The 71,923-nt window shown below is 33.0% G+C and overlaps 5 protein-coding genes across 9 annotated transcripts; 4 read left to right on the forward strand and 1 right to left on the reverse strand.

The window, feature by feature from the left end:
• The first annotated feature begins 4,394 nt into the window (after positions 1-4,394).
• On the forward strand, positions 4,395-6,306 carry LOC107889184 (capsanthin/capsorubin synthase, chromoplastic). 2 transcript variants are annotated; one of them, XM_016813544.2, is made up of 2 exons: positions 4,414-4,944; positions 5,200-6,306. In XM_016813544.2, the coding sequence occupies exons 1-2, from the start codon at positions 4,630-4,632 to the stop codon at positions 6,121-6,123; spliced, it is 1,239 nt and encodes a 412-aa protein (XP_016669033.1). In that variant the 5' UTR covers positions 4,414-4,629; the 3' UTR covers positions 6,124-6,306. The 2 variants fall into 2 exon arrangements, with proteins under 2 accessions (XP_016669032.1, XP_016669033.1); XM_016813543.2 differs by having other exon boundaries at positions 4,395-6,306.
• A 5,356-nt stretch (positions 6,307-11,662) lies between these two features.
• LOC107889186 (OVARIAN TUMOR DOMAIN-containing deubiquitinating enzyme 6) lies at positions 11,663-17,256 on the forward strand. 3 transcript variants are annotated; one of them, XM_016813545.2, is made up of 9 exons: positions 11,663-12,001; positions 12,380-13,357; positions 13,772-13,933; positions 15,386-15,463; positions 15,839-15,917; positions 16,014-16,159; positions 16,370-16,435; positions 16,531-16,705; positions 16,801-17,256. In XM_016813545.2, exons 2-9 carry the CDS (start codon positions 12,671-12,673, stop codon positions 17,040-17,042), a joined length of 1,635 nt encoding a protein of 544 aa, XP_016669034.2. In that variant the 5' UTR covers positions 11,663-12,001; positions 12,380-12,670; the 3' UTR covers positions 17,043-17,256. The 3 variants fall into 3 exon arrangements, with proteins under 3 accessions (XP_016669034.2, XP_016669035.2, XP_016669036.2); XM_016813546.2 differs by having other exon boundaries at positions 12,492-13,357; XM_016813547.2 differs by having other exon boundaries at positions 12,502-13,357.
• A 4,449-nt stretch (positions 17,257-21,705) lies between these two features.
• Positions 21,706-28,633, reverse strand: LOC107889187 (nicalin-1). The gene is made up of 14 exons (XM_016813548.2): positions 28,182-28,633; positions 27,944-28,101; positions 26,851-26,954; positions 26,138-26,204; positions 25,066-25,158; positions 24,822-24,986; positions 24,554-24,694; positions 24,382-24,459; positions 23,738-23,850; positions 23,576-23,636; positions 22,963-23,130; positions 22,401-22,502; positions 22,122-22,211; positions 21,706-21,972 (listed from the first exon to the last, which is right to left on the reverse strand). The coding sequence occupies exons 1-14, from the start codon at positions 28,465-28,467 to the stop codon at positions 21,910-21,912; spliced, it is 1,689 nt and encodes a 562-aa protein (XP_016669037.1). The 5' UTR covers positions 28,468-28,633; the 3' UTR covers positions 21,706-21,909.
• Positions 28,634-44,091: 15,458 nt separating this feature from the next.
• On the forward strand, positions 44,092-49,210 carry LOC107889188 (ruvB-like protein 1). Of its 2 annotated transcripts, none has more exons than XM_016813549.2 (12): positions 44,092-44,506; positions 45,093-45,281; positions 45,402-45,533; positions 45,636-45,785; positions 45,993-46,148; positions 46,617-46,751; positions 47,414-47,479; positions 47,653-47,759; positions 48,445-48,544; positions 48,649-48,740; positions 48,824-48,893; positions 48,991-49,210. In XM_016813549.2, exons 1-12 carry the CDS (start codon positions 44,417-44,419, stop codon positions 49,078-49,080), a joined length of 1,377 nt encoding a protein of 458 aa, XP_016669038.2. In that variant the 5' UTR covers positions 44,092-44,416; the 3' UTR covers positions 49,081-49,210. The 2 variants fall into 2 exon arrangements, with proteins under 2 accessions (XP_016669038.2, XP_040932372.1); XM_041076438.1 differs by having other exon boundaries at positions 44,164-44,506; positions 48,619-48,740.
• A 1,152-nt stretch (positions 49,211-50,362) lies between these two features.
• LOC107890060 (NAC domain-containing protein 89) lies at positions 50,363-57,629 on the forward strand. The gene is made up of 6 exons (XM_041076191.1): positions 50,363-50,789; positions 50,944-51,197; positions 51,292-51,591; positions 51,686-52,045; positions 56,403-56,567; positions 57,119-57,629. Exons 1-6 carry the CDS (start codon positions 50,591-50,593, stop codon positions 57,284-57,286), a joined length of 1,446 nt encoding a protein of 481 aa, XP_040932125.1. The 5' UTR covers positions 50,363-50,590; the 3' UTR covers positions 57,287-57,629.
• The last annotated feature ends 14,294 nt before the right edge of the window (positions 57,630-71,923 follow it).

Raw genomic sequence — 71,923 nt, forward strand, 5'->3', positions numbered from 1 at the left:
AATGAATCCCATTCCGTGGAATGGGCTATCCTTCCCTTCTTATATGCAAGGACGTAATAGTCATTCTTTGAAGGGACTTGAGAATGATTAGTACGGGTGTTAGTCATTGACAATTTTATCCCCACTTAAAATAGTGGACAAACCCAACAGAAAACCGTGTAGGGAGAGGGAACCGGAGATAGTAATGCCAGAGAACAACTTGCTGGGAAAATTAAAAATAGAAACTTAAAAAGACCATAAAAATCAGCCTCTTCCTCAAACATAAACATGCAATCATCTAAAAAATAAGAAGAGACATAACAGCGAAAACTTAAAAAGACCATAAAAATCAGCATGCAATTATCTAAAAAAATAAGAAGAGATAGAAGTGAAGCTTAAAAAGACCATAAAATTAACATCTTTCTCAAACACAAACATGTAATCAGAAAATAAGAAGAGACATAGAAGTGAAACTTAAAAAAGACCATAAAACCAGCATCTTCCTCGAACACGAACATGCAATTATCTAAAAACAATTGATGATCTCCGGTAGAAATAGAAGTGAAATTTTGATATTTTTATTTTTATTTTCTCTTTAAAATTAGATTTACCATTTTAGAGGTTGATTTAGGAGAAAATAATTAAAGTATCAAAGAGAGAAGATGAAGATCTATTTGTGGTAGTTTTTGGAGAGTGAAAGAAATTGGTCAACGACTGCAAATACTGGTGAACTCGTCGGAAAACTGGGTTTGTGGAAGTAGAGAAGAAAAAGATATGGATAGGGATAAGAACAAAGTAAAAAGCAACGAAGAGGGAAATGATAAAAGATAATGAGGAGAGAGGAATTGAAATTATTATATTTAATAATGAAAAATATTTATAAATAAGGCAATTATTTATAAATAAATGTGTAACTAATATTAAATACATTTGATATTTAATATTTATGATAGCTTTATTTATTAATATTAAAAACAAGTTTTTAATAAGTAATATTATACATGAATTAGTAATTATTATTTTTTGAATCATATTTTGTATTTCAAACATAATTTTAAAATTAAATATTTAGTGAAATATTTTCAAACAAATTTAGGTAGAAGTTTGTAATATATATAAATTTACGATTTATTCCTTTTCATTATTATATTCAATCAATAAAACATTATAATTTTATTACTTAGAACCAAAGTGTTGAAGAAAGTGAACATGCGTTTCTCCTGTTTCTGCTTTACTTGTGCTTCAGTTGATTTTCTCCACGATATGACCAAATCACGAAGCACCCCTATCAACACTCTTTCAACATACATTCAATATCTCTAGTATCCGCCTTCCGATTCCATTGAATATAAAACCAACAATGAAAGAAAGCTAATAAGGTTTTCAAAAGAAGACTGATTTTTAGCCAATTCAATTAATTTTTTTTAGCGATTCAGTTCAACACTTCTCTAACTCTATGATACCTATTACCGATTTCTATCCAACAAAACCATGCAAAAGGGAAGAGGGGCTGCATGCTATGAAACAGAAATCAAGATTTGGTACCCATGCTTGTTAGCTAACTAGTAAGAAAGCGAAATGTCGAAATTCAATAAAAGGAACCTTCAAAGCTTTTGTCAACAACCTATTTATGGTTAACCTAGCTAGCTAGGGTTTTCTAAAAAGAATCTTTACTGTTAAAATAAATACATTATCAGGTAATATCTTAAGAACTTGACGTATTTCTGTAAAAGCAATTTAGATTCTATAAATTAATTAATGTTTTTGATAAAATATTAACTAATTAATTCTACAATATTAAACCAAGTTCTAAAATGGAAAAAATTTAGAAACCAAGTTCTACAACATTAACTAATTAATGTTTTTGATAAAATATACTCTTTGAAATAATTTTATCCATATTTTCACTATTTTAATTAGAAATTTTTTGGACTGAGACTTTAATTCTTTTAAAATCTTTTACATATGCACCAGAATGATAATATTTGAATATTTTTATTATAAAAAAAGTTATTTCAGGTCGTAATCATAATATTATATATAATATTTGAAGTAGTTGACGAGTTAGAGATTAAGCTTGGATAGGAGAAAAAAATATTGTTTTCTCAATGTCTAAATTAATTTGTTTAGTAAGTCACCCTAAAATAGCATTGTTTCAATTTTGGTTATTCTAGCTTTTTTTTTATCAATTTAATCACTATAATTAAAATAATTGTTTGAATTGGTTACTGTCATTAAAAAATCCGTTAACCCACTAACGAATTGTTAGACGTGGTATTTTTTGACTTTTTATTAAAGTTAGGGACCTCTTTATAATTGATCCAAAACACTTTTTTTTTTGTTTATTTGTAACATGAATATTTCAATGGTGGCATCATCAACATTTAAATCCTCTTTAAGAAGAAGGAATCCGACGACAGCGATGAATTATGACTATTACCCCACTCTTTCTAACGAGCCCACCTGCCAGCATAATATCACCAGCCACCCGACCGCCACCGATAACCACGACAGTATTGTCTCTACTGTTACTTCAAGTAAAGCATCTCTCTTTTACTCTTATTTTTTGTTTGTTTGATAACTATATTTTTCTACAATTTAGATGGAAACTCAATATTCCCGTTTTATTATATAACATCATAAATTGTTGGTTTTTTATATGGTTTATTATGGCCCTTTTGCAGAAGGGTTTGAGAAGCATTAATAGAATTGGATCTTTATGGAGAGGTGAGAACTGCTAGATATATCTTAGAAATATTCATTGTTTTTATAATAAAATTATATATTGATATCTAAGAATAAATATGCTACTATTTAATGATAATTTAGGTTCAAATAGAAAAAAAGAAGGAAGTTTTTTTTTTGGAGACAGGTGGAGGTGGAGGCAACGATGGTAGTGGCCGTGGGGGAAGTAGAAGAGGAAGGTAAATTTTGAGAATCAAATTGAGATTTTTTGTAAATTTTGAGAGTTATTTTTTTAAAAATATAACTAAATCAATAGAATATGTAAAAATTGAGGGTTAAATTTATTATATTAATTTTTTAATTGTCACGTTACCCTCCCATCAGAGATTTAACGATACTGAACAAAAATGGACAAAAAAACCAACACTCTTAATTAGTTGGGTGACCAAATTAAAAAAATTGATAATTGAGTGACAAAAAAAAAGGACACAATAATTGGGTGATCCGTGGTGTTTAAAAAATTTGGACTAGTTGATTTAGTTTAGATGGTTCGGCTTTTTTATGTCCATGAAAAAATTTGCCCAAAAACATAAAAACATGATCATTGTTAAACCAGTCCACAGTCGGGGTTATGAAGGTCCGCTTAAAAAGTAGAAGGATTTGGAAAAAAAATATAGGTACGAAAAATAGGTTTGAGTAAAAATAAAACATGTTTTCAAGCCTCGAGTAAGGTTTTTTTGGCCCGGACCAAGCCCGAATTTGGAAAAAAGACCATGCTATTTTGTTGTTATTTTTCCACTGTTTTACTGCAACTATTTTGTTGTTATTGTTTGGATATTGTATAACTCTTGTCTTATTATTAATTTTGTTACTATTTTAGATGCATTTGTTTGTTAAGTTGCATGTATCTTAGTGTTATTTAAGTATAAAGATTTTTTAAAAATATATTTTCAATTTGTTGGGAAACATTTATTTTAATAATTTTAGTATTTTTGATGTATTATATTTTTAATTTTTTTATATAAAAATTTTTAATATGGGCCAAACCAAGTCAAACCCGGATTTAGCATTTATAATTCGGGTCAAGTTTGGACAAAAAATTAGACCCATTTGTTAGCCAGGACCTGAGCCTATCAAACGAGCCTAGAATTTTGTTAGGGCCTGACCCATGAACAGGTCTAGTGACAGTTCACAAATCGACTGTGGTTTAAACAATTTAATTATTTTTTCTAAATGTATATCTCGATTGATTTTCGATTCAATCAGTCGATCTGGTCTTTTATTTTTATTTTAATATTTAAGTTCATCTACTTGGTTATTGTTTAAATTTTGTAATAAATTTTATGTCAGTTCTTTTGTATTTATATTAAAAATGATTTCGAATTTGGTTTTGTTTAATATAAGTAAAATGTTAAAAAAATAAGAATAATAATTTTTATAATTTGAAATTTATATTTATCAAACTGTTTAGGTATTTTTTGTACTTAATTTTCTTTCTGTAATATATCAAATATATTTTATACTTTAAATTCAATATTTAATTTCTCTTTCTTTTAAATTTTCTTCCAAATTTATCAAAGATGACCTTCTCAAGTGGGAAGTAGAAAAGGGTCCAAGCTGTCTGACATAGCAAAATGAAAAAACGACAAGGCACTAGCTTTGCATCCAATCATTCACCGCCGCGTAATTCTCCTTTGCCTAATTTTGGCCGCCCCATTATTTGCCTAATTCAACCATTACAAAACTGCATATTTCCAACTCTATCTAACCAACCCATATGCTCCAAAACCAAAAACCTCTCACAGATGAAGCATCTGTAAGTGGCATTTATAATGGAGGCCAAAACATGACAACATAAACTATTGTATATCACATGCTTCATTAAATGCCAAATTTATCGCTTGTTCCAGCACGTTACAAAACATTTCATTTCTCTCTGTATCCGCTTCCCTTTTCCTCCGATTCATGGGAACCTTGGTTGGGCCAGTTTTATCAGCTTTTACAACCAGCAAGGATCGACCACTCTTCCCTTCTCCCACTGCTTCTCTTCCTTCTTCAAAACCCCATTTAACAACATCAAGGAAGACTCATCATCATGAGATCAACACCAGCAGGTTTGGTAACTTCCTCCACTTAAAACCAGAGTCGAAACCTGGGTGCTTAGATTCCGATCTTCCATGGTTCAACCCTTCGGATCGGCCGTGCTTTGATGTCATCATTATCGGCACTGGACCCGGTGGCCTCCGGCTCGCCGAGCAAGTATCCCAATACGGAATCAAGGTATGTTGTGTGGATCCTTCACCGCTTTCGTTTTGGCCTAATAATTATGGAGTGTGGGTGGATGAGTTTGAGAGCTTAGGACTGGTGGAATGTCTAGACAAGATATGGCCTATGACTTGTGTCTATATTGATGATCATAAGACCAAGTATTTAGACCGGCCTTATGGTAGGGTCTCTAGGAAGATACTCAAGACAAAGTTGTTGGAGAATTGTGTCTCAAATTCTGTTAAATTTCATAAAGCTAAGGTTTGGCAGGTGAAACATGAGGAATTCGAGTCTACCATTCAGTGCGATGATGGCAGTGAGCTTAAGGCGAGCTTAATCGTAGATGCTAGCGGTTTCAGTAGCAGTTTCGTAGAGTATGATAAACCTAGGAACTACGGGTATCAAATTGCTCATGGTATTTTTGCTGAGGTTGATAGTCATCCTTTTGACTTGGATAAGATGGTTCTCATGGATTGGAGAGATTCCCATTTAGGAAACGAACCTTATTTACGGGTTAACAACTCCAAGTTAGCAACGTTTCTATATGCAATGCCATTCGATTCAAACTTAATATTTTTGGAAGAGACTTCTCTGGTTAGTCGACCTGTGCTATCTTATTCAGAGATCAAGAGAAGGATGGAAGCAAGGCTTAGGCATCTAGGAATTAGAGTTAGGAAAGTGATAGAAGATGAGAAGTGTTTGATTCCAATGGGTGGTCCTCTCCCTAGAATCCCTCAAAATGTAATGGCTATAGGTGGGATTTCTGGGGTAGTCCATCCATCGACTGGGTACATGGTGGCTCGGACGATGGCGTTAGCGCCACTCGTGGCGGAGGCTATTGCAGAATGTCTTGGTTCGACAAGGATGATACGAGGGAGACCGCTGTACCATAAAGTATGGAACGGATTGTGGCCGATTGAGAGGAGACTTAGCAGAGAATTTTGCTGTTTTGGCATGGAAACTTTGCTGAAGCTTGACTTAGTGGGAACAAGGAATTTCTTTGAAGCATTCTTTGATTTGGATCCATATTATTGGCATGGGTTCCTCTCTTCAAGGCTGTCTCTTCATGAATTTGCTTCTTTTAGCTTGTCTTTGTTCGGACATGCCTCCAATTCTTCCAGGCTTGATATTATGTCAAAATGCCCTGTTCCTTTGGTTCGAATGTTGGGAAATCTAGCTCTCCAAGTCATTTAGTGATGGAAGATTTGATCAATGAGTGCACCATTTTTGATGCTTTCTTTTTCTTTCTTTCTTATGTGGGAATGTATGAAATTATTTGAATGCTCTGGATCACCTTTTAAGCACATTCAGTGCTTAATTTTGATGTAAAATATACTAAAATTTTATGAATGAATTGATTATAACTTTTAATTTGAATATGTTATTAAATTTTAATTTATACAAAATTATCATCACCATCAAAACTATCAAGGCTATTCCCATTGTAACCCACATATTTTTCTTCAACGTGTGTTGAATATCTATTTTCACTCAATTGAAAACGAAAGTTTACGTCAAAAAATTACGCGAAAAATGAATAAAAATGAAAGCCAGAGAAAGCATTTTTTATACACGTAATACAATTAAGGTTCTCAAAAGAGAGGAAGGACTGATTGAAGGGAAACTTAAGGACAAATGCTGATTTTGAAGAAAAATTAGTGATTTAGTCCCTATTTTGGAAATGTAAGGAAATAGATTGTTTTTGGAGGAGGTGTTTTGTCCCAGCTAAATCCATCCCTACGATGCGTTTCTTAAAACCTTCACCACCACTAAACCTAAATACTAACCCTAAAATCGAGAAACCCGAGATAAAATTTCAGAAATTTGGAAATTCCAAGATAAAATTCACACTTCCCATCTAGTCTTTTTTTCTTTAAAAACATTTCAGAAAAACACTTCTTGTTAGAAGGTTTTTTTTTTTTACTTATCCTATCTAATATTTTTCAACATTTTGAAATTATATTTCATATTCGGTGTAGAATTTCCTATAAAATGAAGACATTTTGTGGAGAAGTATCTATAGTTAAATTCAGAGCAGATTGTTTTCATAAAGAGATTTGCATAAGGAGAAAATTGTTGATGTTAAAAATCTATAGTTCAAAAATCAACCCAATAAAGTAAATTAGTTAAGTATGTGTCGTTGTTTGAATTTGGATAATGAGTACTTATTCTTCTGTATAATGTTTTCGTTTTAAACATATGAAATGAGTTTTTTGGGCAAAGATGAGTAGACGAATTATAGCCCTTATTAATTACGAAGGTCAAATTTGTAATACTGATATTGGGGTTGTTTTTGTATCAGCCCAATCTACAAAATTGGCTTTCAGCCGAAGCATAAAATTGAACGAGCTTCGATTAAGAATTAGAAGGAAAGTGTCAACTTCAAGATGGAGGATAATTTCAAGCTTGAAATATAGATATCTAACGTCACTAAACCTTGTTAAATATGATATATTTGAGCTCAAAAGTGATATGGATGTTGATGCAATGCTTAATACGCACTACTCTAGTGAAAATGCTATACTAGAGTTATATGTCCACTTTGTCGATGTTGAAGAAGGTGGTCTGAATTCGAGAACAGTTTCAATAAACTTGTTTCGAGAACAGGAAGCAGAAAGTCCAACCACACAGTTGTGCAGTACTTCCATAGTGTTGTTACATTTCAACTTTGGCGTATAGTCGAGGTTAGTTGGTAACCTGCACTTGAAGACCCCAACACGACATCTGGTTAGTGCTTTTGATTTCAATTTTCAAAAGTCGATGTTCTATGTTGGAAATCCTTATGCAGGTATGTCATCAAGTTACACTGGTGGGCAATCCGTAAGTAACATTAGTTTTAACATAGGGTTTACGAGAACGGATGATATATTCCTTACAACCTACCCAACGAAAGGACATCCAACCCTAGACTTGCAATTGGGGTCGATAACAAAGAGGAAGCTGAGAACGAAGAGGGAGTTGAGAACAAAGAGGATCTGAAAACAATGATGATCCAATTTGGGAGTCCGAGCTGGATGGTTTAAAATTTGTATTATTTTCTGAACCAGAGGTCATTCCTATTGAACCAGAAATGAGTGGTCCTGACGGTGAAGGTCCAAACAATACTGAGGAACCCATCCAGATTTTACAACATATACACTTTCACCCCACATGCTTAATGTCGACCTTGATGCTGAAGATGAGTTAGAATTTCCAAAACTTTCTCATAAAAGATAAGACCATGCGAGTTCTTCTACAAATTTTGACAATTTACAAGTTGGAATGAAGTTTCCCTATAAAGACACTTTTGTTGTTGCAGTGAAGTGATATAGCATAAAATATGGGGTTAACTTCCATGTTAGAAAATTGCAAGCCAAAAAATATGAAGCGAAGTGCGCAATTTGTGACAATAAATTTCTGCAGAAAATCATTACATCTGTGAGAAAGAAGACGGGATTCTAGACAATTAAGAAATATAATGCTTCACATACTTGTGTTGTTACAGGTATGTCACAAGATCATCCGAAATTGGATTCTAACCTGATTGCTGACGTTGTCTTACGTATGGTGAAATACTTGTGTTGTTGCAAGTATGTTACTGATCATCTGAAACTAGATTCTAACCTGATCTTTGACATTATCTTACCTATGGTGAAAACAAGTCCTAGGATTTTCATGTCAATTTTGATTGCTAATATTCGTAGTCAGTACGATTACATTATGTACTACGAGGCATGGATTGCAAAATAAAAGGCTATGAAAAATATGCGTAACGGGTGTGATAAACCATATAATGATTTGTGGAAATGGTTGAAAGTACCAAATTAGTACGTCCCAAGTATTGTCATCGGTCTACAAACGGAACCTGCGTATGATAGAAATCAAATGGTCCAAGGGAAAAGAATTTTCCATCGCCTTTTTTAGACATTCAAGCAATTGAAGCATTCTAGTATTATAAGCCATTAGTCCAAATTGAAAACACATTCATGTACAAAAGATATGAGCATCAATTGCCGTTGGTTTTTGTACAAGATGATAACCAAAAAATCCAGCCAATAGCTTTTGCAATTGTTGAACAAGAAACAGTTGATGCTTGGGACTTCTTCTTGACTAAATTGAGAAGGCATGTTATGCCGCAACTCAATATATGCATATTTTTTATAAGGCACCCGAAATACAAGTTGCAATTGATCAACATGGAAGCCTATGGGATCATACACACTATGGGTATTGTATACATCATATCGGGTCAAATTACATGGGCCAATTTCACAAGGATGTTGAGTGGTGATATGTTATTAACATGGTCATGGGTCGTTTGCCTTTGTGGTACATAAATTAATTATTATTTGATAGTAACTAACTTTTCATGAAGGAAGATATAATAGTTACCATAAGATAAAATATGATCATATTGGGAGAACAGATTTATCCCCAAGAGATTAAGAATATCTTGTGAGGGTAACACATTTATGACAAGGCCATTGATGAGCACTGTTTGAGTAGCTTTCATAATGATATGTAATTAGGGAGAGCGCAGTCACGATACTATAGTGGAATGAATTCATGATTGAATGAGTTTATAAGTAATAAGCAAAAAAGCTAAAACTTAATTATAAATCATTTGAGCCCTAATTATATTTGTCCAATCAGTCCCTCTGCTAACTTGTTGAAACCAGAAATGAATTGCATACAAAATCAAATGAACATAAATAGATGAAAACGATAAAGTTAAAGAAATGAATCACATTAAAAAATTAACGTGCTTTTTCACTAAGTATGGAAATGACTTAAGAGTTAATTTAAGTTTGTTTTTTTGAATTATTATTCGATCAAATAATTGAAGTTCAAAAAATAAAATAAAATTAATTAGTCATTACGGGTCCGTTGAATATGAAAATTAAATATATTTTCTCAAAAATTCATTTACCTTAAAGTTACCATGACTTTAACAGGATTAGAATTTAGTTGAGAAAATTATTTAATTAGAAAATTAATTTATCTAATTTTGGTGGCAAAAAAAGCATGACAAGCGGGGTATTCATTGGTGTGAGTGGAGGAATTTGTGCAATTTGAAAGAGGATGGGGGATTAGGATTTCAATGCCCATCAGAATTTAATTTGACATTATTAGCAAAGCAAGGTTGGCATCTAATTTATTATCCGAATTATTTATTGGCAAGATCATTAAAGGATAAATATTAGCCAGAATCAGATTTTTTTAAATGCTAGTTTAGGCAATTTACTTTCATATACTTGGAAAAGTGTGTGAGCGGCGAAAGGGTTGCTAAAGAAGGGGTTGTGCTGGAGAATTAGATTAAGAAATCAAGTCTTGGTTTGGAAGGATGCGCGTGTGCCGAGTGCTATGGATTTCAAAATCCAAACACGAGCAAACGATCAACATATATGTTATGTGTCGGATTTAATCAACCAAACTGCTAATTGTTGGAAAGAGGGTTTAATTAAAGCTACATTTAATAAAGAAGAGGTTGATAGGATTTTATGTATTCCTCTACCATGAGCACCACAGGAGGATAGGTTGGTATGGTGATGTGAGGCTTTTGGTGAATACTCGGTAAGGAGTGGATACAAAATACTAATACAAGAAACATACTGACCACTCTCAACAATGAACAACATGATTACAAAACTTTTTACAAAAGACTTCTGCTCTTGGATCTACCTTCTAAAATAAAAATTATGAATTAGAGGATATTTAACAGTTATTTTCCTACTAAATATAATCTATACCAAAAGAGGTTGGTAAGATCTGTGAATTATCCAAAATGTACAGGCGAAGTGGAAACTATTGAGCATGCTTTCTAGGATTGCTCAATTTTTTTCTGCTTATTTTTTTGTGTTAACATTCTCATTTGTCTTACATACTTAGTAATCTTAATTAGGTTTATTAGTTACTTCAATTCACTTTTAATTATTTCAATCACCAACTTGTCAATTAATAGTTTCACAATTTTTGCCTGACTTATACAATCTCTGTAGAGACGATAACTTTATACTTACTACTTTATTACATGTTGATGACTGTGTGCGCTTGCATATTATTCGATAATCTTGTGTCACTTACTCATATCCAACTTCAATGCAAAGGCTCATTTACATTTATCCTCTGTATACTTATCTTTTAGAAAGCATAAGACTTCATATGCTATAAGAATATTATCATAAAGAAGTCTTCCTACAATGAAAGCATTTTTGAGCTTCATCTATATGGTGATCCAACACACCTTGAAACCTATTGAAAATAACTTTAGAAATAATTTTGTATAGCACAGAGCGTAAGCTTATTGGTCGCAACTAAGGCATGCTAAAAGGATTAGACACGATTCAACACTATAATATAATACAATATAATATCTACAAATTTAATTTATTATTCGCATTAAATATGATATTATTATCGTAATTTAGATTCAGATTAATTAAATTTTATATCAATTATCTAAATAACTAAATATTTGTATTTAGTAAATATAAAAATATTTTTGATAAAAAGTTTGAAAATAAAATAAAATGAAAATGAATTTGAATATGTAAATTTATCATCCACAAAAGTAAAATAAATTGAGATAATTAAAAAAAGTAAAATGGCTACAAACAAAGGAGCTTAGCATGGTCTTAGCTTGAGGGGAAGTAAAGCAAGGAATAAAGTCTCATAAAGCAAACTGAGAAAACAACAAAGTACTATCCTTCTCACCCAATTAAAGACGGCCACGTCATACTCCTCAATTTAATCCCCTGATGTACAAATCCCGCACCTGCTCCACCGGCCTACTCCCCACGTGTCAGCTTCTCGGCGACGAGCCACCCCGTCGTCGACGTTTAAAAAGCAGCCAGCCTCCCATTTTCTCTTTATAAAGCGACTTTTCTCAATTTTTTTCTTCTTTTCTTTATTTTCTTTTTTTCTGTCTTTAAATACTCTTCTTTGCCTTCCGGCTTATCTCCTTTATTTGCCTTGTTGCCTTTCTTCAAAACAAAAACCCTAACCCAGAAAATAGATAAAATACACATATTTTTTTTTACTTCTCTTGCAGATCTAAACTGGGTTTCCAAAACCTTTCTCTCTCTGTTTAAAGGTGAGTTCTTTTTTTCTTTTCCTATTTATTTTGCTTTCGATTTATTGATTGGTTTTTATTTCTGGGACTTTCTTGATCGGGGATTGGTTCTTTTGGGTTTTGATATTTGCTTGATTTTTGTGTTATTTTTTTACCCTTTTTTGTATGCTTGGTTGATTGCTGAGAAATGGTAGGAAATTATCAGTAATTTAATTGTAGAGAATTTTTTTTATTAATTATATATATGGTAGGATAATAGAGAGGGTTTGTGGTTATTAAGATCATTTTTAGCCGTTTCCTACCTTTTCTTTGGAATCAAACAAGGTTTTGGTAGATATAGTTTTCATGTTTTGGTTGATATTCTTTTTTCTTGGAAATTTGCGTGGTTGTTGATTGCAGCTTGGGCTAGTGAAGGTGAATTTTGGGGAATTTTTTCTGGGTATAAAATATCGAGTACTTTGAGGGTTTTATTGTTTAAAGTACGAGGTCTGGGTCTCATGAGAATTGTCAGGGGAATGCAGAGATTGTTTCGTGAGGAGGCAAACGTGCTGGGCTGGAAGAAATCCTTCAGCCAAGGGATTGGCATTACCGCGCCCAAGGCAAGAAAACGAGACAAAACTATGAGTCTCGGTCTCTAAATTTAGGGGGTTTTGGAAAGGAAGAATTAGGGCTAGCTCTTCTTCAAAAGCAATGACTCGCATTTTGGTTCAACGAGGTTCCACTGGCAGCTCTTCTTCAAATCCAAGCCGATCTTCTTCTTTGCCTGGGCCATCTTCTTCTCGGGCAGAGCCACAAGTTTCTTCCCTTCAGGTTCCACCAGCTTCAAGAGATGATGAAGTTAGTGAGGAAGTGCAGGAACAAATTGCTTCGGATGAAATTTTAGAGTGTTACAGTAATGAAAATAAGGCCACAGAAAGTGATGATCCTTCGCCAGAAATCTTGCGTAATGATCGGAACATAACTTCAAGTGATGCACTTGCTGAGGCTGAACAAGTGAACACTCTTGATGCCTCAGGTCCGTGCGATGTAATGAATGATTTGGGTGGGTTGAGGATTTCAAAAAAAGTTGCGGCTGAAACTGAAGGTTCAAGCAATGATCCCTTACCTTTTGGAAATGGAAGTTCATATCCGCCTCCACCGCCTGTTCCACCTCCTAAACCTTCAGCAGCTAATTCGAATTCAAGAAGATTTGCCTCGGGAAGTTCAAATCCTGTTCGTGCTGGATCATCTAGAAGAGCTGTTGCCTGGCCCACTGTTTCAACAAGGACATCACCGTCTGGGTCACGTCCATCTTCTCCTAGATCTCATGGTGAGAGTGAGGGTTACAATAGTGCTGATGAGCAGAATCCATGCTTTGTATCCTCCTACGATGATGCAGTAAGTTATTCTGAATAATCAAATCCTTATTGTGTTTCGTGTAGATTGTCTACATATCATCTTTTTCGGAAATTCTCATATCACTGGCATGGGAAAATCTGATATAATTATATGCTATCGTACCATGTTTTTTTTTCTTGTAAGACTACCCCAGTTGACTTCAGTTTCCTAAGTTTTGTATATAATAGGTTGCTACTTCTGCGTGCATTTTTCTATTTTGTTATAGATAAGCCATGTTTTCTTATATTGTATATTGAACTTGTAATTTATGATGTTTTCTTATGTTTGAATGAAATGTTCTGTACACTTACTGTTCTTTTTGAAGAGATATGAGCTGAAGTTAATGCCTAGTTTTGTGGTTTGATTTTCGACATCAGATTCACCTTTGAAACTGGTTTATTGCATCTGGTCCAGGAAAGAGAACGCCAATTCGAAATAGATATCAGACGAGCAAAAGGCTTAGAAGTTAAACGGATGCTAGAAGATGGGAACTGCCTCTTCCGTGCTGTTGCTGATCAAGTGTATGGGGACTCTGAAGCTTATGATTTAATTCGACAAATGTGCATTGATTACATGGTATGTATATCTCTTACCTGAATCTTGATTTTTAAATTACGTGCCATAAGATTCTATTACTTTTATTATAGGTGCTAGACAGTCACTCTGTGGCATGCTAATCTCAAATTGAATGAAACAGTTGGGTGAAAATTCTCTTAGAAATGGAAAACCATGAATTATTAGCTACCGACGCCTTCTCTAGAGTTGATAAGAGAGTTGGAGTTTCTAATGAATTGTTTACTTGTGATATTCACGTTTGGTTAGTTGCAACATAAGTAGATTTTCGCTTCACATTTTCTGGATGCAGGAGATGAATAGCAAATCCTAAAATATGGAAAGAGGAATAGACTTTCATTAATCTGGAATTCCAAAATTGATATCGTAAACTGAAGGGTGAATGTTCCTGTTTTCCTCAAGTATCAAATCCTGAGCTGTAAATTCTGATAGTATATAAATAGAACTATCGTCATTAGTTAGCTTAGAGTTTTTAGCATAATTACAGGACAGAGGTGTCGTAGAGTTGTAGCAACAAATATTTTTTTTTTATATTTACAGTAACACAGTTCTGTATCTAGTATCCATCTTTGTTATCTTTGTCCAATGAGTAAGACCAAATCTTAGGCTTTTAGGGATGATTGAAAGCAAATGGATTTATCGACATGCAGTTGCAATGTCTTTGGTATATTCCTCTTCTAAGCGCTAGTAAGGGCTAGTTTACCATTGAGGTTGAAAAGTGCTGTGAAAAAGTGTTTTAGAACAGTGCATTTGAAAATTTTGATAGTATTTACCATTACTGTCAACAGTGCTTTTGGGAAGATAAAATGCCTATTTTTGTAGACATGATTTTGTAAAGTATAAGATTTAATCAGGGGTTGATAATTTCATTGAAAAACACTTCTCCAAAAGCCAAAAGCTAAAAATTTTGACTTTTTGGCTTGGGTTAAAATCCTAGATTAAAATCAAGGTTTGGTTTAAAAAGCTGCTTGTTTACCAAACTTTTTTGTTTGAAACCATGGTTTGGGTTGAAAAGTGCTTTTCAACCTCAATGGTAAACAAAGCCTAAGCACCCTTCTAGTTCCTGTTAATCTTGTTAGTTGAATCTCTGTAACCTGTCAAAACTCAGATAATTGGTTGCCTGCATGTTTTGTCCACTTCAGTAAACCCCATGCTGATGCATAATGTAACTTGGTTTAGGGATAATTGTAGAACAAAGGATGATCTTGTTCTCTCTTTTTTAATATTTAATCAGATTAAATTTTTGGATGTGACTAAAAAGGAGCATGATATATATTTTTTATTTTGGACCACTGTTAACATTTTTTATTTGTTTTGAAGTGTAGATAATCCCTGGCTTTCTTGATTACAATGTGCATTATTTTTGGTGCTTCAATCACATTAATTTTGAGGTGTTTGAGTAGCATGATTCTGATTTTTTTTGGGATGAATGCTTATCTTTAATTGTTCATCCAGGAGCGAGAGAGGGATCACTTTTCTCAGTTTATAACAGAAGGTTTTACATCTTATTGTAAGAGGAAAAGAAGAGATAAGGTATGCAGAGGCATTATAATTGGTTGTGTACTAACTTAATGTTCATACTTGAGAGCATATCATTATTTGTTTTTGAAATTTGCATGAGGGTTATGGCTCATCCTTGTTTCCGTTGATAATGGTGATCTGGATATTTTATTTTGAACTTTTTAGTCCATATCCAAGATTACTAGCACTCTATTTGATGAATTCAAAAATGTTAAGTAACCTTCTAGATGATGCATTCTTCTTTGCCAAAGTAATATCTTGATTCTCCCATCACCATTTTGTTTGCTAATCCATTTCCCTTTGTCTAATCCATTTTCCTTTTACGGGGTTAGGTGCATTGTCTATTTAAATGTTTTGAAAGCATCTGTTCTTTTATCTTGGATACAGGTCTATGGGAACAATGTGGAGATTCAAGCGTTATCTGAAATGTATAACAGACCTATCCATATCTATTCCTACAGCATAGGTGATGCTCAACTGATGGTTTTGATGATTGATTTTTTTAAGTTTTGTGTTCTTCCATGTTCTTACCTTCTACGGACAAAAATATTATTTGATGCAGAACCTATCAACATATTTCATGGAAGCTATAATACCGACACACCTCCCATAAGGCTGAGCTACCATCATGGGAATCATTACAACTCCCTTGTTGACCCTCGTCGTCTGACAGTTGGTGCTGGGCTTGGATTTAGCTGTCTTAGAGGGGTGCGTCTAAATTCCTTTCACATGTTTCTTTTTCTGCTTTCTTGGTTCTTTGTTTCTCGTTTAGAACATGCTTATTGCTTTCGGTCATGCTATGGAACTGAATTCGTATGCAAGGCTTCAATGGCAGAATATTTTCAATTTGAATATGGAGTTTGAATGAATTAGAATCACAAATTGGATTTATGGTATCGACTGTGTTTGGATGTGCAGGCAAATGTGGACAAGGATCAAGTCAAGGCCGCAATTAAATCTCAACAAGACCAGCAGATAGACAATGCAAGTAGTTTTCGATAGTTTGAGATTAGTTTTTTACCGTGTTTAGGATGGTATTGTAACTAACAGAATCTTGCTTCAACTTTGTATACCAACAGGCACTCCTGGCTGAGGGTCGATTTTACTCTGATCTTGAACTTACTGAGAAGGAAATTGAGCGAATGGTTATGGAAGCATCTCGAGCTGAATACCTTGCCAGTGACAAGTTTAAGCCACAAGTGGGCCATAAAGAATCGTCTACTTCAACTGCTGAACCATCATCGTCTGGAGCTAGTGAGTATTCTAGAGATTTCAAAACATCATGTTGATGATCTCTGATTGTCTGTCATGAATATGAACATACATTCTTCTGAATTATTTGTGGACAGGAACAGGGACAGGGCCATCAGGCAGTGAAACCAAACTGGAGGGCTCAAAAGAGCATGGTTTTCGGGATAGTGTTCTCAGCAGTGGCATGCAATTACTACTGTCAATGGGATTCAGTTATTTGCAGGCAAATGAAGCTTATAGCATATTTGGGGATGACGTAGATTCCATGGTCTGTTATCTCATAGAAACCGGCAGTAGCAGCAGAAGCAAAGGCAAGGCAACAGATTTAATCATAGACTAGTCCCCAAGACTTTAAAAAGAACAAACAGTAGTAGCAGGCTGGCTGTGTAGAGCGTGGTATAATTGAACATAATATTGGCCTCTTTCTCCCTCGTTGTAGCCTTGGTGAAAATAGATAGAACAATTCTTATCTACTGAGAACAAAACATCGAACGATTAGATGTGTTTGAACCAAATTCCAAGTCAATAAAATGCATTATTAGCTTAGCGTCCAATATCATCTTTTTTGGTTATATGCTTCTGTATATTCATCTATTTTATTAGGTTGACTAGCTGCATCTGCATGGTTTGTAGAAATTTGAAGTGCGTTCATCAGTTCTGAATCATTAGACAATCGATCATAGATGTAGTTTTCTTGAATGAAAGGAACAAATGGAAACTACACAACACATCCAAATGTAGTTTCGAATAGCTCATGCACCCAGAATCCAGGCCGAGTCTACCTTTCGAGTAGTAAAAAGCTTGAATTGTAATTAACTTGAAACTCACGATCGAGGTTCAAAAGTAACAAATCCAACTGTTTAACTAGATTGATAAAATGAATCTATATATCATTGTGTTGATAGGTCTTTGGTACTCTCTTTTTGAGGTTTGTTTCTTTGGAGTTCTCCTCATCTTCTTCGGATTAGGATTCTTCCTTTCTCATCACGTTACTTCGTATAATGTTTATCCTCTACTTATGATTGAAGCTTACTTTCGAGCACTTCTTTGCTTCCCCCCACCCCCCCCCCCCTCTTTTTTTTTTTTTTAATATTTGGGTTTTACCTAAATTCACGATCCCGATGATGGAGCTCTACCCTCAAAGCATCCAATCTTCGCATTGGGTTTGGTTTTTGGTAGCAATTTTGCTTGGTCTTGATTTCTTGATGTCCAAATATTTTCGTGTAGGCTTCTCTGTTTTTGTTTTACTATCTTCATTGGATAAGATTTTAGCGAAGTCTTCAATCTTTTATATACAAATGTGAGACCACAACTTGAGAATATTGGACTCAGACTTAAATAACTGTTCTTTGTAATTTAGTTAGTACATGAATTGACTATTTGAGTAAAGTTTCATAGGCGTAAGTTAAGTCCGAATTACATAACAATTTTTATGTGCAAAGTTTTATTGTTCATCTTGTTGCGACTGTTGTGTTTCCAACAACATGACTCAACGTGTATTCAATTTTCCTAAACAATCATATAGCTCTTTATGGTACTTCTGCAAAGAATTGTTTATGTTTGCATGTACATAGCTCAAGCAATATTGTTCGACTCTTTCCATCAATAATGCAAATAGTAATAACATTATAATTTATCTAATTAATACATGAATCTATAATCACATAAAGAAACTAAACATATTAATAAATGATTATTTCTACCATCAATTTAACTTAACAAAGTTCTATAGAGAGTAATTAATTAAATCAAATTTTGAGTTTGTAACATTAATTCAATGAAAAACATCTTATGTATTATTAAAGTTACCACGGGGCAATCTTTAATAGAAATATACATGAATTTGCTGTTGTATCCAAGAAATTTTCTTGGTGTATCGGCATCAATAAGCACCTACTGACCATGGGAAAATCGGGTCGAGGCATTACCATGCTTTCACCTAAGGACCATTGATAGAGAACATGGGTTTTGTTTCAGAACCCTTCCTTACTCAATTCTTTACAAACATGCATAGTTTTTTTATTTAGGTGTTCATTATGATGGAATGCAGATAAAGCCCCTAATCTACATCACATGTTCAAACAAATAGAGCATGCTTATTCAATTATTACCCATCAATCATTCGTCCGTATGTACAAATATTAACATTATTTTTCTAAAACCCAACAAAACGTTTAATTCTAGATTTTACTTCAAAAATTAAGACTCTCATTTATTTGAACTGGGAACAGAATTTATACAAAGCCATAATCCCAAAATCTAATCTAGTAAGAAATCATAAAATCGGTTTTCTTTCACAAACCTTAGAGGTGGCATGGCTTAGGTCACCAATAGGCTCAATTTTTCGGTTTGCTTTATTTTGAACCAAAATCTGAAATCTAGCTTCATTGAATGACGTACTTGAAAATATCGGCAGCTTCCTTGGGTGTGTTGATTTGATTTGCATTCCACCCAATGCAGTTAGTTCCGCACCGGTTCCGGCCATATTGGCTAGTGTACTAAGGATGAGAATTCAAATTGTATTTGGATACCTAAAGATATTTGACTGCTTTTTACGGGTTAGGTATTGCAAATTCAAATAATATTCGAATTCAAATTTTAAAATTAATATCCACTATAAATTCAAGGTGGATGCAGATAGATATTCTGGATATCTATTATCTGAAAATGCATTGTTTATTCGCACTAATAAAAATTTTAACATGTACTAGTTGCACTAGCTTACACTGACTAGATCATTATGGATTTGCTAGTGTGTGAATAATGTTAGGGTAAACTACACTCGATGTTACTAAACTATTAGTAAGTTTACGTTTTGGTCATTCAATTTTAAAAGACTACAAAATAGTCCCTAAACTATTCGAAAGTTTTCATTTAAGTTATTGAACTATTAAAAAGTTGTTATTTAAATCATTGAGCTATTAAGTTTTTTTTTTAAATAAAAAGTCTAGCTAGTGAGCTCCAAGCAATGATTCGGCAATCGGTATGATGCATCTATACCCATCAATGAGTAGAAGAATATACATTAGATTCAAGTCAATTTGACGGTCAATGTTGGAATTGGGGAAAGAAGTTGTTTAAATTTTTGTTCGTAGATTCATGACGTTCAAAGTCATTTTATGAAAAAAAATTAAACCGTATAAGAGAAAGGGAATGAGAGCTTTCGATTAGTACATGTGGTGCAAACAGAGAAAGGCATATAAAAACGATTTTAATAACCCAATAACTTAAATGGAAACTTTCGAAAGTTCAATGACCATTTTGTAACTTTTTGAAGTTGAATAACCAGAACATAAATTTACTAATAATTTAGTGACTTTGAGTGTAATTTACCCATAATGTTAAATATAAAATAGAAACACTCTCATAGTTTAATGACTATTCATATAATTTACCATTAAATATAAATTTATTAACTTTTTTTTTATCATTTATAGTGATAAACTATAAAAACAAAATTAACTTCTATCTGTTAAAGTTTACCTACTTTAAAGCCCTACATTGACACATCTGTGTCTCTACTTAGATTTACTCCTACTTTGATAGTCAATACAAATTATCTACTTCTCTAGGACTTTAGATAACATCATAATCTTAACACGAGTCAATTGCTTGCCGTGACTCCATGGACTATGGACTTTACTTCTAAATCATCTATTAGAAGAAGTCCGCATACAAAACAGTCTTTATGATGCAACTTTTTATTAGTTTAGCATAAGTAATCTATTAGCCATATTTACTTGTACATGCAAAACTATTGAGAACATACCAACATAAAGATAATGAATCAAATTGACCATTTCAATAATTGATGACTAAGACACAAAAGCCTAACACTAAATCCAATCAGCTGGTCTTCAAAAAAACGGCACAATAGTCCGCCGGGGCTGAGTTTAAAGCGGTTGTCAATGTTGTATCTAATCTAAGGTCACATGCAGCATGAACGAGGTATATATCAATGACACTAAATGTTTTGTATGTCAGTAAGAATCTGATCATACTCGAATGAAGCACGTAACTATTGACTCGCTAATCTTGCAACAAATTCTGGTGTTAGATTGTATCAACAGTCTTATTTGACAACAGATTCTGGTATTAGATTGTATAAGTAGTCTTATTCGACAGTCGATTTAGTTTGTATTGAATAAGGGATACAATAAACAGGATTTCAAAATCCAACGGGTGGTTTTTACCGCTTATTTCTAATTCGATTGGTCAAATTTTATAAAATTAAAAGCATTTTTAATAATAAAAAAAATCAATCAAGTTCAACCAATTTTAACCCAAATCAACCAATTCCAAACAAATCACATGTCGCCAGTCTAACCCCACACTCGACCAGTTCTTGATTCAATGACATATTATGTTCGAACAAAAAGAAAAAAGTTAACTTGCATATCGAAGCATAACAATTCATTTGATTAAGCAAATTTATATACTAAAAACAAGTTTGATTTTCATTCTTGATTCCAAACTTAATTATGCGTTCGAACTCTGAGCTTGACAACGATTAGGAAGCCCCACCTAAGTATAGATGAAAATGTAAGACTCAACTGAATGAAGAAGGTTGTCCCTTGGGTGGTAGATGTCTAACAATTTTATTAAGTCAGCGGAGCTTGTTCAAAGCACCCATAGTCTCAAACTAATAAGGGTCTAAACCTATTATTCCACCCAATTTTGACACCTAATTTAGAATAGCATCTCATGTTCTAACCTTAAAATCCCCCCAAAAATACCATATAATATGTATGTGTAAAGGATGAAATTGCATAAGCAAAGCATTTTAATAAACCCAGTAGTAACTATGAGATCACTCCAAGCACACCTTCAGTGTCCAAGGGTCATGGACCAACCATAGAATCCAATTCAAATACCGTCATCAACCCCAAATCTCAATCACCATCAAATGCATGGCAACAAATGTCTTCACCCTGCAGATAGTATTGCACCATTTACGCAGAACCCTTATTAATTTCTCTGAAATTTCACCATTCGAATAGATCTGACCAAAAATTTCCAACATTTGGATTGATTTCATTTTTGGAAAAAATAAACGTCTACCATCTGTTTTGGAGCAACATTTAAAACAATCCCTCGTATAACTAAACTAGCAAAATCATTAATGAGAACAACCTGAGAACCTCAGAAATTTCAGTTTATGCTACATCGGAAAACCAGTCATACCATGCATTTTTGCTTATAAGCAATCAAGCAGTTTTCAGCTTTCGAGAAGGGGGTCGGCGAAATAAACTGATTAGATCATCAAGACCCTGTAGAACAGCATTGTCATCGGATTAGCATTTCATTTTAAAATAAATGTCCTGTCCTTTTGGTTCTAAACACAAGTAGAAAAAAAGGCGAATATATGCATATAGCATTAACATAAATGTTAAGATTTTCTTAATAGCGAAGAGTTTACCCTAGTTGTAATGACAAGAAAACTGAAGAGCACTATCAAATAAGATCCCAACACAAGGAGTAACAGCAAATCAAAGGTTACACTAGCAACCTGTAACAACACATTTAAACCGGTCATTATGCAGTCTCAACGAATCTGTCAGTGGTCCAGGGTATTAACAACCCCCCCCCTTTTCCCAATACATAATTAAATAAGAGTTAATTCAATCATTAGAAAGAGGTAGCACAACTAAGAAAAACAATGAAATATTCACCAGTTGAAAGTAACCATGGTAAATACCTGATATATGTTAAGCCTAGCGCTAGTTGAATCATAGAAAGTAAAAATCCCTTCAAGAGTCTCATGTTGCACATTCACTTCATCAACATGACCAGCTAACTCCTGCCATTGAGCATAACAAAAAGCAGTCAGAACTGAAAGTGATAGAAAGTACAAAGCAAGTCATTCCAGTGTCTTCACCATTTACCCTAAATCCCTATCCAAAAGCTTGTTCAGTTATATTTACCAACAGAGATACATGAAAGTTTATCAAACTGGTAGAAGAGAGTAAAAGTTCTGAAGTGATCTAGGTTGAAATACAAATACTTTCTTCTTTTATTCTGCTTTTGACTAATGGCACATGCAACTATACTTCATAAAGCAAGGGTTCCTACCATCAAAAAAAAGTATTTACCAAAGACATCGACAATCCCTGCATCTTAATTATCATATTTTTGTTTTCCCTTCATTTTGATTCTTTTAACCTAAATTCAACTCTCAAGGAAAATCATAAAATCCTTAAAGTGCAAATCATAATCTTATAGAAAGAAACAAAATCAAAGAAAAAGATTAGAGCATGAACCTTTTTCAATGCCATGACAAAAGGGTCATCCTTTGAAAGAAATGGAGCTACTCGAGGTGTTTGTGATAAAACATCCAGCCAAGATCGTATATAGGCAGGATTGACAGCCAAACTGCTCTCATCTGCAAAAATTTGGATATTTTTTCCCTGATGGCCATAGATATGCCTCTGCAAAAAGAGGAAAGACAATTTTGAACACAAAGTACATGGCCATGCTAAGCAAATTATTAAAGCTTAATGTCTTCACACACAAATTAACAACTATCTACATACTCTTACTATACATATGAAATAACAAAAAAGCAGCCACCAACACAGCCTTTCCTGACTAGTTGGTCAGATTCTCTATATAGAATTATGACCAGTAAAAGAATGGTTCTTTTCATACTTTCCACACATGCTTCCTTTGGTCTTTCCCCTTCCTCTTCTGACATGAGCATCCCCCAGTTCAACTACCTTACAAGAGTATATTTGGCCCTTAACTCCTAAGTCCAAAAGACTAAAATCTCAACAATAATCAAAATATACATAATACCATTACTACCCTACTGAGATAATTGTAATTAATTTACACTGTATAATTAAAATATACTAGCAAATCATATGATCTTACCGCAAGACTTTCAGCAACTAGCTTCACACCTCTAACAATAGCAGTTTCATTTACGTATTGTCTGCAAAAAGAATCATGCTCTCAGCAACTAGTCTCAAACACACAAACACGCGCGCACAACTGAAAATTGGATTAATAAGGGCTTAGATTTGAAAATATGACCTGGTATCAAACAGACCACCAGTGCTTTCTAGGAGTTCTGGTGTGACAGAAAGTTCAGAAAGAGTGGCAGCAGTGACTCTCAGCCTTGAGAACTGTTCATGCTCCCATGCTACCTACAGCAGCTCAACTGCTTTATTACCTATTATAAACAGCAGAAATGCAAAGCACACAGAGCATTTTTATATTTATGCACAGAATGTCCTCATAAATATATCTAGTGCACCTTCATGTGTGTCATGTTGTAAAGTCTAATGTTACAAGAAACAGGAAAAAGAACAGATTTAACACAATTATTTCAAGTTAAACATTTTCCAGAAAATATATTCTGCCCAAATAGGCCACATGATTATAAAGGACAAAGGATTGAAAAAAAAAATATATATATTATAAAGGACAAAGGGATTACTGCTACAAGGAAGAAACCACAAAAATAAATTCTTTTTTTCTTTTCCCTTCCCCTTTTTTTTGGGGGGGGTGGGGGGGAAGATAACTAACCACAAAATTAAATTCATTTATATATCTTAGGTTCCTCATAGATGAAATTGACAATAAAATATACCAATCAACACATAAAAAATAAGTTCATTTCAGAAAATGGTACCCAAAGATGGATCAAACATTGAAACATGCATATATCAACTTACTCGGGGATTGGAAATGTTTATTTTCTTGTGCTTTAGGCCAACTTTGAGGTCCAACTCCTCTGCTACATTAGATAAACCCTTCAATAAACATTATGTATTAGATTACTAAGCATGGAAAGAAAATATCATTTAATGCCTTAAAAACCTATTTTGCTGGATGTTACCAGCTTACCTCAAAAATTTGCTTGATGTAGGCATTCTCTGGAGGCTTGGACACATGAATCCACAATTCATTATCCCAAGAACCAATACTATTTAAGCAAATAGCATAGTCGATACTCTCACGTAAACGTTGATCAAAACTCCGAAGCCACTGCACCATAAATGATACTTATATTATCATGATAACCAAAATTGATAGCAGAACTAGCTAACCAAAAAGATATACAAGCCTTTTGAGAGAGATAACAAAAGTCTGCTCACTAAGGAAGACTAATCACCTTCTGAGTCCCATTGTAGTTATATGGTCCGCCAGATGTCAGGCCAAAAAGTAAATTGTACCTTCCTCTTGTCTTAGGATTTGAGTAGAGAAGAGAGAATAACCTTGATATTTCAAGAAGAGCCACAATGCCACTTCCATTGCTGTCACTTCCCACCGATAATGCCTACATGTATAAAAAAATTCACACATTCATTTCGATAATCGAAGATGATTTTCTTTACTAAATTTTATAATATACATACAGGAGCAGCCCCAAATGTATCATAAGATGCCACAATAGCAATGGTTGGAAGTTGATTTGCATCTCCATCAGTTTTTAATCCAGACAACCACCCCTGTTGTAACAGAGCAGAACTATCAGAATGAAAACCTGTAGCAATCACCACTAATAGCATATTTAAGATTCCTCAAAAACACTTGCAGTGAGTAAAATCTAGCACAAGAAATTTTAAACGTACCAATATCTGATATCAAAACAACTTCCTAAACAAAAACATAACATGAAGATGGGGCATGAAATGCATGAAATGCATGAAAAGGAAACCATGAAACTTGCAAGACCCACTGATTCCCTCCCCCTCCCTCCCCCCCAAAAAAAAGAAAAGAAAAGGGGGGGGTGGAAGAAGTCAATAAGGTTCTATCTTTTACATCACTACTACTATCTAGGGTTAGAACCGTTACATTGGCTGAGATGCAAGGCACAAAAAAAGTGCTCACCAGAGAGATGTAAAGTGCAATATGTATGAGTTTTTGTACTTGCCCATGTATACAAATAAAAGGATAAGCTTAAGATATGTAATCGTGACATCAAAATCTAAAAAGAGGTCTACTTTATCTTATAAAACATACCAAACTTTCTTATTTTTTGTTGGTCAATATACATGGTTTCTTTTTGGTCCCACATTTGTTGTTTAACACTCAAACATCAAGAAGTTGAGAGTTTGATATTATCCCTTTCATACTAGTAAAGGTATAGTTAATAAAAAATCTGAAAATAAATAATAGTAGAGAGAATTACAATCATGCAGACTTCTACCAACTATTGACTTAAAAAAACACAATTAGACAATAGGCGTGTGCTTGATCAAATATGTCTTGTCTGAAAGGATCTGAGGCATTCATGTTGTCTGGTGCTAAGACAAAGGCCCCAGGTGCACCTAGGCACATGCCTTAACAACACTGAACTTGACCTCAGCCTCAACAGTTCGAATGCAATTAAAAGGGGTTTTTTTTCATATGCTTAAAACAAACTATGTGAGTGTAACCAGTTACAACTCGTTTCCTACAATTGGAAGAGTAAAACTTGACACACACCTGAATATTAGTCATTGTGGGAGATGCGACTTTCTTAGGTTCTGCTGTTGGGATAACAAACTTGTATCTGCAATTATTACACAATAAGAGTTGAAAATGATGTGAATAACTACAAAACAGGGCTATTTTCTTACCAATCTCAACAGAGAAATGAGCCAGAGAATACGAAGGGCAAACAAACATTAGAGGTAGAGTCATGTTTATTCATAAATACACAAACATGGTAAAAGAAACAACAGAAAGACTAAACCAGGAAAAATGCAGAAAGATTAATGTAGGACCCCCATTTCGTTCACAAGTGCATTGCTTGTTCTCACCTTCACCTCAGAAAATGATCATTCTAACTTAATTAAAAACAGGGGGTAATATGTTCTCTCCCTCAATAAAAGCAGATTAGACCCATTTCCTAATACCAAATGGGCATCATTACAGAAAAATTTGATAGTGTCATGTCCCCGTAGACTTTTGCTGAAACAGTTTCAAAAGAAAGCTTATTACAAGAGAAAACCAAAAAAACATTTATTTCATTTTGCAAAACCCTTTCCAGCTTCCCAGAGAAATAACTGGCAGATCAGAAGCATGTGCTTTTCCAGTTAAGGTAAAAGTGTCATGAAAACCACTCATGAGAAAACAAACTGAACAGATCATGGGACAAGCTTTTAAGAACAAGAGAACCCAATTTTTGAAATGATAACAGAAAGCTATCAACTGACCCGCCAGTAGTTGCAGTAGCAGGCTGACCCATCAAATCATTCTTCTTGATATCAGCCAACGCAGTATCAATTTCATCGTTCTCAAAAGCAAAATAGACAGGATACTGCAGTAGAAAAATCCCACGATAAAGTTAAGAATGTGAAGCATAAAGTAAACAAAAGAGAATCAAGAGGAAACTAGTAGGAAAATTTTCTCTCTTTTCTGGCAGTTTTTCCCTTATAAATGACAAGTAGCAAATACTAAGTTTGGAATCAAAAAAACCTTATTAGCTGGATTTCAATTCTAAAAATCATATGAGAACTTAGAAATAGAGTAGTAAAAGTGTCTGCCCTAGCTAAGCACAAGTGGAACGCAGATTGATGGCGTGCTTCAGGAAACCAATGAGGATGAGGCCTAAGTATATACCATGGTATAAATACTTTCCGAAGAAAGAGTCTTACTGAAGATGCTAGCAATAAAAAAGTAGGCTCAAATCCTAAATATTTATTGGTGTCTAAGTTATCAATAAGCATGTGTCAGAAGAAATTTCATGGTTTATGCTATTTGCCAATCATTCAATTACTTGATAACAGACTACAGGCATTCTTTCAAGATGGAAGCATGGATCATGAATGTGGAACCTAAATCTTTTAGACTCAGCAGGTTTTTTGGAACAAAAACTGAATAATTCAAACAAGGTATAAATTGAATTCGATAAAGATGAAAATGTCAGTGTAAATAACAACGATGCAGTAACATATATGATTTACACGAAAAAGAAATGCATTAAGTCAAAAGATGATGACAACATGAAGGGAAAGTCATTAATACAATTCCTATCAGTAAACAAGGGCCCATAAATGTCGCAACACAATTAGAACATGCCAATTGTGAAGTTAATGAATTATAACATAAAGGAAAAGACATTAAACACGATTCAGTCTCAAGCAACAAAAAGCAATACTTGTGAACTGTCAGATTAACAGAGTTCAGATCTTGCTGAAAATTAGGTTGGCAACAAGGAGACTTCAATCTCAATACAAAGTAACTACTGCAAAATTGATCTGAAACTTATATCAAAATAGAGATATTAATATGTCTCTATATACTCACAGGTATATTTGAATGTATAAGCAATCGCTCGAGCTCTGCCAATAAATTTTTCATTTTCTCTTTTTCATGAACTTGGTTATTCCCTCCAGTTTTAAAGCTAAGTACTTCAGGAAGCAAAACTAACAATCCTCCCAACGGCTTTTTTTGATTGATATATTCTGCCAATAAAAAAAATAAAGGAAATTAAAATAAAGAACTAAAAGTAGAGAGAAGTTAAATTGATGAAATGAAAGTGAACCTCGAACGAAAGTGATATTCAGTTCACGTAGAGGGATGATGAGAACGGTTCTGGAAAGATCGACACCGGGAGGGAAATGCAAGGAGGCCGCGTGATGGTTGAGGGCGGCGAATCGAGATCCGAAAGGTGAACCGGACATGTCGTATTGGATTAGACGGTAGACGTCGAAGGCAGCGGCGGCGTCGCAGAGTTCGACGCAGGCTACTAAAATGAAGAGCAGAGCGATGACGGAGTACATCGATTCCAGCATCTCGCGGAGACCGCCCGGTTTCTTTGAATTGGCCATCGGAGGGAAGATGGGCGACGATTGAATCTAGGGTTTGGATAGAGTAAAAATGAGAATTTGGGGTTTATCTTTCTTTTTGGTGTTTGTTTAATGGAGTGGAGCTGATTCCATCATGTCGCTGAATTGTCAGCTTAGCAGTGAGATTATACATAAAAAATGCATGGCAAATGATTTTTTAAAATTCTTATTATTTATAATACCACATCATTATTATAAATAAATAAATCATTTAACTTCAACTTTTTATTTATGGAAAATTTTGTACGAAAATATTAAGTTAGATTTTATTTTATTAAAAATTTTAAAATAAATTATTATTTTTTATAAAAAGAAAATAAAATAATCAAATTATCATATGAATCTTTTATCTAAAATTATTTATAACAATATAAATATTATATTAATATAATTAAAATTTAAAATTAAATAATATTTTAAAATTAATATTTATTTTTATTAAATAATATAATTATATTCGGTATTAATATATACTAATTTATCAAATAATTTTTTAATAAAATTTAACATTTATAATTTTAACACTTAAATTTTTAATTTATGAAATATATCCTTAATTTAATATTATTGTTAAAAATTTTGAATTTTAAAAAAAAGTTTAAATTGAATATCTTTTCACTTTTCATATAAATCACAAATTATTTACCTTTTATTTGGATTCTAAATTATGATTTTTATAAGTTATTATTGTTATAATAAAACGTAATTTTAATTAAAAAATTACGTTAACAAAAATGATAAACAAATTTTAGCTGAAGATTAGTGTTAACGAGGATTCCATCAGTTAGTACGAGAGAGAAATGGAGAAACACTATGAGATAAAAAATTACCAATTATTAGTTTTGGTTTGGTCTGTTTAAATTTAAAAATAAATTTTTAATTTTAATTTTAATTTAATATAATATAATATAATTTGGTCCATTATTATAGTGTCTTTGTTTAGTTTAAATAATTAAATTTATTAATTTTAATTAAAATGCTCCCTTTTATTTTTACTAAAAGCATCATTTCTAGTAAAAAAATTATGTCGACGTCATCATCAATTGAAATATTTGTTTTTAATTAGAATAGTTAATTGGATTAATTATATTATAAATTTAAGAGGGTTGAATTAAAAAAACTAAATCACAAATTAGATAATGGTAAAAGGACCAAAATCCAGATTTAACCTAAAATCTTAAAAAGGGGGTCATTTGTTTCTCATCATACTCAGCAGCTGCCGTTGAAGACTAGCGGTAGGTTGGTGGCATCAAGGATTTGGCTTTTTGCTTCAACCTTGGAAATGGATTCCATGCTTTTTGTTTTTCATTTGCCTGCAAAATCTGAAATAAATACATAATGTGTATCTACCACAAATACCAAATTTAGGTTCAAATGGAAACTGTTCGAACAAATTTTGTTGAAGAGTATTTTGTGCAATTTGATTATTCAACCTTTTGTATCGTATAATATCTTTAAAATATGAAAATTGGAATATTTTTTGGATAAATATCGACAGGTTAATGACACCACTTTAAAATTTGTTTATTTTTTCTAATAAAATAATGTGTTATTGATTAGGCGTATTTTTTAGGTGACGTCATCATTATGTCAGGTGATATTATGATTTATAGTAGAAGACAATCCATTTTCACAAATAATTTCTTTCCATACCATTTTCGCATTTATTTTTTAAAATTATCCTAACAAATTTCCTTAAAAAAGTCAAACATTAATAAAACTTCAAGTTGTATATTAACTGTATTTTTCTTCTTTTAAAAAATACATTGATAACACAATATTCAATCAAACAACACAAAGTGCATGCCTGATTAAAATCATATATATATATGAATGATCTTGGTTATAATTATAAATTTAACACAAAGTCCATTTCCACATATACTCTCCACCAACTCACTCGAAACATCATACAATCGCACTACCTCCAAATGGGTTAGATGTATGGCAATCGCTTTAACTCCTTGCATCTCAAGGCAGCCGGTTCTTTAAGGTCAAGCATCGCATCATTCTTTACCACAATCTCTTTTAGCTGAGGGAGTCAATATAAATACTGAAGCTTTTTGGACTCTTCAACCAAACATAAGCGCTCACCCACAAATGCATTAATCCAAATATCAAGTTGCAACAAACTAGGCAATGCCTGGATGTGAGAAACTACATCTTCCTCCAGTTCAGACAACTGTAGGTTCAAGCATTTGAGGTTGAGTAAGGTGCAAAAGCTGGCACTTTTCCTAATTTCCCACCTAGACTAAGCCTCTCAAGGTAAGGAGGAGCGGATAAAAGAGCATCCTTCTTAAGTGCAGCTTGTGGCCATAAGTGACGAAGGCGTTCCATTCTTTGAATAAAGAAGCACAAAATGTCCTCATCGGCTTCTCTCAATTCATCAAGCCCAAGCCTTGAATTGTTCCATTTCTTGAAGTAACAAGACGCTTGTTGTTCAGATTATGGATACAACTTGCAAACCCTTTATCATAAAAATATTTAGGAGAACAACTAAGCTCGAAAATTTCATAAGGTTGTTATTCAGTCACTCTTTGCCAAATAGGTTGCACTTAGATGCCTCAAATTTTGCATCTTCACTGGAAGCTTCTCAATTTTAGTATACTTAGGGAATAAGGACTGCAAGTTAAAAAGTTTACCTGTGGACTTTGGGAGCACCTTCAGTTGAGATAAATTAAATAAATGTCCAAACTCACTATGTATTGGAGCATTTTCCTTTTCTTTTTTTTTTTTGAAAGTCTTCAGACTGGACTTATTATTAATAAATAAATAAAATACACAGTATTAACCCAAAACACATAGCAGAAAATCAATAAAAACAGATAAAATAAACCGGCCTGGAACTAAAGTGGCCCAAAACCTAAATAGAAAATATCTAGATATTTTCTGAATAGTCTAGAATGCTAATTAAATGTGCGTAATCAATGCCCAGTCAGAAAATGCTATGAATCGTCTTGTCATCTAAGTACCATTTTTGCTTTTTCTTTCTAACGATTCATTTTTTGAGGAAAGTTTGTTCTTTCAAAAACCTTTCTTCTGCTATTCTTTGCTTTCCTCTCTCATCTCTTTGCCCTTTCAATCTCAATCTGGTTCTCTTCTTTGGTCAATCCTTCGTTGAAGTTCAGCATACTCTAAGACCCTCATTTCCAGATACATTTCTTCTTCCCTTTATAGAGTTTCCGTTGCTAATATATGCACAAGGGCATTTGTCGATCTGGGTGTATGTTTAAAAATAAAGCTTCTAGATCTGTTAACTTTTTGCTGAATATCGTGTATATATGCCCCTATTTGTGAACGATCTTGACTTTTGGTTGCACATTTTTTTATTATTGTGAGGGAGTCACCTTCTATCAAAACCTTCGGCCATTCCTGTTCCCTAGGGGTGTGCAAAATTCGGGTAAAATTAAAAAAATTCAGTTAACCGACTGAATTCAGTTAATCGTTCAGTTAATCGAATTAATTCGGTCGGGAGTCGGTTAATAATTTTTTAAATTTTCGGTTAAAAGTTAATTCGGTTCGAAACCGGTCGGTTAACAGAATTTTTTTGGTTTAATCGAAAAAATAATAAATAAAATTATAATATATAAATAGCTCACTATTCACTCAACCCCAATCCAACATAAACTCAAATATCCAATCTAATCAAGTATCCAATCCATTCATAAAAATTACAAATAATTTAATAAATAAAAATAAAATTTTAAAACTAAAAATAAAATAAAAAACATATAATTTTATATAAATAATTCGGTTAATTTGGTTAATTTTATACTTATTTTAATCAAAAAAATATAATTTTCGGTTAATTGATCGAATTAACCGAAAAAATTTTTGTTCGGTTAACGGTTAAAATTTTTGAAGGGTCGGTTAATTCGGTTAATGTTATTTCGGGTCAGTTAACCAACTGAACACCCCTACTGTTCCCCTCCTACTTGGACCGCTTTTCTACACGCTATTGCTTCAGCTGCAAAGGCGGACGTTACCCCGTGGTGGATCTCAGAGCAGGAAAGTAAGGCATCCCCTTCTTTGTTTCTGGCAACAATCCTTGAGGTAGATTGATAGTGATTCGCATCATACGCACCATCAAAATTTATTTTGACGAACTCTCCTGGCGGATAACTCCATCCTACTATCATCTTCCTTTTTGCTGGATTTTTCATTTCTAACCCATCAAGTACAGCAATATAGTTGTTTATGAAGTCTACTAGTTGTTGCCTTGTACTGTTTTTCTGTTCATGTATTATTCTGTTTCTTTCTCCCCATATAGTCCACAATCCACAACAGAAAAGACAACTCTGATGCGAAGAAAGCTAGTCAAAGATGCAGGTAATCCACTGTAGAAAATCCATATAAAGCTCCCGAATAATATTCTGCATTTTTAATAGTGTCCAAACATCCACTGTGACAGGGCATTCACGAAAGATATGGTCGATCATTTCAGCTCTTTCTCCACATCAAGGGCAACTTGTATTGCTTACAAGTTTTCGATGCTGCATATTAACCCTTGTCGGCAAATAATTCCATGAGATTTTCCATATTGTAATCTTGATTTTATTTGGTAGATTTAAGAGCCATAGTTTTTTGTAGAAATTTCTGTAGCCAGTTTGTAATGCGTAAGCTCTAAGGATTTCATCAAAAGTTTGTAATAGTTTATAGGTGCTGCGGACTGAAAACTCGCCTGAATGCTCGCCTCTCCAGACCAGTAGATCATCATGAGATGCGCTTGCTAAAGGTATCCAGAGGATTTTTCCAGCATCATCCTCTGAAAAGTTATTGTTTATAAATTCTCTTTTCCATGCTCTTTCATTACTATCGATCAATTCACTGACCTTGGCATCTTGCATAAAATTAACAACTGAAGATAACTTAAAATTGACAGCATCTGGAATCCAAGCATCAGCATTTATAAAAATATTTGTGCCGTGCCAACCCTTCAGCACATTCTTTTTTCCAAAACACCCTTCGCTGCCCATATGCTTTTCCATATATAAGAGCTGGTTTTTCCCAATCGAGACTTTAAGAAATGATCATTCAGAAAATATTTTGCTTTAAAAACTTACGTAACTAAAGAGTCCTGATTAGTAATGAGCCTCCACCCTTGTAGCAAGTAGAGAAATATTGAATTACGCCATATTTCTAAATCCTAATCCCCCCCTCTTCTTTTGATCGACACATGAATTTCCATTGACACCAGTGTATCCCTTTCCTACCCTGTCCTTTGTGCCACCAGAATTTAGTGAAAATATTTTCTAACTCCCCCCATAACGATTTTGGTAGAAGGAAACATGACATAGCGTAAGTTGGAATTGCTTGAAGAACTGATTTTATAAATATCTCATTTCCCCCTTTTGAAAGTAACCTAGTACTCCAACTTACAATTCTCAGCTTAATTTTATCTTTGAGATTCTGAAAAGCTTCCTTCTTTCGCTTTCCTACAACATTAGGAAGTCCTAGATATTTTCCATATTTGTGGAGCTTCTCACATCTAGCAAACTCGATATTTCTTCTTTCTCCTGTTCTGTTGTATTTGTGCTATAGAAAATTGTTGATTTGTTGTAGTTTACACATTGACCTGAGCACTGTTCATATTCCTTCAAAATATCTTTGAAAATTTCCCCCATCGTTGTGTCGCCTCACCAAACAGTATACAGTCATTTGAAAAAAGCAAGTGCGATTTTTCAGGTTCTCTTTTACTAGCTCTTACTCCCTTCATCGATCCCTCATCTATGGCCATTCTTATTAAAGACGAGAGTCCATCACAGCATATCAAAAAAAGAAAAGGGCTGAGCGGGTCATCTTGACGAAGCCCTCTAGTAGGCTTAAAAACCTCTCTTCTTCTCCCATTGATGTTCACTGTATAAGAGACTATAGAGATGCACTTCATGATTAATGTTACCCATTCTATAACAAATCCCATTTGAAGCATAACTTCTTTTAAAAAAGCCCACTCAACTCTATCGTAAGCCTTGCTCATATCTAGCTTAACTGCCATCAGCCCTTTTTTCCCATTCCGTCGTTGACTTAGCGTATGCAAGAGTTCATAGGCTACAAACACATTGTCAGTAATTAACCTTCTGGGAACAAAAGCACTTTGAACCTTATCAATACATTTTCCAATGACTTTCTGAAGATGATTTGAAATTACTTTTGCCACAATTTTATATAGAACTGTGCATAAGTTGATAGGTCTAAAATTAACAAGACTTGTGGGGTTTGGTAACTTTGGGATAAGCACAACATCTGTAAGGTTTAGAGAGTCAAAATCTCGTCTGTCATTCAGTATGCCTAAACAAAAGTTTTTGACATCTATACCTATAATGTGCCAGAATTTTTGAAAAAATAAAGCTGGAAATCCATCATAATCTGGTGCTTTAGTGGGCCCCAATTCTTTCAAGGCTGAAAATACCTCTTCTGCTGTAAAAGGTACTAGTAAATCTGTGTTAATATCAGATGAGATATTAGAATGAATACCTTTTAGAATGTGGGATAGATTCCTAATACCATTTGACGAAATAAATTCTGGAAGTAATTTGAGGCCGACTCATTAATTGCTGATTCATCAGAACTTTCCCTCCTATCATCAGATTCCAGCCTAGTAATCATGTTCGTTCGTCTATGAGCTGTGGCATATTTGTGGAAAAAGGCATAAGTTTTGTTGCCCAATTGAATCCAATTGGCTCGCGCCCTTTGTTCCCAATACATTTCATCCTTATCTATCTCCATATTAAGATGAATTTTTGTATCAATCAGCTTTGTGATTGTGTCATCATCTCTGTCGCCTGCCAAAAGATCTTCAATTTCCTTTGTGAGCTTACTCTTCAACCCATCTCTACCCTTTTTTATTGAGTTTGCCCACCTCCTCAATCTTGTCTGCAGCCTTTCTAGCCTTTGAGCAATAGTTCCATTTGATGACTCCCACGATGTTTTAATCTATTGTTTAATAGATTCCTCCATGATCCACCATGCCTCGAATTTAAAACTTGGTATCCCCTTATAGCTAATCTTATTGTTGTTATTGATTAGTAAGGGACAATGATATAAAATCCAGTGTGTTAAATACTAAATAACTCCTTTTGGGAAAAGTGCCAGCCATTTTTCATTCGCCACTCCCCTATCCAATCGCTCTCTAATATTCATTTTCGGTAGATTCTATAACACTTCCTAACCCCGTCCCGTCGCCAGAACAGGACTACGAAGTATTACAGGTCATTACAGTACATTTACACGTAAAACAGAAATAAATGTAATACTGTACATCTTATTATACTTTTAATGTATTTAAAAAGTATATTTTAAACAAACCGGGGCTCGATCAGAAGCTTAGAAAATTTTTCGTAAAATTTCAAAGTTTTTCCTTATGAACAATACCACATGCCTGTGTGGTCTAGGGAACACGCCCGTGTGCCCTTTTTAACATGCCCTTGTTTTCTACCCGTGTAACTCTCTATCAATTTATTCATGGCTAACTAATCTTACACGGCCAAGTCACACGCCCGTGTGCTCAGCCCGTATGGCAATCTGTTTGTAGCATTTTAGGTGCAGGGGACACACAGCCTAACAACATGCCTGTGTGCTAGCCGTGTGTTTCACACGGTCTATTCACATGCCCATGTGCCAGGCTGTGTGAACTCAAAATGAGCCTTTAATCACAAACTTACCAACCCTGCAAAACTCAAGTTTTAAGCTAGCAATTTTTTTAACTTTCAACAATAAATCATTCAACCAATGTACCCTCATTAGTACCATAATTTATGTAAAATATACTAGATCATCTCAACAATCAAACATGCCTAGATTTAAATGTAGCAAACATATATTCCATATCATAGTTCAACATTTTTAATCCATTTACTATCATGTATAAAACAACAACGTGATAGCCTAGGTACATGCCATTTTATAAAAAAGAAAGGTACTTCACCACTTTGATGTCCAGGATTGGCTTGGATGCTGAGTCATTAGCTCTTTAGTACCTAATCCTGCGCATGGAAACAAGACCGTACGCTGAGTATACACTCAGTAGTATTTCTATAAACTAACACTTAAGCATTAATAAATTATTAATACAATTAACCTTAAACCTTTACTTTCATGATCTTAAGGTTTGTTTACTCATCTTTATTTCTTAACCTTTAAATGTTGTTAAACAATTCTTTACACATTTCGTATCATTCAATACTTCATTAATCATATATCAGTATGTCTTTATATTCGCTAACAAACAACATTCAGTTGTAATCGTATAATTGATAGCAGTCAGTATATAGCACCTTCATTTACCCCTATTAACATAACTCGGACCTGGACTGATACACGGAACCAACCCACACACCAGGATATCATACAGTGTTTCTTCGTTCGAAGTCGGAATACACCGTAAGGGTAACAGTAACAGTCAGGTACGGAGTACCTCTTCAGAACGAATCTGGAACAGTAACAGTAGTCGACACTTATAGTGTCTCATCGATACATAGTCGGAATATCCCTGTACACTTCCAATCCTATGACATGCCAACTATATCCGATTAGCCCGACACTGTTAATATGTAACGACCCATTTTTTACGGGCACCGGAAAAGTGAGTTTAGGGCTTCCGTCTTAGGAAAATGAGTTCATAAATATTTATAAAAAAAATATTTACGAAGTTAGTTGTGGGTTGAATTAGATTTTAATTAGGTGAATTTATTTTTAATTAGAAGTAATTAGTAGAAATGATTAAATTGAATAGAGCATAAAAGCTTAATCATAGAATAGAGAAAGGATAAAGGATTAAATTAGTAATTAAACTAAATTAGTGACATGTGTAAGTTAGAAAATAAATACATGTGTATTTAAATTATTAGTACAAGTGTATATAATATATAAATTTACTTATAAATTAAGTAAAAGATATTTACTTATTATTATTATTATTATTTATTATCAATTAATTGAGATAATGGCAAATGTATGGTGATGAAATATTACATGTGTATATGTGTGTATAAATACACATGTAGTATTTTTATTTGTATTATTAGATATTTTATAATTAATTATTAATTTAGTAAATGAAAGAAATAAAATGAAATAAAGAATAAATAAAAGAAAGAAAAACAAGAAAAAGAAACAGGGAAGAAACGAAATAGAAAGAAAGAAAAAGAAAAAGAAAAGTAAAAGGAGAAATTAGGGTTTGAAAGCTTGGAAGTTAAATTGGTATGTCAATTAAGTCCCTTTCTTAGTGATTTTGATGTTTTTGAAGTTCTAAAGTTGAATACTTTTGAATTTGTGTGATAATATTGAAAGATGATATACTTTTAAGTAGGGTTTATGTTGAACTAATGATGAAATTAGGAGTTTAATTGATAGAAATTTTGATTTAAATTGGTTGAAGGATTGAATTGTAAACAAGGTCATAAGTTTTGTGTTGTAGGGACTAAATTGATAGAAATTAAAAATTATGGAAAAATGATAAAAGTTTGATGGTTATATTAAATTTTTGATGGAAATTGAATAAGGAAATAATATGAATTATAAAAAGGAGAAGATGAAAATAGTTAGGATAAATTTGGGATTTAGGTTAAAGTTGCATGGAAAGTTATTATTTTCTATAAAATAAGTGTGTTATTAATTAATTATAATTATGCTAATTTTCGTAGCAAATAAGGAAACCGAGACGTTGAATGTGAAGGGAAAGGAAAAAGTGATCGAGGAGTAGCTCGAGAAAATATCGGTTTGTATTACCTTAATTCAAGTTATTTATTATTAAATGTTTAATTTTAATATATGTGCATGAAAAATGAAATTGAGGTAAGTAGTGATAGTTGAATTGAATAAGAATTGGATTTGATTGTTGAATGTATACATGTGTGAAATTGAATTGTATAATGATTTGTGGTGAATTTGAAATTGTGATTAATTTGTTATTGTGATTGATTTGAATTCGAATGATTTCGATACCCTATTAACTAGTCGGGCTAGGGTGGATATAGTTGGCATGCCATAGGATAGGAAGAATTCAAGGATTCTTCGACCTCGAGTCGATGAGACACTTGGTGTGTCATAGTTACTTCGGATAGATTCGATGAGGCGTTGGTCGCCACTTTGCTCCGGCTTAGCCGATGAGACGTGGTCGTCACTTATTTGCTTCGAACTATCCGATGAGGCGTTGGCCGCCACTTTGGTGTGGTTGGTTGGATCCGTGTATCCTCCAAAGTCCGAGTTATGTTAATAGGGGAAATATATGTGAAGAGAAAAATCAAATGAAATTGATAAATTGAATTATTGAATGAAATAAGAAAGTGATATTATAAGATGAAATGAGAAATACAATTTTAGCTATGAGATTGAAGGCATAAAACTAAGGTTCATGAATTATACATATTAGAATGTGAAATGGATATTTATATGTGACTGAGAGATGAACCAAAGGTTCATGAATAGTTGGTAATCTTTTTGATGAAATATTGAATCAAATAATGAAAATGATACAATGAAAATATGATAACTTGGTATGAATTATATGTATGATTTGTTAATTGTCTATGCATGTTTATGATATTTTATATTTGCTATAATTTGAATTATGGTAATACCACTGAGTATTTCCAATACTCAGCGTATAGTTTGTTTCGTGCGCAGGCTAGGTAAAGTTGAAGTTCGGTACAGCATCCGAGTCAATCCGGACCTCAGCTTAATTTTTGGTGATGAATCTATCTTTTAGAAGTGTGTCATGTATTAGGTTTTGTTTAGTCACCTTAATATATTTATGTTTTGGGTGTAAGTAATTTGTAACTTTTAAGAAGTATTTGAAATGAATAGATGAATGTTATTTGATCAAAATTTATAAGTCAATGTATTGGGCATGAATTAGGTGTGTTTGATATGTGAAAATAGCTTTAAAATGGTGAAAAACCATGTTTTCACATGACGAAGTCACATGGGCGTGTGCCCAGGCTGTGTGGCAAAGTTAGAATTGGCCATAGGTTAGTCCCACGGCCGTGTGAGAAAGTCAGATCTGCCCACGGCCATGGGAGCCCCACAGGCAGGCCACACAGGCATGTCCCAGGCCACACGGGCGTGTGCCCCTATTCTCAAGGAAAACTTTCCAAAGTTCCCGGTTTAATCCCAAAACACTTCCTAAGTATATTTTGGGCCTCGTAGGTCCATATTAGGGACTTAAAGGTGGAATTTGAGAAATTTTAAATTGAAATATAGATTTATGACTCGGTGTTGTTCGTTATTAGCGTCTAATTCCAGTAATGCCTCGTAACCTTGTTCCGGCGACGGGTTGGGGTTAAAGGGTGTTACATAATAGGGTATTCAAATCCTTTCATTTTAATACAGAAACAGTAACAATTCTCATCACATCATTCATCATATATATTAACTAATTAAAAATAGCAATTACATTTATTAAATTATTAAGCATAGTTTATAGAAATACAAACCGTAATTCTCGAGTTTACTCGATATCCTCGTTCACTTTCTCTTTTCCCTTTTTCGATGACGTTTCCGGAGCTACGTTAGCTACATAAAAGTTAACATTTAAAATTATCAAAGTATGTTATTTAATAACACATTCTTTATTTTCCTTATAACTTTCACATAAATTCCATTTTATTCCTCTCACCATAACTATTCTTTCTCTACAAATAAATCTTATATTTTCATTTAATACTTACTTTAAACAAGTTTCAACTTCTAAATTTCATCTTAAAACATAAATTCTGAAATCCCTTCAATTTAATCCCTACTATGTCAAAATTTATTTCTCTTTTTACAATTCAATCCTTCTCCCATTTCTAACTTGAATTCCTATTAATTAAACCCATAATTCTTCAATTTATACAACTTAATCAACATCTAAAAATTCATTAACCTTCTAATTTTCAACGTAATTCATATAGAACTTTGTCTTAGGGTTCAAAAAACATTAAAATTATAAGAAAAGGGATCAAATTGACTTACCAATTAAGCTTAAAATCTTAAAACCCTAATTTTCCCTTTTCTTTTTCTTTCCCTTTTTCCTTATTTCTTTCCCTGCTCATTCGTGCCTTTCTTTTTTTTCTTTTTCTTTGTTTTTTTTCTTTTATTCATTCTTTATTTAATTAATATATAATAATATAATATAATTTACTTATATTATAAGTAAATACTTAATAATTACATATATTTGTTTAATTCTAATTCCACATGTATTTCACTATTACCACACACTTGTCACCTTATGGTTTAATTGCTAATTTAGTCCTTTAGCTTTTCTTTAGTGTATAATTAGAATTTTATTCTTTATTCAATCTAGTCCTTATACCTAATTAACCTTATTTAAGCTAAATTTACTTAATTAAAATCTAATTAACCTCTCACTTAATTTCATAAATATTTCAAATAAATATTTACGAATCTAATTTTCAAAATCGAAGACCCAAAAATCGATGACCTTAAAATTTGGGTCGTTACAAATTCCCTCACTCCCAAGTAAACCAAACCCCCGAATATCCCACGTCTATTAGTTGACATTCTTCCAAAGCCCTGCAGAAAGCTTCCATTCTTTTCTCCTCTCTCGGTTGACCTCTGCTCTTTTCGAATGAATACATTATTTCGTTAAAATCACTACATATCAGCCATGGGTGATTATGATCCTGACCCAACTTCCTTAGTAAGTTCCAAAAATCATCCTTATTGGTAGCATAAGACGATCCATAAAACCTTGTAAATCTCCACTCTTCATTGACATTGTCCCCTTTTACAATCACATCAATATGGCTTTTTGAGAAATTGTTTAGGCAAACCGTAATTCCTACTTTCCATTCCATAGAAATTCTACCTCTATAACCTGCTGCTCCTACACCGATTCCATTCTCAAAACCACATCTCCTCCTGATTTTTTCCATGCGCTTTACATCTATTTTGGTCTCCATAAGAAAGACCATTTGGGGTTTATGTTGCTTCAGCAAATACCAAAGCCTTTTCACTGCCCGTGGACTCCCTAATCCACAGACGTTCTAACAAATGGTTTTCATTATGTCCGGTTGGCTTGTCCATTGGCAGCCGTCGATCTATTTTGGTTGGTAAAACAATCATGCTAGAGAGTTTCTACTTGCAGATTTATATTTTTCACAATATGAAAATCTTGATCATCATATTTTATTCTTTTTGCTTCCTTTTTATAGTATATTCCTTTGTCGTCATCTTCAATTTCTAACTCCTCCGGTTTTCTTTTCCTCAAAATACTCTCACCATTAGCCATGTCCGTCTCTCTAGTTGCCTCAACTCTCTTCCAGCTCGATTTCTTTGCTGGTTTTAAAAGACCTGCGCAATTATTGTTTACCCCACATTCGTTTTCTTCCATAACTTTCGCTTCCTCTTATATTATTATTGCTTCCTCCATTCCTGTGGATTGTGAGTTATCTTGGATTTTTTGGCCCATCTCACTTCTATCCCTCTCTTAAAAAATTTGCTCTGAGATTTTCTCTATAGCACTTGTATATGAACATTGCATCTGCATTTTCTTTGAAATAGCATTAAGCTTTAAACTCTATTTTCCAACAAAATTGACTTCTACTTTTAATGCTAAAGAATAATGAGGACCATCTCTAATTTTATTTTTTCTACAAGTGTAAACGTGAGGCATTCATTGGGCCCATGCCCTATCCTTCCACAGCCAAAACAAGAAGTTGGTAATTTTTCATATTTAAATGGGATCCAGGACTTACTTTGATTTTCTGTTGAGATGAAAATACCCTTGCGTAACGGTTTTTGCACATTTAACTGAACTCTAAGTCGATAGAAATCACCATTAATTGTAGATCTCAGAACACCTCCAAAAGTAACCCCAATAGCATGCATTAAATCTTTTTTATCAATTTCTGGTAGACATGGGCCGATCTTAACCCAATATGGAGATGAATTAAGCCGAATTCGACTCCTCTCTATCGATTTAGTCAACTGATCAAACAACATTAAATTTTTCCGAAACAATCAAGGCTGCCCCTCCATAATTATCTCCAGATCTTCTTCACCTTCAAACACTATCAATAATAAATTCTGCCCTGCCAATTGGATCTCAAACCTTTTCCTTGTCTTCCATATATTTTTCATCTGTGCCCTAAAGCTATCTGGATTATAGGATTTTTTGTCCATATAGTGCAAAGTAGGGTTGGCTTATCACTGGGTGCCACCATCGAGCTTTTAACTGATAACTGAATGAATTCTTCTGCCAAAAGGGAGATCTCCTCTCCTGTGAACCCCTCTTCGCCACCACTTTCCTTCATCCCAAGCCGCATAAAGACCTGTTCTTGCTAGGATGCTAAGGAAAGCACTCTTGACTAGGGTTTAATTTACTATCTAAAATTGCATTGAAGCATTTTCTAAATCCAGCACTCTTAACAATTTTAAACTTGAGGTAGGTCTAATCACTTGATAAATATTTGTATTATTTATGATTTAGCAATGGTTTTTATTTAATCTCTAAGTAAATATTTTGATGAGTCTCAATAATCATTATATTTTGCTCAAAATTTCAAGTTATTTGTGTATTTGTTTAATGATGTATATTTTTATTTCTTTTATCTTTGATGTAGGGAAAGATGCCACAAGGAGAGGCCGGAATTTGGAGGAGCAAGAACTACCAACCCTCTCATCTTAGACAACTTTTACTTCAACTGCGGTTAGCTGAACAGTTAATCGAATCAAACTAGTATTAATTGAATTAATCAAACTTTTTAATCGTTTAACCATTAACCAAACCATTTTTTTTGTTAAAACAAGTATAAAACATATCAATTTTTTTTATAATGTTTATTTGACCAAATAAAAACTACATATCATTTGTATTATTAATTATTAAGTTCAATTAATTACCCGATTTTGTATCGAATTAACCAATAACCAAACTTTTAAAAAATCATTAACTGACCTTCAACTGAATTAGATCGATTAACTAACTGATTAATCAACTTAAATTAGTTCGATCAGTTAATTTAGTTTTAACCGAAATTTAAATGCCCCTAATTTTTAATAAATTTTCAATTTGAATGAGAAAAAGAATAAAATAATTAAATAATTAAATAAATAGGAAACATTATAAATTGGACATTTACATCTTTATTAATTTCAATTGTGGTGAGTTTTATGTGATATATGTATAATTCATTGCAATCTTAGATTTCATTGTGATATTTGTAGAAACCATTAATCGGATATAAAATTTGGCTTATAACTTGTTCAAATTTATTCCAACATAATAGGCAAATGGTTGATAAATAATCACAGTATACTTGGTTTACTATTAGTCTTTAAATAATAATAATTACTTTTATTACACATTCTCACGTAATTCATTACATTGTAACTTAATTAATATTCCTATAAAAAAGAATCATACATATCATGTATTTTCTTTTTCAAATTCTAAAATATTCGTCTTTGTTACAAAATATCTTTAATTTCAAAATTTTAAGATTTTAAAAGTTTTAAGTGAGTTACATTATTTAGCTCATAATTTTTTATTTAAAAATAGAAATAAAAATATATTTATATATATTTATTAATAAAATTAAAATCTGGAAACACAAAATTATATTTTTAATATTTAAATAATAATAACTCGAATTTAATTGAGAGAAGTACTGACTTCAATCCTTTGTTGGTAATGTTAACATTATCTCCCTGTAATTAGGGTTTGGTTGAGAGATGATTGTAAAGTAAGTGACTCAAATTTATAAAAAGAACATATTATATTTTAAATGCTATTGAAAGAAAAAAGGAAAGGAATCCACTTAGCGCATTAAACACTTCATTACTTGAAAATGGAGAAGGGTTTAAGAAAAACCTCGCCTTTATTTCTTGACGAAAAAGCCAGGTTTCTTTGCTGCCACTAGCGCTCCTCAAGCTTTCAAGCTTCTTCCTTTTTCTTCTTTACGATCAATCCAAAAAATACAAGCAGATGGATAAAATGAAGATAGAAGAGGTTCAATCAACGGCCAAAAAGCAAAGAATCGCTACTCATACTCACATCAAAGGCCTTGGTCTCGATGTATTCTCTTCATTCCTTCCTCCCCTTTTTAAAATTTTTTTTCTGAGCTTAAATGTTTTGCATTTTAGTGTATTTCTGCAATATTGTTGTAATTGTCAGCATTTTGAAGTTTTTTTTTTGAGCCATGGAAATTTACCTTTTCTTGGTTTTAGGGTTTTAAGCTTAAATAGTCAACTGTTAATTCAATTACTGGAGATTTGTTGTTAATGGTATACTTTTTCAGTTTTAGAGTGGACAGAAATATAGTTTTAACTTAAATTGAATGTCCAGAAATGGAGATAATAATAAATATTGAACTAACTAATTCTCAATTACGGACTATGGAAAGAATTGGATGGCTTTTGAGGCGTAGATTTTTGTTAATTGTATGAGTTTTCAATGCATATATGAGTTGAATAAGTGGTTTTTTTTCATGTATTTTCACTATGAAGTTTCATTGATAGAACATAGTAATTTGCTTATATATTCTGAACCATATCTTTTGCTTTCATTCACTTGTTGTTTTTACTGGAAAAATTGAAATCTATGCTTACCTTTTTGACCAATTTCAAAACTTTACGAGCATTTCTTTTCCTTTGTTTACCAGCCCACTGGAAATGCCGTTCCTTTGGCTGCAGGTTTTGTGGGGCAAGCAGAGGCAAGGGAAGCAGCTGGTCTTGTGGTGGATATGATAAGGCAAAAAAAGATGGCTGGCCGTGCACTTTTGCTGGCTGGGCCTCCCGGTACTGGGAAAACAGCTTTGGCCTTAGGAATTTCCCAAGAGCTTGGGAGCAAGGTTCTCGTTGTCTTTTCCCTTTATTTTTGAATGTATTTGAAATTTGCATTATTGTATGCCAGTTCTTTTGGAGGGATTGGCAATTTTTTTCTATATGTGTTCCTCTTACATTATTTTCAGGTTCCATTCTGTCCAATGGTTGGATCTGAAGTATACTCTTCAGAAGTAAAGAAAACTGAAGTTTTGATGGAAAATTTCCGACGGGCTATTGGTCTACGCATCAAGGAAAATAAAGAGGTCTATGAAGGAGAGGTAAGTTACACCTAATGGCAATTCTTTATCCCTGATTTTATTTGATTGTTTTCTCTTTGGACTGCTGGGATAGACCCTGAATCCTAGCTGTTCTTGTTTCAGGTTACTGAACTCTCTCCTGAAGAAACAGAGAGCGTAACAGGTGGTTATGGTAAGAGCATTAGCCACGTAATTATTGGATTGAAAACTGTCAAAGGAACAAAGCAACTGAAGTTGGACCCTACAATTTATGATGCCTTGATTAAAGAAAAGGTAAGCCTTTAAGTTTCTCTGCATTATTATGTGGAAAAGATTGTTCAAGTTTTTATTTTCTGGCTTTTTCTAAACTGTATGAGGCACTATAGCGTATAAAAATATTTGTCTCTTTCCTTAGGGACCTTTCGATGGTTATGTTTTTTATCTGCCTAAGAGTTTTGGCTTCGATTTGAAATCTTGTGAGGTTTTTAACTTGACTGGCAGGTAGCTGTTGGAGATGTTATATATATTGAAGCAAATAGTGGAGCCGTTAAAAGGGTGGGCAGAAGTGATGCTTTTGCCACAGAATTTGACCTTGAAGCTGAAGAATATGTGCCGCTTCCCAAAGGAGAAGTTCACAAAAAGAAGGAGATAGTGCAGGTTTGACGCTACTGATATTATGCTTTTCCCTGTAGTTCCCTTGGCATTTATTCTGTAATATATTCTGTTTGGCCTTGAAGACTTGTTTCTGCTTATATTTTTATACTGATGGGCTTGGACGTTTTCCTACTTTGTCAACAAGTCTTGTTTGTATATATTAATGACCATTATCATCGTCCCTTTGATTTCATATGAGAAGTGAGGATTCTTTTATGAATTTTCTTACCAACATTTTGCCAATTACAAACTGTTATTTGTTTGCTTAATAGTTGCAACCCACTTCATGAAGAAACAAGGGAAAACAAATCTATGAATTTGATGCCTTCTGCATTTGCCTGATATGTTACAAATATGCTTTGGTGGGCTTGGTGTCATTTCCCTTTCTCTGGTTCTAAATTTATTGGTTTTCTACCCATGCTGAAATTCATTAAAAAACAAAAAGAAGCTTTCTATTTTCTTCACCACCAGGATGTAACATTACATGATTTGGATGCTGCTAACGCACGACCTCAAGGGGGCCAAGACATTTTGTCTTTAATGGGTCAGATGATGAAGCCCAGGAAGACAGAAATCACTGACAAATTACGACAAGAAATAAATAAGGTATTATTTTCCAAACACATTTGGCATCCACCTATATGATGAATTTTTTGTGGACAATCTGTGGGAGTAGTCTTTTACCAATGCTATAATTTCTGTGGGCAATAGCCATTAGTAGGAGCCCTGCAAACTTCACTTAACTCTATATGTATCTTATTTTTCTTGTTAAGTTTTTAGAATTTTGCTTGTATCTTTTATGTGGTTTAGAAAATGGTAGGATCATAATATTTTAAAAGCAATGAAAAAACAATATGCCTTATTGAAAAGATTGAGATTTACCTCATTCTGCACCCCAATCATAATATTGAACAACTCCAGAGTGAAACAGATGAATTGATGCAAATTTAATGTGATTGAATTTCATTACCTGCCATGGTTTCCCATAATAGGTTTATGTTTTTTCATCCCTTCTTGTATGAGTAAATCCTCAAATCCTAATGGTTTAAATCTTACTTTTTAACTCTCTTCAGCTAGTTGGTGGCTTATTTTATGCTCCCTAGAAGCTATAGCTATCCTGCATGGACGTGACATTAAGAGTCATATGGATTGGTTATTCAAGTTGGTTCAAGCTTATGATTTGGATTTTGAACTTGGCCTCTAGGCTAAATTCTTTGCTAGAAAAATGGCATGCCTTTTGATTGAAATGACAATGTTATTTGTGCCAGGTTGTTAACTGGTATATTGATGAAGGTGTGGCAGAGCTTGTCCCAGGAGTTCTATTCATTGATGAGGTTGAGTTCTTTCCTGCTTATGATACATGTCCTTCGATGCAAGGATACAATATGTATTTTTCTGTTTATGTGCATGCACATATTTAGATCGAAGATATTTATCATGACCTGTGCACATGTTAAGCACATTTGCACATCGGGCTTGCTTATGCTTTCCAAGTCATGATTTGCAGGTTCATATGCTGGACATGGAGTGTTTTTCATACTTGAATCGTGCTTTAGAGAGCTCACTATCTCCAATAGTAATTTTTGCTACAAATAGAGGAATATGTAACGTAAGGTAATGAAAATTGTTTCTGAGCCATATGAATTTTTGGTTTATCGTCTGTTCTTTTAATCACATCTATATAACTTTACCTCAAATACAAGATGAGCTATTATTCTAATCATCTGGACTTAGTTTCAGTACTTCAGATCCTAGTGAAACAATGTCATTGGTTTAGTCTTGTTTTCTATAAATCATAGCATGCAGAAATAGCTTGATGCAACAATAATATCAACCCTAAAGGGTTTTGGTTATTGGGGACAATTTTTTCTTGTATATATTCAGAATTTAGGCTCTCATAATTGAGGAGCAGTGGTAGGTTGAAACATAAATGTGATACAAAATTGAGATGTTCACACAGAATTTAGGCTCTCATAATTGAGGAACAGTGATAGGGTTAGCATAAATGTCCCAGGCTTGAAATTTAAGAATCAAAATGAGTGATCTTCTGCAAGATTGTTTTTTTCTGGGAATACCTGAAGATAAATTTCATATCAGCTGTTATATTTTTCGGTTGGCATAGTTTTTACATGTTCATTTTCCTTGCATAATGTTGAATATCTTCTACAACATGATTTCTTTTTTGACATGAAGATGGAACTTATGTCAATTTTTATATTTTATAATATATTCTACATTGCTTATGCATTGCCTGATTGGTTTGATTCTAGTTTGTGAAAAATGAATATGCATTTTGCAGGGGTACTGATATGAATAGTCCTCATGGCATACCTGTTGACTTATTGGACAGATTGGTGATCATCCGCACACAGATATATGGTCCTTCAGAAATGATACAAGTTAGGGCCTGGTTATATGTAATTTTTGACATCGGCATTTTGTTATTTGTGGCAAGCATCAAATGAAAACTCAGCCAAAATTTTCACTTATTTGGTGTATGCAGATTTTAGCCATCCGTGCACAGGTGGAAGAACTGGCTGTGGATGAAGAAAGTCTGGCGTTCCTCGGAGAGATTGGACAAAGCACATCTTTAAGGTCAGGTTTAAAATATAGATTTACTCCACTATCAGTTGCACTTTTCCAACTTGAAGCATACTTACATGTTACTGTTTCTTCAGGCATGCAGTTCAACTGTTATCACCTGCTAGCATTGCGGCAAAAATGAATGGTCGAGACAACATATGCAAGGTAATTAAATATTCAGAAGAAGCTGTTTTTCATGATTGTTTACTTATCATCAATGCAAGGAGTAAATGTGAATCCGTTATTATGTATTTGTTTTTAGGCGGATCTTGAGGAAGTGAGCAAGCTATACATAGATGCCAAGTCTTCGGCAAAAATTCTTCAAGAGCAACAGGAAAAATTCATTTCATGATAATCCTATTTTTATATCTTCTTTCCTCTTGCCCTTCAGTTTTAGGTTGAATTTTGTTGTGCATTGTTTTCTCTCAGTTGGACAATTGATCATTAGTATGTGCAATGCAAGATGATTAAATGATTTATTATTGATTTGCTTTAAGACATCTAGGGTTCTTTGAACAACCTCATGTCTCAGGCCAGGTAAATCACATATAAAATGCAACCAACTCCTCTCCACCGTTATAAGAAGTAGCAGAGGTGTCATAGAAAACGGCTGAAGCTTTGAACCACGGTAGCTCCAATGTTAAGGTTGGAGGTGTCGCCACCCTGGAAAACCTCAGCAAAGAGCGGTCCGTCAGGTTGTGGGGTGGCATAGAGTTATCAATGTTGGAATCAGAAATTAATCCTGTTAACTTTTAATTATAACAAAAAAGGGTTTACATGTGCTTGAATATAAAACCAATTTTGTCATCAAGCTTTGTAAAACTTGCATTTGATAGAAGGTGAAAATCATATTGTTATGATTGGGTCGGTAGTAAAGAATTCGAAGTCTTTTTAAACAAAGTTTTCTGAAAAATCATTTTTGGAGAGTTTTGACATTAAATTGAGTAAAAAATGGAGAAAACCAAAAGTCAGTTCGAATTGTACTGTTTAGTTTAGTTTAGTTTTATTAAATTAAAAAATAAATAAATTCAGTTTTGGTTTGGTTTGGTTTGGTTATTATTTGGTTATTGGTTTTATTATAGGAACTGAATTGAATTCTTTTATTTATTTATTATTTTTAAAACAAAAAATAAATATTTTATACAAAATAGTAAAAAATAATTTTAAAATTTCTAAAAATAATGAATTGAACCGATTTGAAGTAATAAAATTGGGTTTAATTCGATGCTCTTGAGATTGAGTCAGATTATGGTTGGATTTTTCAAACCTAAACCGTTATCCCTCAGTTGAGAGTTGAATGCAACTACAGAAGATGTTAGTGAAAAAGAAAAAATATTATCAGTGTTTAAAATAAATCCTGAACAACGGGATTAAGCAATGGAAGAACCTTGAGGAGAGCGGTGGAAGACGTGACAACCTACGAGTAAAGCTCAAATTGACTTGATGAACCCTTAAACGCGGTGATGGAGGTCTAATCAAGTACTTTAATGGTACGATACTATTATCATATCCCTAACCTCAAACGTAACGCAACGCCACGTGACGATACAGGTCCGTACCAACTGTCAAAACAATCTGTCCTTCACTTGTCCCACAATCAGACATCACATCACATCACATCACATCACTACCCCTTCCATACGCAAAAACTGAGAAACAAAAATAACCAAGTTTCCAACTTCAAAAAACCAAACCCAGAAGCCAAAGCAAAGCAAAGCACAACTTTTAACGTATCATCCATCCCTTTCCTCCAAGCAAACCCAACCAAAAGCCACGACAAACAAAACACTTGTTTTTTCTTTACACCAAATAAAGAAGAAAAAGAACAAGGAACAAGGACAAGTTTGTGTTTCGGTTGGATCATGATGGCAGGTGAAGGGGTTTCAAGAGAAACCCAAATGTCTATTCAAGCCTCTTCAATGTTTCCAGGGTTTAGATTTTCACCAACTGATGTTGAGCTCATTTCTTATTACTTAAAAAAGAAACTGGATGGTTATGACAAATGTGTTGAGGTCATTCCTGAGATTGAAATTTGCAGATATGAGCCTTGGGACTTGCCAGGTTAACGGCCCATTTTAATTCTCTAATTTCTTATAATGATATTATACATGATGCTATTGCATTTAGGTTTTAGTAATACATGCCTGGAGGATTCTACTTTGTTCTTGTTATATATTCGGTGGTGTGATTTCTGGTGTTTTTTTCCCTGTATCAGCTAAGTCCATCATAAAGTCAGATAATGAATGGTTCTTCTTTTGTGCTCGAGGAAGGAAGTACCCAAATGGTTCACAAAGTAGACGAGCAACCGAACAGGGTTATTGGAAAGCCACAGGGAAAGAACGTAATGTGAAGTCCGGTTCGAATGTGATCGGCACGAAGAGGACTCTCGTCTTCCACACAGGTCGTGCTCCGAAAGGGGAAAGGACCGAATGGATCATGCATGAATATTGCATGAAAGGAAAATCCCAGGTTACTAATTCTCTTATAATACTAACATATGAACAATAATTGCTCTTGTTAGTCATTGACAGTGTTTTTCTTTTTTGCTGTTGGTGATTTTTAGGATTCCCTAGTGGTATGCCGTCTTAGGAAGAACAGCGAGTTTTGTCTGAATAACAATTCGAATCGGGTTGCTCGGAATCACAGGGAGTTGTCAATCGTGCATGACAGCAACCATGCTACCTCAGATGGTGGAACTGATCTAACTGGCATCTCTGAAGGGGACAAGGCAATTGAATTCTATTCAAAGAAGGCTACTAGCAGTAACGATTCTCATTCTATAGAGCAAATCGATTCGGCATCCGAATCCGAGCAAAAGCTTTCCAATGAAGTTGCACCAACAGAGTCTTCTACACTTAAGAAGGTTGTTAAAATCAACAAGATTGGTGGTTTTAATTCATAATCATAATGCAAATGAACACGAATATAATCATGTTTTTTTTGCTTAAAATTTACAGGATTCTGATGATGAAGAAGATTTCTTCGCTGAGATACTGAAAGATGATATAATCAGGCTTGATGAAACTTCATTGTCAGCCTCAACACCTGAGATTTTGCCTATGATAGCCACCACTACCCACCGTGTATCCCTTCTCCAGGGCGGAGCAAACCGGAGAATCAGATTGACGAGGACTAAAGCAGATGTCATCCAACATGGCACCGGTGGGATCTCGACCAAGAAATGGAAGTCGGAGGGACCACCAAAATGTTTGCTATCTGTATTCTCACCGAGGACTGCCATTTTAGTCATCCTGATAACTTTACTGGCTTTGTTGCTGCCATGTTCCAACTTCAAAAGCAGCAAAGTATTTCAAATATGATGCATTGTAGCAGCAGAAGTTATGGGAATGAATAGCGTTCATAGTTGAGGGCATTTGATTATTTCAACATTGAGTTCTTTATCTGGGGGTGTAAAAGAATCCAGTTTGGTTAGTTTAAATGGTCATGAATAATATAGTTATTTGTATTCAAGTTCTTCTTCTTTCATATTTAGTCTAAAAGCTAGCCAACATAAGTTTGTTTATGGGTGAGGCTGTCTAGGCATCCAACCCAGGACCTAGTCTTTTGTTCTTACATGAGAAGCTTTGTTGATAAAAACATGTTCATAAAAATATATTATCCAATAAATTTACAAATAATTAAAAATAAACTAATTCAATCAAGTTAATTATTAAAATATCCTTTACATATGAGAATACTTTTATTTTTTCATTTAAAAGTTGCAAATGTTGGTCTAGTCGGTGGTGCTGACTATTCATTTTACTCGTTTTACTAGCATTGGGTGTTGGTGTTGGGAGCTTCTATTTTTCTTTGCATATTCGGAGTTGGCCGAGGAGAGCTCATCAGAGGCGGTTGGGATTTTTGTGCTCCTTTCTGATTGTTTCCTTGTTTCTTTAGGGTTTGTTTGTTTCCTTTTGTTGTATTTGTTTTTTGGTTTTTATTTTGTTGTACGGTGTCCTTTTGTTTCCTTAATAAATTCTAGCCTTCATTCAATATATATATTAGAATTTTTTTTAAAACATGCTATATGTGTATATATATAATTTTTATAATTTCTAAAACTTTTAATATTTATTTATAATTTTTAATAATTTAAGAAACAAGCTCAAAATAAATTTGGACAAATGGTTGTTTAGGTTTATTCAAGTCTGGACAATCATATGTCTAGATTTATTTTGAATGCATAAAAAAATATTTAATTTTAAAAATATTGTTAGGCTAGCAAGAGTTACACATTGCCCGTCATCTATCGCTGTTTGATTGCTACTCAACCTCGTTAGCACTTAACAATAGAAATAGATGAAAATTTTAACAAATTAGCTAATTTACTTTAATTTAATCTACATGATTTAATTTGCTCATTTTTTAATTAGTAGTTAGACAAAATGTAATCCAATTTGTACGGGCTTGATGGTACTTTTACTAATAGAAGAATAATGGGTAAACTAAATCTAATGTCACTAAACTATTAGTAAATTTACACTTTAGCCACTTAACTTCAAAAAATTACAAATTGATAACTAAACTATTTGAAAGTTACAAGTTGGTCTTAGCCTATTAAGTTTCTAACCGATGTTAGATGTGAGGATGGCTAATCTACAATTCAGTCATGAAATTATTAATAATTTTATAATTTAGTCACTCAATTATTAATAAATTTATAATTTAGTCACTCTCAACATAATTTAATAAAAGATACTATTAAGTTATTTTTTATTCTCCCAACTAAATAAAAGAATATATATTCTATAGGCTAAACCAAAAAAATAAAATCATTCTCAATAGCATGTTAACTAATGAAGGAAATTAACAAATTTGACTAGCTTTTATCTTGTTGATTGATTTGCTTCTAACCATTACTATGAAAAAGAAAAGGGTAATTACACCAACAGTCACTCAACTTTGGGATAGCTGATAAAACAGACATGTTGGTTTCATTTCAGTCACTCAACTTTAGAAAAATAATAAAACAATAATTTTTACTGTTTTCTATTACTGACGTAACGAAAAAATAACATGGCATATGACAGCGTACTTGGTGTCATTAATCATCCAGTTGGCATATGACAGCGTACTTGGTGTCATTAATCATCCAGTTGGCCGATTAGCACCAATATAAACAACCCCTTCAGCATTAATTTAGGGTTTATGCAATAGAAAAAGAAGAGAAGAAGAAGATGAGGAGGAGGAGGAGAAGGAGGAGAAAAAGAAGAAGAGAAAAAAAGGGATTTGGGATGGTTTCTGTCTAAGGCAAAGAGGTTATCAAAAGGAAAGAAGGGTTTGTTGTTAAGGATTGAAGTAGGGCTATTGAGAGATTCAGTGTCGGGAAAGGCTTTTGAAATGAAAGCTTTAAATCGTGGAGAATCGAAGAAAGATGGGATTTGTTTAGTGCAATTCTGGGTAGGGGATGATGCTTGAGAGCTGTGATCAGCCATTAAAGTTTACTTGCTAGTCACTGCTCTGGACTTATTCCTCAGCATACCTACCTATCCTCTTTTTATTAGATGGATATCAGAATCAAACCCGCCAAATTTCTAATATGGAACAACTGCAAAAACAAGGAAACAATCAGAATTTGATTAGAAAAAGAAGAAAAAAAAGTGGGGAAGCAAAAGATGAAATGGGAGAACCCAGATCTAAAAGCTCTTTTTTTATTCTTATTTGTGTTGAGTGTTTTTCTTTTTCATCTTGTTTGTTTTCTCTGTCTAATCACTTTGTCAAACTTGTTAGGCAAAAAGAAAGGACAAGACAATAAGAAGAAATTGAAACCAAAATTAGGATTTAGAAATTGGTAAATACTAAAAACCCATATCTTTCTCTCTTTCTCCAGCTTTATTCTTCTTATTGTCCTTCAATCTTTGTTTTTTGTTCTGGTTACTTATGTACTGTTATTGACCAAAATTAGGCAGAGAAGACTTCTTTTTGGCGATTTAGTATTTCAAGAAGAAATTTCTCTAGGGGACAAAATTTAGCATTTGAAATTGATCCATAATAGAAGAAGAAGAATATTGAGGAAAAAAACCTAATCCAATTTAATGGTGGTGCAAGTGGTGATGGCCAGAGTACTTGTCGGTGTTGCTGGTTTGTTTGTGGGGTCAGTTGTATTGGGGTCGTTGGCGACTTTGAGAGGGATTTTACATTCTCTTCTTCTTCTTCTTCTTGGACAGTTGTATTGGGGTCGTTGGAGACTTTGGGTTAGTTAATTGGCCACGTCAGCTAGTTAACTGGCCACATCACCTATCCCATTAAGTCTATAACTAAAAATGTTAGTGGGTGACTGATTTGTCACTTTTTGATAACACTAGTGATTGTTTTGTTATTTTTCTAAATTTGCGTGACTAAAATGAATCCAAAGTGACTGTTTATCAGCTACCCCAAAATTAAGTGACTGTTGATGTAATTTACCCAAAAGAAAACCTTTCTTCATAATGATTGATTTTCTTCTTATTTTAGCACCTATATATCTTCGCATCACTTTTATCATTATTATTTTATCTAATTAATAACTAAAGAGATTTGCTACTAGCAATTAAAGACTTATTACTTCATTATACAATTCATCAACTCACTTTTTATTTGATTAATTGACAAAAAATAAAAATAAAAACCCTAGGATATTAATTTGGTTGAGAAAATATAAAGTAACCTAATACCACATTTTATTTAATTGTTTCAATGGAAAAATTATTAAATTATTCTAATAGTGACTAAATTGTAAATTTACTAATAATTAAGTGATCAAATTGTAAAATTACCTATCGTGACGTTTTATCGTCGGTTAGTAACTTAACGGGCTAGTGACCAACTTGTAACATTCCAATAGTTTAGTGAACTTGGTGTAGTTTACCCAAATAAATGGCTTTATTTTTCTTTTCCGCCATTGATAATTGCTTCCTTCGTTGTATAAACGAAAGTAAAAGAAAATCGACTCAGAAAAAGAAGTACAAAAAGAAGCCTTAGCTTCAAAACTCACTTAGAACTCTCCGAAGAGGAGTTGAGAATGTGTTGATCGATCATGAATTCAGGGTTTCCTCATTAACTTTGATCTGTAAGTTTTTTCCCGACTTCCCTTTTTTAATTTGGGCATTTTCTTCATTTCTTCAAATAATTTGGTCGAAGATAGTAAATTCGGTTTCTTTTTTGGTTGTTAAGATAGTTTAGGAAAATACGAAGTGCCGATTTCCGAGAATTTCTTTAAGAAAAAAGAAATTGGAAATGCCATTTGGGGCTTTATATGAAAATTTATTTTTACTTTATTAATTTTTTTTTGGGATAAGTTATCTAATTTGAATATATAAAAACGTGGGAAATTTTGTTTTACTTGGATTTTTCTTAATTTTCTCGGCAACCGAGCAGAAAGTTGAGTTTTTTTAGCTGAATTTGATCCTTAATAGTTGCTTTTGAGTTATTTTTACGTGTTAGGATTTGGTTTGTATGAAATTACTGCATTTCTTCATGAATATCCATCTCAATCTTGGGTTGGATTTTTTAGTTTAATAAGTTTGGTTAATCGCGTTTCAAATGATTATAATAAGAAATTTAGATCGAACAAACTATAAATAGTTCTTTCGGCATTCCCACTGTCTCTTAATAGGAATGTTTATGGTATGGTTTCATAGAATGTTGAATGTGGGTTTTTTTTTTCTCAAGTTACAGGTTTCGTAAGAGAGTTAGATAAAAATGTCGAGACCGATGTTACTTGTTTTCCTATTTATTATAATCATAATCACCTCACAATTTGAGTGGAGGCAACCACTTGTTGTTGATGTTGACACGACCCCGAGTGTATCGCAGAAGCCGCAACAAATTTCAAGGAGGGAAGAAGCTGTGAAAGAAAAGGTGACAAGCCTTGTACTTTTTTTTTTTTACCAATTCTAATTAAAATTTCAAGTTTATCTTCTCTTGATGGAAAAGAGTTGAATAATGAGATTAGTTTCATTGAAATGCATACGTCTTATGTGACATATTATATGTATAGTTGGTATGTAAACTTAAGCTGAATTGCAAAATGCAAACCCTTTTTTATCTCTTATCTTTTCATTTTCTAATAAGCTTGCTACCGTTGGTTTATTCAGTGTAGGAAGTTAGTCCGTTTAAATGCAAAGCAAAATGTTTTATACCCTTGTTTAGCAATTGCTTCTGTAAGCTTCCCTCTCAGTGTTTTGTTTGAGTTTTATCTTTATCTTTAAGATTTATGTTTGCTCAAAACATGGTATAGGATAGAAGGAACTGTGCTATTGCAACCTCTGATATGCCAAAAGGCAGAAACTAGGTACTTGGGAAATGTTTGCCTTCAGTAGCAAAGTATAACGAGGGCGTTGTCTTGATCCATATCTTCCACCAGCAATTTTACTTCTGATTGACTTTGAGTGGAAATTTGTCAATTGCAGATCATCTTATCACAAGAGAAGAAGATTCAGAGACTTAATGAACTTGTGCGGAGTCTTGAGCAGCAACTGCTGCAGTGCAAGGGTGATAACAAGACAACTAATGGCACTGTAAGTTATTTGACTGAACGGATTCTTGAGCTTGAGAGGCAACAGATCTTAGAGGACTAGGCAGGGTATTATATCGCAAAACATATGCTCTGATTGTGGTGCATTGAAGCTTTAAAATCCTTGTTTATCCATGTAAGTGTAAGTTCAATATTTCATTTGTTGTAAGTTATATGGTTTTTCCCCTTCATTTGTGTCCACTCCATCTCTTCCAAATGGAAGCGGTGAAAGCTATGCACACAGTATAAATCATCCATTTTACAATCCTTAGTCATTGCTAAGTGGCTGCTGTTATTTGACTCAGCTACTTTGAAACCAATCTTCTGTTATTATACTGTATTAGAATTATCAGCAACATTTAGCCGATTGAGAATGAAAAAAAAGCTATGATGAGTTTCATGGTGTAGGTAGTCGGCTCATATATGATGCTAAGAAAAAGTTATTTTCTGTGTTTACATGCTACATGATTTTGTGAGTTGACTCCAAAAGTTCTCATATATGAGCTCTAGATTCTGCTATTTTGCTCTGGATGTATTGTTTCCATGATATATTGCTCTGTTTCCATGGTGTAGTCTTCTTGTCATGCATGCATCGGAATATAAGCAGAGACTCCGCTGCTGTGTTCTGCATGTATCGTAGCCCCAATATATTGCTTCAATTTGCCTCATGTTTAGGGTTTTAAGCAGAAATTTCAAACTCCTGCATCTGCATATGCTAATGACAACTTCAGAAGAATAGTTCAGATTTCACATGGAGTGGAGTTCAAGAAGTATTTGGATAGACAAGGTTGCTTCTGTACTGAGGAACCTCTCTAAATGAAAAATTCAAGAGGCCAACAGTGATCAAAGTGCTAAATACATAGCATAGAACTTGAACGAACAAAAGTTTGAGCACTTAATATTATTAGAGATTTATGGGATTTTTAAATTGGCCCGTCTGTTTTTGGTCACTCAAGTATGAATTTTTTTATTATTATAAAAATTGGTCACTTAATTATGGGTTTGCTTCTTTTTTTGTCATCTAACTATGTATATTTTTTAAATTGGCTGCCCAATAAATCAAGATTTTTTTTTTGGGTCCATTTTCGTTAACATAATAGTTAAAAAAATCAGTAGTTTTCAATTTTTACATATGATATCGGTTTAGTCATAATTTTTAAAAATTAACTTTCAAAATTTATAAATAGTCTCAATTTGATCTTAATTCTAAAAAAATTAAAAAAATATAAAAAAATACATAAATATTTAAAAAAATATAATAAATTTTTAAAAAATGTAAAATAAAAAATGATTTATATTAATATTAAATATAAATAATTATATTAATATCAAATAAAATAAAAATACCCCATCCCCATCCCCATCCCATCTCTCTCTCTCTTTCAGTTCTTAGTTTCATATGAACTTGCAATGGTTTCGTATGGGGAGGGAATAAATTTCTTAAATCTGTAGTTCTATTTTGTTTTTCAAAATCTTGCATTGCAAGTTGAAATGAAAAATTATATAATTTCCACTAAGTGGTAACTTGCAATGGTTTCATATGGGGGAGAGAATAAATTTCACTTCGATCCACATTGAAGTTTCATTTCATCTTAAATTATTTGTGTTGTATTAAGATAATTCATGTCACTAATATATTTGCTTATCTCTAATCAAGCAACTTTAATTCATCTCTATTGCAAATTCTAACTCATTTCCTTAAACTTAAAATTAGAAAATTGTGTCCAAAACTCAGAACATACTCCCTAAAAACTTAGAAATTTGTTTGATGCTTATGGGCAAGTTCTCAATATTGTTTCCATTTAAATCTATGTCTCCAAGGAAGATAACCCGTGGAGATTTAACATTAAATGTTATCCAACATTGAGTTTGTCAAATACAGAAATGATCCAACCTCAATTAACAAAGAACTCGAGTCAATTTTTTTTTTGTGCTTTTAAAAGTTATCTTTGTGAAGATGAAAACTGTGAAGTGAAAGTTGACAACACCGTAAGTTGTAATTATATTTATCAATCAATAATGGCACCATAGGTGAGTGTATAATATTAATTTTATGTTTTTATAAATTAATGAGGTGTCGATATTCCTCAAAAGTTAACTTGAACAAAATTAATTATATTTAATTTTTTTTTAATTTTTAAAAATTAATATTATATTATTTTAATATTACAATATTCAATATTACTAAACATAGACATATATATGAATAATATTTCATATATCATTTTAATAATAAATTGTTATAACCAATACTATTTATTATTTGAATAAAAATATTTTGAGTATTAAAATATTTAATAATAGATAGTATTTTTAATATTTTATTTTATATTATTAATTTTTTAATAATGAATAATGTTATTTTATGTATTTAATAATAAATACTATTTATGATAATATTTGAGGAATGTGATGATGCAAACAAGATGGGGGGCATAACTTAGAAAAGGCTTCACTTATCATTATAGTAATGCTTGTGATTATGTTAGCAAAAGATTTAAAACATTCACATGGTATTTAAAACAAAAATAAATAAAAAAAGATAAAAGCTTTTTAGGTGCTTTAATTAAAACCCTTCTTCTCCAAATTCAAAAGGGGAGGCTTTCAGGTTTGAACACATCAACTCTCAACAAATCATCTTTAATTGCTACTCATAAATAAAAACAAATTAGCAAACATTAAATGATTTTTAAGTTATATAATGATGAATTAATGTCTTTTAAAACCTTTTCACAACTTTGGTATCAATTTAGTTTCTTGGATTTGTTATACTAATTTCAGTTTTTAATGTTTGATTTTTCAGCATTCAAATTAAAGAATATGGATTAAATTTACAATTTACGTATGATACATCATCAATAGCAAAAATTGATCTAACAAAATTAATTGTTATTGTTTGAGTTAAAACTAAAATTTCAAAAGTTAAAAAATATAAAAACTACAATTAACTAAATTTGAATATAAAAACTAAATCCATAATTACACATAATACATGGACTAATAATAAAATTTGACCTTTTTAATTAAAAGGACCAAGATATTAAAAAAGATATGAAATAAGTTGGTTTATGAGTTGCAATATTCGTGAAAACTTATCCCAAATTAATTATCTAATTAAAAATATTTTTATTAATTATCAAAAATTATTTTTATTCATTTTATGGATAGTGAATTATGGAGACAAAATAATCTTTCATTGGATATTTATTTGAATATTCGAAGACAACGTATATATTTGATGAAATTGTTTATTTGTTTATTAAAATTATCAACATTTATTTATGATATATTATAGTATCTATCCAAAGGTGAGTTGAGATATACTTGATTGTTGTTTATATGAAATTATGAATCAACAAAGTAAATTTAATATTTATAGCATTTGCATATTATTTTGCAGTTATTTCTCTTTATTCATATGACTTATATGTTCTATTAGTTAATCATTTAAACTTCTTTGACTAGAGTGAATTAGTTTAAGTTCCATTTAGGTGTTTGGATATTAACTTGTCACTATTAGAAGATAAATTGCTGCTATCGCTAACTTAAGCAATTAGGAAAAGAAGTTGTACTGTAAGCAATGAGGACGGTCAAACAATTGATCATTATGTTCTTGCAAATGAATATTGTTAACAACATTATGATTATAATTCCACAAATTAAGAGCGTAAAAAAATTTCTTATGTTTGTGAAAGAATGTTCCTGTTATGCAAACAAGTCACCCACTGGTATTTTAATGGCATAACTCATGCCCATGATGTTTGATGGGTCGAGGGGAGTGCAAGAACATATCATCGAGATGATTGATATTGTAATAAGGTAAAGACCTTGCGGTGATGGTGGATGACTCTTTCTCAGTGTAATTCATTTTGAACTTACTATTTTCAAATTATGAGTAAATCCAAATTAGCTATAACATTATTAAAGTTGAGTGGAATGTTAATGAATTGACTAGTAAGCTCGTTCATGAAGAGAAAAGAATAATGAATAAAAAATCAAAGGAAGTTATTCCATCAACCTTGTTGGTAAAAGAGTTGACAAAGTACTTAGGTGAAAACCAACAAATTTACAAAGAAAAATACACAAGTTAATGTATCTAATAGAGAAAAAAGGGAATGAACGACAAATAAGTGTCACTTATGTAAGAAAGTAGGACAATTCAGAAAGATTTTAAAAAATGTAAAGCTTGGTTTGAAAAGAAATGTAACTTTTATGCTTTTGTATGTTTTGAATCAAACTCAGTTGAAGTTTCTTATAATACTTGATGGCTTGACTTTAGCGTTAATGTATTCAACATGATGTAGAGATTCTTTTTGATTCAAACCACAAATCACATGAAGGTTTTAATTGAAGGCATGGGGACTTATTATTTGGTATGGGATATTGGGTATCACTTAAACTATTTTAGAACCTTTTATTACTTTTAAATATTAGGAACTTTATTATTATTTCAAAACTTGATGTTATTGGATTTAATATTAAGTTTGGATATGATTGTTTTGGTTTGTATAAGAATAGCATTGTTGTCGGTTCTAGGAAACCTTGTTGATGGTTTATATAAAATGAAACTTGATAATATTTTTGTTGAATTCGTACTTATTTATCATAGAAATGTTGGAATTAAATGTAGTATGCTAAATGAAATCTCTACTTATTTGTGGCATAAATGCTTGGGCTATGCATCCAAATAAAGGCTAGGAAATTTAGTACAAAAAAATGATAATCTATTGAAATTAGATTTTATTGATCTTGGTGGGTGAGGATTGCATTAAGAAAAAGAAAGCCAAACATACCAAGAAAGACAACACAAGAAGTACTCGACTTCTTGAAATAACACAAATTGAATCGAGACAATGTTTAGATCCATTTACAAAATTTCTCTTCAACAAAATGGTGTTGTAAAAAGGCATATTAGACTTTAATAAATTTGGTCAGGAGTATGATGAACAACTCATTACTTATTCATTGTGGATACATGAACTCAAAATCGTTGTATATTTGTTAAACAAGTTCCTAGTAAGATAATTCCTAAAACTCATTTTGAGTTGTGGACTGGAAGAAAACTTAACGTAAGACACCTACATGTTTGGGATTACCAAAGGAGAGTAAGAATATATAATATATGTGAAAGAATATATGACCTATTAATGAGTTTCTTGATTATTTCTTCCAAAATTTTCAACTTTCTCAAGAATTTTTCTTAATTCTCACAATGGTTCGTGTTAAAATCACTTCCCAAGAACATTATGAGAAATCTCAACAATAGAGGTAAATAATGAGAGAGTCCTCTATGTCTCAAACTCGAGTACAATAGGTAATATTCGTAATGGTAGCTGTAATAGCCACTACTATAGACACATTGTAGGAGGTTGTTACCCAGAAGGCCTCCATTACTCTTATCCCTTATGCCTCCTCAAAGGAGTCTATGCTTGTAATGACTATTGAGGCAGGCGGAGATTTTTTTTTTACCATGGATGTTAAAATTGCAAAGGTTCAACCTTCTGAACAGATTCAACATGCAATTGCTGAAATTGATACTTTTTTTTAGCAATCCACTTGTGCTTGAGCACTCTCCTATGCTTGAGGAGAAGATAGATGCCCTAATTCAACTTGTTACCAACTAAGGTAATATCGTTTCAACCATGATGAAACCTTGGTTAATAATGCTAGCAATTTTGATTTTACTAAATCTGATAGTCTTATTGATACATATGCTTTTACCACTACTATTATTGAGTTTGATATTGTACGTAAGAGAGTTGGAAAAGATGCAATGCAATATGTTGGTGCCTTTGAAAACCTTAATCTTAATCTCATTGGGGATGATGATGAACCTGATACATATGAAAAAGAGGTTCAGGTCATTGCAGTTACTCCTGCAGGGCCCACTTTCACAAGCATTACATAATACAGAAAAGGAAAACTTATTCTATAATGGCTAAAGAATTTCAGAGTTTTCTTTTGCTACCAAGTCTAATCAAATGAAAGCACCCATTCAACTAAAAGCTTCCAAGAAAAGGAGAGTTGAGACAAAAAGTTCATCTAATTCTTCTAATGAATTAGAAACTTAAAATGAATTAAAAACTTAAACTACCCCTAATTTTGATGGATATGCTACTTTAAAGGAGTTATTTGGAGAAAAAGCTAGAACAAGGTGTCCTGATGTTCCTAAGGTAGCTCAAGAAATAAAAAAGAAGAAGGTTGAAACGAGTTGGAGTGCCCTCAATGCTTGCTGTAGCCAAAGCCATAGAAGAAGTAGCTTTATTAGAAACACGTGACCAAATCTTTTTTACTCATGCATGCTCTAAGAGGTATTTTTCTATTTTGAAAAATAGCTTTATTAAGAAACAAAATATTGATGAGTCTAGCTTTGCTGAGCATAGGATCGATTCTTTACTTGAAAAAATAATCTAATGGGATATGTGAGTTTTGTCAAGCCATATATCAGATAGGTGTGCTTGAGTTCTATAGAACCCCATTACGTAGTATAAACGATGATTAAAACAAGGTTTTTCACGAAGTTCACATAAAAAAGAAGTGGTACGGTCTAGGAAGGTGATGAACTACTATTTTCCAGAATATGATAGAGCTTAATAAGTCCTTGGATACTACAACTTCAATCATCACCAACAATATCCACCCAACTTAGCCATTAAAGGTAACATTCATGTCTCATCCTAAGTAATACTTATGCTACATCGTTTGCCATTTGCATAGGAAACTGGTTGCTAAATAGTTAAAGGGATATAGTTAGCGAGAAGGCACAATGCTCATCAGGAAAGTAGTTGAAATGGTCGAGTTTGACCTAGGCCAAATTGTTTATGAAGAAGTGATCAAACATGCTAAAATAGTACATACCAAGTACCTTCTACCATTTCCTTCCTTGATATTTCAAGTATTTTTAAAGCAAAAATCCCTAAACTTGTTTGAGCCATTAAGAATATTGAGAAACTAGTTGCTAAGTTAAAGTTTTTCCTTAAATGGATTGAAGGAAAGCATGCATCCATAGACCTTGTTGATAAACCAGAAGTTGAAAAAGAAAAACTTGCCAATGAGACTACATAAGTGGTTTTTGAAGTGTCCATTGCAACAGGACTTGCGAGTAACCCTACGGGATTGTGACACCTCACACCTGACCGGGTCCATATGTGAGACACCACAGTTGTTGTCGAGGTAACTCAAACTACTTAATAGTTTCAATTCAACATGAGAAGTAATCAATAACACATTTAAATCAAACCATTTCAATAGCTTAAATTCATTATTAAGACTTTTAAAACAATTCTTAGGAGTTCGGAGGTGATCGAGATTGAGTATGAGTCTTTGGGGGTCGAAGCAACTAAAAACAAGGGAGGGACCCCATTTTGACCTAGTTATATTGGTAAAACCATTAACTCTCACAATCGAGTCATAGCCAAACATATTTTGTTTACTGGCTAACTTCTTAGGGGAGAATTCAAAGGTGATAGATTTATGTCTTTAGACACAAAAGTGAGGTTGTTATATTGGGGTAGAACTTGAATCACTTGTTGTATTGAGATTAAAGATAGTAGATTAACTCAATGAGCTAGGCTCCACAAATGTAAGGAAATTGAATTGCATAAACAATGTTGTGTGTTCTATTTTTTTAGTTGTGTTCATTATAGTGGCATCTATAGTGGCAATTGTAGCCATCATTTCCATTCAAGTGATCTATTTTTCTTAGCAATTATCGACTGTTCATTTCAATAGGAATATAAGATAACATGTAACAGCCCGATTTTCAATGATGTCAAAAATAGTGGTTCGAGACCACCAAATCTGACAAGTGAGTTCATATATTTTATTATTTAGTGTTTATGAGCCAAATGAGATTTTAAGAAGACATTTGAAATAGTGAATTATGTTTTAGAAGAATTTATTAAGTTAAGTGGTTTCGAAAACGAGGTATCGATACCTCGATTTCATAAATTGAGCCGTGAATATTTTTATAAACATTTTCGAAGTATCATTAAGTTAGTATTAAAGTTTCATTAGAAAATTTTAACGTTTGGATAGTTAATTAGTTAAAAAGGACTAAATTGAAAAAGGTACAAAATTTGTTAATTAAGGAAATAGTGATTAAATAGCCAAATGGTATATAAAGGAGGACTTAAGTGTAAATTGGCCTAATGATATGGCTAAGACGGCATAAGTATGAAAGAAATAAGGAAACAATGTGAACTAAGGGCAAAATTGTAAAATTTAAAAATTAAACAAATAAAACAACAATTAAAAGAGTTTATAGCAATTTGTTCACAATTCTCAGCCAAAAACACCATAGAAGAGTCTCCAAAATCTGGTTTTTCATATTTTTACATCATGTGAGTTCAATTATTGCTCTTTTCTTGAATTTTTTATATTTTTAAGACTTTTACAATTAGGTCTAACTATATATTTCATTAGTTTTTGATTTTATGGGTAATTTTGAAGTTACCATTGATGAGTATTGGATTTTTATGATGAATTAACATGGATTTAGAGCTTTAATTTTATCATATGATGATTTTATGAAGTGATTTCAATAGAAATTGATTTTAAGACCAAATTGTGAAAAGATTTAATATTAGGGTTTGATACTAAACTTCTATTGATCAAAGGTTGTATAATATTTTAGAATATTTAGATAAATTGTCAATTGAGAAAATAATTAGCTCATTTGATAGGTTAATTGGTGAGGGACTAAATTATAAAAATTGTAAAAATTAGTGTAATTGTGCAATTTCAAAAATTGAGGGATATTAATTGTGAATTGAATTGAAATTGAATTATATGCTAATGAATGATTAATTTTATATTTTAGATCAAGAGCCCGTAGATAATTGTGAAAAGGGGAAATTAGCATAATAGTCTCTGAACTACTATAAATTCCACAATTTAACCCAGGTAAGTTCACATGGTTAAACTATAATAATTATATTGAATTGATGAATGATATTAAATATTTAGTATATTGTTGAAAAATGGAAAATTGTTAAATTATAAATTTGAAGTGAATATACGGTTTAAATGGAACACGAGATTAAGTACAATCGTTGTGTGGCAAAAGACAGCAAAGGAAGAATTGACGGTAAATTACCCAAGTAAACTGAAGTTCAACATTTGTTGCAAACTCTCGTGTTTACTTTCCGTTTAGCTCACATGAGCTTCAGTTAACTCATATGAGTTTCAGTTTAACACTATTGGGTTTCAGTTTAACTCTTATTGTAACATCTCGTTTTTAGTCAAATTAAAATAGTAGTTTTGGGAACACAAATCCGAAGTCAAAATAATTATTTTATTATTATTTTAATGTCTATAACATGATAGTATAGTTATGTGAAATTTTCGTTAAGAAATTTTATTATTTGAGTGCTTAATATGATAAAAAGGACTAAATCGCATAAAATGTAAAATTTGTGTTCTATTAGCTAAAGGTGTCTAATAGCTATGAAATTAAATGTTTGAAGGGTTTATGTTGTAATTAGACCATTATTTATTTGAATGGACAAAGATGGACTTGGTTAGGTAAATTTTAATTGTTATACATTAAGGTTATTTAAATAATTTAGTAATAAATGTTAACAAATTAAAGAAAAAACAAAGTATTTTGTTGCTTATCATTTTATTTACCGATTTTGGAAGAAAGAAAAAGCCATTTTTAGGGCCTAGAAGTTTGGCTATCATCTATTGCTTGTATGGTACAAATTTTGATCTCGTTTTTAATTATTTCTATGTTTTTGTGATCGTTGCAACTAGGTCTAGCTAGCCCAGGGACTAATTTGAAAATATGTTAAAGGTTTACGATGTTTTCATTGATGAATATGTATGAGCTTTAATGATTGATGGTAGATTATGAATGTTTGATGATAGTTATACAAGTTTTGTTAAGTGATTTTTAGTAAAAATGCAAATTAGGGATTAAATTGTGTAATGTGGAAACTTTATAGTTAAAATGTGAAATAAATGAAAAATATGGGTTTCTAGGGACCTAATTGAAATTCAGCTAGCATGGGTTTTGGTTGAATTGCATGGATTTGTGATTTTATGAAATAAGAACTAAATTGTAAAAACGTGAAATATTAAGGGCAAAAGTGTAAAGTGGCTTTAAAGTGTATTTTGGATTAAATTGAATAGATAGGTAATTAAATAAGCTAAATTTGATATTCTATAGATCAAGAAAAGCGAAATACGGAATTAGATCGGAGAAAGAACAAGGTGTTGGATTAATCTACTCGTTTTTTCCGTTTTTGCATCCGAGGTAAGTTCGTATGTAATAAGCATTATCTTTATTGTATTTTAAATGCTTTAATATTGCCTAAATTATGAATTACGACATTGCGGACACATTTGACGAAGATTTGGCATTGGAAATCCCGGTTGAATCTTAGGAACAGAGTAGGATACAAATGACATGTCATTAGGGGTTACATTGAGTTGGCTTCGGACCATGATATTGACACTTTGGGTGCGAGATATATTGAGTTGGCTTTAGGCCATGATATTGGCACTTAGGGTGCAAAACTCTCGAGTATCCGACTTATATTCCAAATGGTTTAACGGGTATATCGAAGATATGAAATGGTAAGAATAGATACGTATCAGAATATGTATGTATGGAAACTGTATATGTATCGAACTTATGAAAGAAGTGAACTCATGATTATATAGATGAATGAATACATGTTAACATTGTGGTTAATTATTATGTGGTATGTTATATGCATGATTTGAATAGTAAATTAAATAGTGAGATTTGCTTATTAACTTCATACGAGCTTACTAAGCTTTATAGCTAACTTTGTTTATTTTTCGTGTTTTATAGTGATTTCAAAGCTAGCTCGGATTGGGGACCGTTAGAGACTTCATCACACTATCCTACTATCACTTGGTGCTTTTGAACTTAAGTATATTGAGTATATGGCGTGTATATGAGTTTAGTCATTTTGGTATATATGTTAACTATGAATTTAGCCATTTGAGTTGGCTTGTAAATGTTAATATTTGGTTTTGTATATAGCCATGTAAGTTGGCTTAATTTTCTTGGTTTGGTTGTGTATATATATTTGTGCATATGTCTTGTGTGTGAACTTGATAGTGGATACATATGATACTTATTGATAATAGGTATTGTGGATGTCAATTGGTTGATGAATTAAGAATAAGTATGCTTGTGAGTTTAGACAAATTGATGCATATTTGAAAGTGGCTATGTAGTTGAATTGGGGATGTGAATTTGGTATAACATGCAATAACATTTTGTGATACATGTGAGACTTATTGTTGTTGGTAATATATGTTATGTTTTAGTGCCAAATGGGTTGGTTTAGGTGTGTGCAATTTGGGTGACAAATTAGCTTGGTAAATAGCCTATTTTTGTCCACACGGGCAGAGACACGGACGTGTGTCTTAGCCGTGTGTGACACACGGTCAGGTTGTACAGCCGAGTGTCCCTTGGTGTTGAAATTAAAACCAAGTCAGTATGCTTCACGCGACTCAACACACGGGCGTGTGACTTGGCTGTGTGGTATAAGTCAGTATACCCTACAAGTTTGGCATGGCCTAACACATGGCTTGGCACACGGGCGTTTGTGGCCATTTTTAGGGCACACGGGTTAGTCATACAGGTGTGTGCGTTGGCCATGTGACCCAAGTCAAAGAGTTACATGGGGTAGGACACGGGTTGGGATATGGCCATGTGCTTCCATTTTGAATGTCCAAACGACCTGTGACACGGGTGTGTCTTTGGCTATGTGAGACACACGGGCATGTGTCCCCTGTATTTTTGAAAAATTTTTAAGTTTCATAAAAATTTCCTGAGTTGTCGGTTTAGTCTCGAACCTTTTCAAATGCATATTTTAGGCCTCGTAGGTTAGTATTAGGGACAATGTTATTGAATTTGAATGATGATTTGCTTGATATTTGAAAAAGTATATGAAATGAATGTTTAATTGTTTCTATAGTCTGGTAATACTCCGTAACCCTATTTCGACATTGAATACGGGTGAGGGGTGTTACATTTATGAGCTTCTGTTCAACCCTTATGGGTTTCCGTTTAGCACTTGTGTGCTTCTGTGCAGCCTTCGGTTTTTTGTATACGATGTACTCATATTTGTAAGTTGTTCTCAGATTCGGTAATGTTGGTAAGTGACATATGAAATTAGTATATGAGAACTTAAAGTTATTGATAGTTTTGATGTGAATTAAGTGAATTCCTAAATTAAAGTTGTGGTTGGCAGGAAATGTAATTTGAATGATTTATTTACTTGATTTGGTTATAGTATGTTCAATGTTTGGTAAGATTTATGTTTAAAACCAACGAACTTACTAAGTTTCATTAAGCTTACTTGTGTTTTTTTAATGTCTTTGTAGATTAACGTGAGGTCGGGGAATCGGATCAACACATTGAGCCACACTATCCAACTTGTTTTGGTAGTTTTTGCAATGTATATTTTGGTTTATATGGATGTATAGGGTGATAATGATTTGTGTAAATATTAAGAGTCATATTTTGTTTTCATATCAACCCAACTTGTAGCACCCCAAACCCGGCCCAGACGTTATGGCTGGATCCGACATGCCACATCGAAGCTTTAAAAACATTTTATATTGTTGATCCAGAAAAACCTACTTAGTGTTTTAAAAGATAATTTCATTATAGGTTAAAGTGAATGGAAGCTGTGCACCAGGTAGGAAACCGGAAAAGAGGTGGTGAGTCCATCGGACTGCTTAAGTACCAAGCTCCCTTCGGATCCAATCCTAGACATGCATACCGCCATTGCCACACCTTAACGTCATGGATATTTCTAGGAAACCGATTTGATTAAGTCATTTTTAGGAAAAGTGATTAATTTTGGAAAATACTTTCATTGCGGAAGCTTTGCTTGTTGTTGTGTTATTTTGAAATCAACTGTTGTTTTTGAAAACGCGCCCTAAAGCTATCCAATTTCAACAATTAAAATAAGTAATACCTATCTTAGTAATACATATTAAAACCATCAAAAATAATTAAGCGGCCTTATTACATTTAAAAACCCAAAACTTCAAACGTAAATAAAAGGATGTCCAGTTCAGCAGAAGAAAATCAAACTTTCAGAACGGGTGGCCACTCCGAATTCCTTCACAGCTCCAAGCCCACTATGGTTGGGGATTACCTGCGTGGAAGAAAATAAAAGGGGTGAGTTTGGGGAAACTCAGTGTGTAAGGAATACCCATTCAAAGCCCAAGTCAGCTCAAGCCTATTGGGCCTAAGCCCATTCAGGTAACAGTGGTACTGGGCCAGAGCCCTTTTCAGATTACAATAAACTGGGCCTTAGCCCCTTATTCAGATAACAGTATGGCCCATAGGCCCATTTCAAAATACATGCAACATCAATAACATATGCAAGCCCATTTGGGGAGACTACTCAACCCACCAACCACTACACTCCACCTGTACCAGCCATACACTCCATGTGGGGAATAGCTCAACCCACCCAGCCCAACACTCCACAGTTGCAGCCTTGCTACTCAGTTAACAGTAAATTGAGGCAAAGCCTCCAGTACGTGGACAAGCCACTTTCAGTACTTCCTCCGTCAATATCCCAGTCCCATGCATCAGATAATAACAACAAGGTATGCAGTAAATAACAACAGTCAAACATGCATTTAGGTTAATTTAACCCTAGGGGTATTTCGGTAATTTATCTCTTAGGGGTAAAACTATAAATTTTCCACTTTTAAAGTATTTCAGTAATTTATCTATTTTAGGGTTTTTCATGCATATTCCTACTTTTCACGTACTAACAGAATCACGTACCGAGGGTTCTTACCGAATTGGGCCCGTTGGCCCATCATTCTAATTTTGGCCCATTAAGCCCAAAAATATCGAGGGCACAGAAATCATGCACTTTGCAGTCCAAACATTGCAGCTTACCAAAAACATTAATCGATTTACCTCACGAGCATTCGCACACTCGCAAATTTACAAAATACCGGTTTTCAGCATTTCGGCTTTTCGGCTTTTACCGATCTAGACTAAGAAAGAGGGTGTTAGTTACACACCTGTTTGCGACGATATGCTGACGAGATCCACACACGAACCGCCTACAATTGGATTACTAACACGTTAATCTAACTATTCAAATACAAACTACGTATTAACCCCTTACAATATTCAGCCAACCACACCTACAGATCATAGTAAGGTTATAAGAAATCAATAAGCAACTCATTAACAAATTTTTGTCAATGTTTACCACATAATCATAATTTCACCGCAAGCTGTCTTCCTGAGCAACAGTCATTAAATTATTTATAACTGGAGCTACGAAACTCCAAATAAAGTTCCGTTAATTTTCCCTGAAAATAGACTAATATATCTTCTATCCATAAAATTTTCAGAATTTTTGGTTTAGCCAATCAATACCAGATTTTTCTCAAAGTTTCCCATGTTTCACTGTTTGACTAATCTAACCACTCTTCATTACGAATCAAATTTATCATTGTACAGAATTCAAAATATGTTATTTTTTATTTCATTAGAAACTAGACTCAATAAGCTTTAATTACATAATTTATTCAGCTTCTAATTCATCTCCCACAATTTATGGTGATTTTCCAAAGTCACGTTACTGCTGCTGTCCCAAGCAGATTTATTACCAAATCACTCTTTCACACATACCTTGCATGCATGTTATTTAAACATGTATATCACCAATCAATC

Source organism: Gossypium hirsutum, chromosome A09, assembly GCF_007990345.1.
Source record: "Gossypium hirsutum isolate 1008001.06 chromosome A09, Gossypium_hirsutum_v2.1, whole genome shotgun sequence".
NCBI lineage: Eukaryota > Viridiplantae > Streptophyta > Magnoliopsida > Malvales > Malvaceae > Gossypium > Gossypium hirsutum.

Bases quoted from the DNA above. Each gene is read 5' to 3' on its own strand.
- LOC107889184 (XM_016813543.2), top strand. From the start codon at position 4,630: ATGGGAACCTTGGTTGGGCCAGTTTTATCAGCTTTTACAACCAGCAAG.
- LOC107889186 (XM_016813545.2), top strand. From the start codon at position 12,671: ATGACTCGCATTTTGGTTCAACGAGGTTCCACTGGCAGCTCTTCTTCA. The intron at 13,934-15,385 runs GTATGTATATCT...TTGTTCATCCAG, and splicing joins AAATGTGCATTGATTACATG to GAGCGAGAGAGGGATCACTT. The intron at 16,160-16,369 runs GTGCGTCTAAAT...TTGGATGTGCAG, and splicing joins GATTTAGCTGTCTTAGAGGG to GCAAATGTGGACAAGGATCA.
- LOC107889187 (XM_016813548.2), bottom strand. From the start codon at position 28,467: ATGGCCAATTCAAAGAAACCGGGCGGTCTCCGCGAGATGCTGGAATCG. The intron at 28,102-28,181 runs GTTCACTTTCAT...TTTTATTGGCAG, and splicing joins GAATATCACTTTCGTTCGAG to AATATATCAATCAAAAAAAG. The intron at 23,637-23,737 runs GTCATATTTTCA...TTCTTTTTGCAG, and splicing joins GGTGGTCTGTTTGATACCAG to ACAATACGTAAATGAAACTG.
- LOC107889188 (XM_041076438.1), top strand. From the start codon at position 44,417: ATGGATAAAATGAAGATAGAAGAGGTTCAATCAACGGCCAAAAAGCAA. The intron at 45,786-45,992 runs GTAAGCCTTTAA...CTTGACTGGCAG, and splicing joins ATGCCTTGATTAAAGAAAAG to GTAGCTGTTGGAGATGTTAT. The intron at 47,760-48,444 runs GTAATGAAAATT...TGCATTTTGCAG, and splicing joins AGAGGAATATGTAACGTAAG to GGGTACTGATATGAATAGTC.
- LOC107890060 (XM_041076191.1), top strand. From the start codon at position 50,591: ATGATGGCAGGTGAAGGGGTTTCAAGAGAAACCCAAATGTCTATTCAA. The intron at 52,046-56,402 runs TGATGCATTGTA...TAAGAGAGTTAG, and splicing joins GCAGCAAAGTATTTCAAATA to ATAAAAATGTCGAGACCGAT. The intron at 56,568-57,118 runs GTGACAAGCCTT...TGTCAATTGCAG, and splicing joins AAGAAGCTGTGAAAGAAAAG to ATCATCTTATCACAAGAGAA.